A 72,089-nucleotide genomic window follows, 5' to 3' on the forward strand; every position below is an offset into this window, starting at 1 on the left:
GGTGAAGACCTTGGGAACCATGTAATAAAGCATATTTTAGGTCTTCCTCTGAAGCTTCCTTTTGAAACTGGTGAACCTACATTAACAAAGATAATCATATCTATAAGGTAAAATAACTAATAAGATACAATTAACTCAACGTGACCATGGTTAATTTGCCTAAAATAGAAAATATAATAGATGGAAATATCACTTACCATACCACCACGAATACTATTATATCCACCAGAGCCTAATTTGTGAGATCCAATTTTTGACACCCTAGCTTGGGTTGCTTTTCTTGTATCTCGTAGGCGTCTCTTAGCTCCTCCTTGTGCAGATGGCACATAGTTTGGATTTCTGAGGACTTTCCTCTTAAACTTGGCATCTTTCATAAATTCATCCCACGTCGCTTGGTCTATGATCCAAGCTGGATGTGGATACATCAAGTTTTTTGTCAACTTTGTCCTTAAATTGGACCTCTTTGATTGCATGTATTTACTTGCAATCTGTAAAATAAGTTCCTTATCAAATCCAGGATTACCAAATGCTATTACTACATCTTTAAATAGTTCCTCTTTTTTAGCATTGGCTTGTTTCCTCCAATCCATTTGGATGGTATTTCCAAATAATTGTTCTGCACGACGAAAAATAAAGTGATAAAATTTCAGCCCTGTTTCATCCTTCAAGACATTTCCTTCTGAAGTGAGCAAGATTGTAACTTCTTGCATTCCTTTTGTGGTCACCGATGATATTGTTGTAGTCTTAGGGATTGAGGAAGGTTCCCTTATAGATACATTAGGCATTGTGTCACTTACTTCCTGCATTTACAATGAAATTGTGGAACTATTAAGAACCCAACCAAAATATGAAACTATTTTTCATTTCTAAAATAATGATCCTAGACATAACAATTCAAATTATAAAAAAAATAAAATAATTTTACCTGTTGATCTCTTGCAGGAGCTACACTCTCCAACAATGACATTTCCCATAACTGAATTTGTTCAATTAGTTCTTGTCTGATTTGAACATTTGTAGGAATATCTGGTAGGAGCCTTAACATTCTTGTTTGTGAGTCTATAAGACTCCTCAAAGAAACTTGTTCTGGTCCTGGTGGGAGAATGCTGACTAGACCCACATTTGATGTAGAGGGCATGTTATGGGGTTCTGGTCTAGGTGTAGATGGCATAACATGACCCTTTATACCAACAGATTGTATACTTGTTGGAGTCACCCTAGAAACATCCTGCAAGGCACAAATATAAATAATAAGATGGAATAACAGATGAATAATGTTGAAATATGTAACTAGGTTCGGTCTTCATAATGACATATCTAATCACAATTCTATGTAATTTATGTAAAAAAAGGAAAAAAAAGATTATTTTTGTTATGACTGAGCCATGGGTTTCATGAACACATGAAGAAGCAAGTCCCATTATAGAATGACAATATCTCAAAAGACTCATTAAAAGAAGGTCATGAAGGGGGCAAATGATCAATGAAATGTATAGTAAAGTTGCAAATAATCATGGCAACCAAAATACTAATCAGTACAGATAGGTGTCCATGAGGTATGTATAATAATTTTATTTTAAAGGGTCCATCATAAGATGTAGTAGGGTTGAATTTATGGGTTTATATTTTAAGAAATATTGTAGTATTTAGAAACCTTAATATTAAGATATTTGTTCCCTATGATTTGATTTCTAGGGCATGGGATAAACTCTAGAATGACATAAAGGGAAAAGAGTATGATCTAAGGTTTGAATTTAAGAAACCCTAAAAAGGCCTCTTGATTACATAAAAACCCTAAAAAAGTAACTTGACATCATGTTTTGGAATAATATATGGCTTGGGTTACTTGTTAAAATAGTATTGTATGTAAAAGAAGAAAAAAATGGATGGGGTGATCCATTTGAAGGCATGATGTAGCTCTTCGTAACACCTCATAAATCATGGAGTCGTTGTGCAAAAACTTTATTAAATATATGCCCTAGATTTCTCAACAAATAACATAATCAAACTCACATAAATAAATGGTTGAATCTTACATCTTGCATAACATTAGATGTATATGGGGGCATTAATGATCCCTGCATGCCAACATTGGTTGTATTGAGGGGCATAAATGAATCCTACATCCCAACAAAATGCACGCTTAGTAAAAACACAAATATTAATAAATATATATAGTGAAATAAGTTAACTAAATGCACAAAAATATTGATCAAGTTTTACCACTATCATTACCTTAGATGTTTTATAAGGTGTTATAGGGGTTGGAATGACTTTAGCGATTGCCTGCAATCCACAAACATAAATTAGCATAATATAATAAGGAATATAAGATAATTGAACATATAAAGACAATATTCAATCTTACCTCATGCATCATCATAGCAGCGTCTTTCCCTCGTGCATTTGTTAACATTTCCGTAAAAGTAGTGAATATCATTGAATCCCCCATAGTAGCATCAGTAACACCCATGGGTACATTCTTAAAAAAACACATAATAACATAAAAATAAGAAAACCTTGATCAAAAAACCGATAAGAAAATAGAATCGGTAACACCAAATATGTGTTGAGTGAGCATTGAAGATCTGTCCAACACTTTGAGGCAAGCTTATTAGAGTGTTCCAACAAGCATTTAACTAGTCACAAACAAACTTTTGAAGTATCATTTTAAAGTTATTTCTAAAAACAAATCCAACCTCTAACTAAATCAACAACATAAATAATACAAATACCAAAAGCAACATAAATACCTGGTCTGCCATTTTGTATAGAATAATGTAATAGAAATCTATGAAGAAAAGTTTGTGGACACTAGTTAGGATCATTACATAAATAAATGTTGAAATATATGACAACGTGTAAAACCATAAAATCATTCTAAAATATGTTGGTTTAAACTTCTATGCATGTAAGACTAATTTCATTGAGGAGTTCTCTGGATTATATTACAAAGGGTAATGCACTGTCTTAAATTTTTGTCGCATAATGCAAAGTAATCTCTATAGAATATCTCCTTGTTGCCTATAAACATTACTTCACTATCTCATTGCAGCCACAATCAACTCCAAACCAGACCTTGCTTGCCTCAAAACCCCAGACCATACCTCAAGATGATTTGTTGCCACATAAAAACCTTAGGGGTGATTCGTTGCCACAAAAAATCCCTTATAGGTGGTTCGCTGCCACAATTGATACCTCAGGGATGATTTGTTGTCATCAACAGTGCCTCAGAGGTATCTTTCTATCTCAAAATTACTTCATAGACATATTGCTGCCACAGTGAAGCCTCAAATTTAATGTGCTGCTATAGATAATGCCTTAGAGATAGGCCAATGCCTCAGATAATGTCTCAGGGATGATTCGCTGCCCAGATAATGCCTCAAGATAGTTTGCTGCCACAATTAGTGTCTGTTCAATCATTTATATAACACCATTCAGAAGTTGGATTAAAGTGGGAGATTTTAGAAAATTAAATGAAAGTCTAGTTGGTTGACTCTCTGCAATTATGGATTGAAACCAATGAGGTTCCATATATGGTGCTCAAAAAATAAACAATGTTCCTAACAAATAAGCATCATTTTGTATATAAAATATTTAAATAAATTATCACCAGTTCATATTAGACTGTGAAATCAACATTTGAAAAGTAATGCATATGAAGCATATTAAGCATGCATGGAAACTACTAATCGGAGTCCAAAGAATTATTATGGTAGATGAAGCGATATGGTGTGCTGCCTTAGAAGAGCACCAATATGCAATAAAGAACCCCGAAATATGCTTGGGAAATGAAAGGACATAAAATAATGTAGAACACTGGTGGCAGAGAGGGTATAAAAACTCAGAATTATGTTTAACCCTCCAATATAGTTAACCACACATGGAATAAGTGAATTCAAATGAATGAAAATGCAGTGAATGCCCATGAGCTTTGGTTTCATCAATTCATGAGTAAATGTTGGTGTGGGATTAAACCAAATAATGCCAATTTCAAGCCTCATAATTCTCAAAGACCCGAGCTACAAATATCATGGCTTGGTATTATACCTATGCGCAAATTTGTGGAGATTTGAGATGTTCAGAGGAGAATCAATCATATTTCCATAACACCCCTCTAGAACCTATTTCATGCTAACGAATTAGAGTCTAGTGCCAAACACATGATCACATATCCAAGCAAAAGATCATCCCAGTGCATCTCCTAGGATGGTGGATATCAAGTGACTCAATGTGGCCATTTATTGCACAGAAGTTGAAATATATAACAATGAGCCAATGGGGCGTGCATTTTCATAAAACGATGACCTCATTTCTCAAAACACACCCAAAGGAACTAGGATTGTTACAATGTTGTATGTTGGGTTAGGGTGCAACACTATCATGTTCTAAGACACAATTGCATATAAAAGGTTATACTCCATGGGATACATAAAGAAAATTCCTTTTCTTGTCTTAATTAGAAAGGAGACAGTTTTTCATTGACAAGAAAGAATTGTTATTTAGAAAGGAGGCATCATCCAATGAAGTTCTAGATGGTGAAGAATGCACCATATAGTACATTTCAGCTACTTTTGTTCAGGAAAATCCCATCTCACTTGTTAATAATGAAACTCACGAGTATGGGTTAAGAATTCAGATGCAATTGAAAGATATGAAGATCGTGTAGTTGAAAAAGAAGAGCAAATTGAACAGGTTTACAAAAGTGAAACTCACGATGATGAAGAACAAAAATCACATAAGAATTATAACAGTAGCCAAAATGATGGTTGTCCCATGTTGTCTAATGCAGTTTCTTTGAAATTTGGAGATCATCAACTGATTCATTCATCATACGATGAACCTCAAGAAGCTTATGAGAATATTTGAGTTTCAGATGTTGGTCTGCAACCTCATAACTCAGCTATTGAGGATGAAGTTCATGAAGACAAATTTCATTATTTAGAGTCCAGACAATGACAAACAGTTTTATGGCCTTGATGAATTGTATGGTTCAAAAGTGGACAGTGTCTCTAGTATGTATGAGCCAATGCCTAGTGTTTCCCAGTATACAGGTGAGTCATCTCATTACAAGGTTGATTGGATTCATGTCTACACACAAATAGAGAGCGATACTTCAAAGCAGAAATTAAGTTGTTCATGTAATCATAAAGAAACAAAACCAGACACGGCTCAGGAATTTTTTGATAACAATCCCCAATGCCTACATCTATACCATGAAAGTAATCCCAATTCCTACAGCTATACCAATGAATACAGCTACGCAAGGAAAATAATACCAATGCCAACATCTTTGCAAGGGAAATACATCAAATTAAAAGGAAAATACCTGTGGAAAATAAACCCTTTGTTGTCTTCCTTGAAACTTCTAGCTCAGCTTCAAGTTCCTTTGCAAAATAACAGTGAAAGCCCCAACATATAAAAACTAAAACAATTTAGCACCGAAAAGATTTTCGACCTCTACACCAAAAAAGTATCGATGGTTTCAGCTGTCTTGTTTCCATTTTAAGATGGCCTAGCCCACTGTTTCCTGCTGTTTCCCGCCCATGTCTCCCACTTTTCATAAGAATGAAGGTCTTAATATCTATATCCCACCACCCACGAATAAATGAGTATGCACTCTGCTTCCGTTGGGCCTCATGCCTTTAATGCCCATCACAGAAACCCTAGTCTCATGGCTCTCAAACATTGGTGTTTGTTTGTCTCTCCATTTTCTTGACAAACCCTCCATTGCAATGGGCAAACGAGGAGGAAGGTTTGGTTGATGACGAGGAGGAAGGTTTGGTTGTAGAAGCAAATGTGTCGGTTCATTGCAGTGTGGAGGAAGGTTTGGTTGATGAAGATGCAACACCATTTTCCAGTGGATTCGTAATGGAAAGTCGTGGCAGGAATCAGGCAGGGAATGGAGTAGTTCCGCCAGGCCCACTGCTGGATTCGTTCCATCAATTCCTCCCAAAAGCCCAATTTCTCGTGTCGTCTAGAGAATCCCTCTGGAACAAATCGAGGCGATTCTCTAGCCATCTCTTAGCACAACAGAAACAAAGTGACATTGGTGTGGCACTGTCACCATCTTTGTGAATCTGTAAACATTTCTCAATCTTTTTCGTTCCTTTGTTCCTTGCAGAAACCCTCTCTGTTCCTTGAAACCCTCTATCTTTTTCATTCCTCTATTCCTTGCAGAAACCCTCTCTGTTCCTTGAAACCCTCTATCTTTTTCGTTCCTCTGTTCCTTGCAAAAACCCTCTCTGTTCCTTGAAACCCTCTATGTTCCTGCAATTGTCAGGCCATAACTAGTATGCGAGGCGCCAAAAAAGATCTAACCAATTTAGAATCATACCACGCGCCAGGAAAAATAGAAAGGGAAAGGCCATACGCCAGACTAAATATGGCCACGTGCAGCTACAAGGATAAAAACTGAGATCCACTCATCTAGACAGGAAACATTAATGGTAGACTAAGACCAAAATGATGTTATGAATGATGAAGACATCTTACCTAAAAAACAAAAGACACACGTACGGTAGCTGGATATAGGGAATGCCACGTGCAGAGACATGGGTCGTAGCCATAAATCAAATGTAGAGAGATATTCCGCATTCAAAGCCACGCGTCGAGAGATGGTTCAAGGCATAAGGCCTCGCACAGAGCAGCATAGTTCTCATGTTATGCTTCAACTTCCATTTTCACTCAAACAACTTTATCCATCGCTGCGAGCCACTTAAATCCTACAATTTGGCTGTGTACACATGTTCTCTAAGATAGCATTAACCGAGTTAATAATTTAACTAGCATTGGAAAACTAAGTCAATACTACCTAATTTAACTAGCATTTATTTTCAAATAATCAAGTATCAAAACCAACGAGTTATGATGATATCTATGTGAATCGTAAAAGTAAGTCAATACTACCCAATTTAGCTAGCACTATAAATATTATTAAAAGACACAATGATAAGCATTAAAATTTTGTTGAATACATCTAGTTACTTGTCATGTCTTCACTTCTAAGTTATGGTACAATTATAGAGTATCACATTGTGATGTAAATGTAGTCTAAATTAAAAATTTTAAATTACACCATTTATTACTATATCTACTAAACATAATACAATGACCACAAGGTACCACTACTCATATTGACATGACAAATAATTGAGCTACCACTATAAAAAATAGATTTTCACTAACATGGACATAAGTAAATTAGGGATTACTTTTTCACATGTATAAAAAAATATATAGATATAGTTTCCCATTGTTACTTCTATCACACTACTTATGACAACACTTACTTTAAGACAATCTCCCCTTAACAATAAGGACATGATTATTGAAGCAACCTAATTTAATAATATAAAAGAGAAACACATTTATTATATTGGGACAAATATACTAACCTTGGATCTATCAAGGGAGGAACGGGGTCATATTACTATAAGTGAAAAGCTCTTTTACAATGTGAACTTTTGAGTAAATTTTTGCTTCATATTTATCATCTCAGCACTTATAGATCTATGTGAGTTCTCTTAAACAATTTTATCTTAATTGTTTTAAAACTAACATCGGACATTAAGTCAAGCTAACTATTCACTTTCCAAGGCAGAGAATATGTCAACTTGGTAGTTACCTGCATTATAACTTAATATTAAATACTATTCTTATTTTTTATATTAATATGAATGCTTCTAATATTTAATATATTGTTAAGTAGATTACCCATTGAATAATTAGTGAAGTACCTAATATTGGATGAGAGAGTTGTAAGGCTAAAATTTTGGCTACCAAAGGTTAAATTTGGTGTTTGTATCACGTCATGCAAAATTAGATTTCACACCTCTCTAGGAATCAATCAAAATAATTTACACATACCAATCAAAGGAATTCAATAGATGGTTAAAGTAGTGGTTGGGAGGAGTTCATTGTCAAAAACATCCAAGGGTTTCCAAACTAGAGAAACAAGGGCATGTGTTTGATTTATGGGCTAACGTTTGAAAATTTTCTACGAGAAGAGGAGTTGGTGGGAGTCCCTATGGCAAGGGCTTGCACCTCTTCCTTTATTTCTTAAAGTAGGCTTGAAATAAGTGATTATCGATATATGATACATATAATATTCAAAGCTCTCACAACACAATAATATTTAACATTTGCATGAGACATAACTTAATTTATTTTCAATATATTTTTGCTTTAAAAAAGGCAATATATGCTACCATGATGCAATACAATGATTCACCAACATTGGGCACCAAACAAATGAATTGGACCATGGATGTTACATACGATCACAATCATCCACGATAAACTATGATTATTAGCCACTCTGCAATCAAAGGCACAATGCAGGGACAACATGTATCCATCTTGGAGGACAGTGGGGAAACCCAAAATTTTATTGATGCACAGTTGGTGGAGTGTAGAGGCATTCATAGATTGATATATATGCTAAACAACGTGGGCGAGAGAGGATGCCCATGCTTCACCTCAGTTGTCTTCTTGATTTTTGGTTAGATATGTTGAGGATATGGTTGATGGGACAAATGTTGAGGATATGGTTGATGGGTCAATATTGAAGTCAAAATCCTCCCTTAACCCTTTAGCCAAAAAGATGTCTCCTCAAGTATCTCCAATAATATCATATGAAGAGTCATAATTCTTAACTTGGAATTATGGCCCACCATGATCATCTAATAATTAATTGAAATAGCAGTAGACCCAAATTTAGGGATTGGGTGGATCATATGGTGGGAATATGCTAGTGGGAACCCTAACTAAATGACTTGAAACCCCATTGATTTTCTACCTTGATGGCATTCATCTCACAAATTTCTTGTTGGATACACAAGTCCTGAAAACATGACAAGGAAGATGAGGTGAAGTTGACAAGGACATTAGGTTGTCATAGAACATCATAAAGTGCGTCCACATGGATGAACATGGAATGGGAATTAAGGTCATAAAGTCATAAAGGTCACAAAGGTGCATCAAAATATTTTTGGAGTTTCCCAAAGGTAAATATACAATTCTTGTCTCGTATAAAATAAAATATACATTTATTGTGGTGATAGTATCCACAAGATTCTTAGAACTAGTGGTATAGTGTTTGGCAATGAATGAATAAGCAAGAAAAGGGGGAAAGTATCTAACACCTGTACACTCAAGGCTATTCTACAATTGATGTTACATTGCCTTGGAATCTCCACCATATTTGGGTAACTCGAATTCTCCATGCACTAGATATTTTGGGTTGATTGATCAATTAACTGGATGATCACTGAGTTTGACTAAAGTCCCACTGCACAATTGACCTTCCACTAGTATGGGCTTTGAAATGTTCCATGATAAGTGCTTATTCTTGGGGCTTGGTTTTCAAGGCAAAGTCCAACGTTCACTCTAGACTAACTATGATCATCTATAACCACTTGGTGAATGTTAATAGTCAACCAGTAAACCAACCACACAAGAATTTGAAACCGAATAGGTCAAAATGAAAATTAAGTATGTTAACGCAAGAGTTCAATAAGAACTTGAATTTAGTTACTCATGCCTACTAGGGAGATATTTCCATTAAAGGAAATCATAACACAAGAAACAACACAACAAAGTATAAGTGATCTAAATGATGATGTTACCAAATATGTAAGTGAAGGACTCAGAAATTTATAGTGATCATGGGAATGATAGATCTCAAACAGAGCATGATGATGTTTTTGGGGAGGGATATATCATTGTGGAGGGATGGATTTAGTTTCTAAAAGGGTCTCAACTCAATCTACCAAGTTGGATGGATTGTTTATCTCAGATACATTGAGATTGGTTAAATTCAGCTTATCAGGTTCATGAGGGTAGGAGAGGGAGGCGAAATAGAGATGGGAAGCTTAACAATCATCCAGAAGGAAAATATATGCCTGCATTTAAAGGTAAAGGGAATGCTATGGGGGTAATTTGATTCAAACAAAGGGTGAATTACGCTTCCCTAAATGGACATCATGAGACTGTGTTTAAGATTCACCATTCTGAAGCTGCGAAAAGACTAGAGTGTAAGCACAAGAGAGAAGCTAAACATATTGTGGGTTGTGAAGAGGGCTAAGAAGGCCCTTTCTGGTTCTTCCTCTTTTATATTGGAGATACAAGATTTAAGAGTTTTTATAAGGTAGCAGTAAAGATGAGATGGATTGTCAAGCATATGTTGGCAGGGGTGTTGTTGGACTGTCACAATGGAAGAAATGATCTAATGGATAAAATGAATGTCTACTAAACAAGAAAATTTCAATGTTGAGGTGCAACTTGGGAGGGGTAGCTGATGGTTCCCTATGCTAGGTCAAGTGCTTGCAATGGATTAAAGATCAACTTCTGCTGCAAAGTCTCACGAGGAATATGATTATGCAATAACTGCACCTGAAGAATTTGAAGTCAAAGTATAGGACTCATTATAAAGAAGTGGTTCAAACAATAACCACTAAGTTTTGAATGGGATCTAAAATTTGACTTTCTTAAAATTGAATGAAGTTGGAACCACTTTGAAACAACTTGAAACAGTTAATGTTAATATTAAAAATTTAAGTAAAAGCTAACATTATCCTTATCTTTCCTTTTCAAAAAGGAAAGATAAGGAGAATGTCAACTTTTACTTTAACTTTAAAAATTAAATATTACCATTAATTACTAGGGTTAGGTTTTGTAGGGCCCTTGAGTTAATAATTTTTTTTTTCCTTTTCAGTATTTTTTATTAAAAAATTATTATTTGGTGGTCATTAGCTATGTTGCACTACATTCTTCAAAATTGGTCAGTTTATTAGAGAACTAGTGAATTTGGTGTTTTAAGGTCAGTTCAATACAAGATCGACCTTAGCCAATCTGAACCACCAAACTAGACTAGTACAACTCTAAAACCATTGGGACCAACCAATTCCACTAGTTCTAGGCTAGTTCCAATAAGATTTTTCCTTCTCATCTTCCTCTGAAGTTTTTTTGTTGGATCCTTTCAGGAATGGTGATTTGGAAAGTGCCATAAACTGTTGAATTTTTGTGAGCACCTAAGATCATAAGTAGTTAAGCCTTGGCAAACAGAAATTTACAAGGACCTAGTACAGACATCCCAAAAGATATTTAGTGAGGATGTGCATGCAAGGAACTATTATAGACCTCCCAAGATACTTAATGAGGACGTGCATGACCAAAAAGCATAAAAAAAATATCCACCCTCAAAAGCCATGCCCAAAACATTGAAGTGTGGTGCAAAAAAAATTGCTGGTAGGCTATTAATGCTACCAACAATCATTCGCTCTCTAATTTCACAAGAAGCAACTAATCAAGCTACCTCCTCCACTATGGTTATAGCAAGTTCTTGCAACTGTGTGAGCTACAAGAAATTAAAACTACCTTCGAATCTCCACCAATTTTAGGGGACTTGACTTCTCTTCATGCCCCAACTATTTTGGGTTGATTGATCAGTTAACTAGATGATCACTGAGTTTGACTAAAGTCCCACTGCTTAAATGACCTTCCACTAGTTCCTCCAAAAGTTAGAACTAGTTTAACTGACAACAACCTGAGATAATTTACCTTTATTGCCACAAATTAGCAATCGCATATGCAAAACTGAACTCTAACTCCTCCAACTTGAATTTATTGAGTAAAATAGGTGACACAAGCCATGTCACACAAGTTAACATCATCCAAGTTGTCTGTTGATGTGGAAATTTGAATTTTTTCAATTTAATCAAGGAAAAATCAAATTGAGAATTTCTTGCTGCATTTTTCAACACATAGTTCATTGGAATGTATTACTTTCACTATGAACTTGGCATAGTTCACATGTTAAGTTCATAAGGTTTTGGGTTGATGTGGTTCTATGTGTTGTGCATATAAATAATAGGTGTCCAACTCTTGCTATTAGAAACAAGACTCCCTATGAAATGTGGTATGGCCACATTCCTTCGCTGAGGCATCTCAGGGATTTTGGTTCCTCATATTATGCCTTCATACCTAAGGACTAGATAAAAAAAATCAGTGCAAGGAGTCACAAATGTATCTTCTTTGGGTACTCATACCTCCAAAGCATACCATCTCTATGATGAAGTGAATAAGAAGTTTATAATATCTAGAGATGTGATCTTTCTTGAGTCTTCCAAGATTGACAATGTTGTTGAGTGGTAGCTTAATTGTTTGGATATATTCGAACATGAAAAGTATTTTCAAGAGTTTGATAGTGAGATTCCACATCTCCTTCTCTTAGCTCTATAATTTCTATGAAGAGCCTTGAAGAAATCAGTTTGAAGGAAATTCCTTCACCTGCTTTTTCATGAAAGAGCTAAGAGACTATTGGCAGTAGGTAGCCAAATCTGACAAGCGGTGAGGGTACATGCAAGATACAAAGCAAGGATTAATGCAAAGGAGTAATGTAGAGGAGTGTACTGACTACATACATATCATCAAACATCTTTCATCCCACTTAGGATGCCTTGAATCGTGCCTAGTTAGTCATAAGATCATGTTGGTCACAACCTCAGTAGCTTAAATAAACAAGTGGTAATACTCTTCATCTTCTAAGCTATGTAATAAACAAGTGAAAGGGAGCAAGACACGTAGATCAAACACATGGAATGACTTTCAGTTCTTGCAACCATGAATGTCATTAAAGACGGAATGATACAACAATGATAAGCAAACTTTTAAGCTACATTAAGAGGTGTATTTCAAAAGACATGCTTTTTTTTCCATACCTAGCCTCCAAAGGGTTATGCATCAAATGGAGTCTTCATGCGGCCCTAATATTCTATCATACCTTGTGTTTCTTGGTCTGCTTATTTTTCTCCTTAGCTCCTTGAGATTCATCTATCATGTCATCTTTCTTCGTGGCCCTACTTGGGATGAGGCCCTAGGAGGACACATCTATGCAATTTCAGGTTGCAAGGCAAACTGGGTAGTCAAGGGACAAAACTGCATAGTTTTTGGAGACAGTGGGTTCCGGCTGAGGGAAGGAAACTGGAGGAAACCACTCCGCATTTTTGAATGGTAAGGGAGGTTGGGATTTCTATGCATTGCATGGTTTGAACAAGCAACAAAAAAGCTTGAGGGTTACATATGTGAAGTGTGTAGTTCAGGAAAGTTGGATGAGGCTAGGTTGCTAAGAAAACTCCGAAATTTAGCTAAGTGTGGGATCAGTGGAACTTATATGAATACTGATAAAACTTCACTACGATCACACACTTGAAAACTTATCGATACAACATAGACCATCCAGAACATATAACACATACTTCACTTAATGCAACAACCTTTGTGGCAACTTACAGAAAGTGCGGCTTCGATTATAGACTTTGGGAGGATAAAGGCGACACTTGTGTAACAGTGTGTGAAATAAGTGTTAAACATGTCTCATTATCATAAATATTTCACCTTGAAGCAAAAAAAACCTCCCTTTGCATGACAAGCAATTACCCCAATGCCCAAAGATGGCACATTCTATGTAAAGATAAAAGCATAAACAACTCTTAAGATCGAAAAGAGGAGCTTGAGATCATCAACTTACCAATAAGTGACTAAGGAGTGATTGATCACAATATCCATAGTAGGCTCTGAAATTTAAGTGCAGGCCAAAATTTTAGAGGGTGTTGCAGCCTCTACAACAGAGCCTTCACCTTCTTGCTAGCTTCGTTTTCAACTAGTGTCTTGAATTCTACGAACTCAGAGAATGTCTCATATTTGTTCCACATGAAGAAGATCCAACACTTCCGTGAGAAGTCATCAACAAAAGTGACAAAATATTTGAATCTAGCAGTGTAGGTTGTCGAGAAAGGTCCATAAACATCATAGTGGATCCTTTCTAGGACTGCATGTGCTTTGTTGTCCTGATCATGGAATGTGGATTTTATGTACTTTTGTAATGTACATCCTTTGCATATATACTATTGCTTAAGTGCTCCTTTAAAGCTCGATGAGTGGTTATTTGCTCTATAATATTCGAGGTACCATGATACAAATGACCAAGTATTTTGTGCCAAAGTTCATCGACTTCGCGACCTTAAATTTCTCCACCTTAGTGCTTAATGTAGCACATTCTTCCACATCTAGACTATACAGGTTCTTCACATGAACCCCAATCTGCTTCACCTGCCCCGTGGCTATGTGTCTTAGGAATGCTTTTCCTTTGTTGAATATTACTTCACAACCATGGTAAACCAAACACTCAATGAATGCCAGTAAACAGACCCCTAATCCATTACCTTTACCTTTTTCTACTATCACCTCATAATTGCTGGTTTTGAAGGGCATCTTTGATGTAACGTCCAAGACCTTCCACCATAATAACAAATAGAAAGGGTGAGAGAGGGTCCCCTTGTCGGATACCTCTGGACGGGTGGAAGGGGGTGGAGGGGGTCCCGTTGACAAGAATTGAGAAAAAGGTAGAAGTGATGAGACTCATAATCCATCTTACCTAAGGGGGGGTAAAGCCAAAGGCTAGCAATATTTTTGGAATATATTTCCAACTTAAAGTATCGAAAGCTTTTGAGAGGTCAATTTTTAGGAGCATACCTGCCTTTTTGGTTTTGTTTAGGGAGTGAATGATTTCATGAGTGAGAATTATGCCATCAGTGATCTGCCTTCCTTCCACGTAACCTGATTGCTCCAGTGATATAAGAAGAGGAAGCAGGGACTTGAGGCATGTGGCGATCACTTTGGATACAATTTTATACAATACATTGCATAGTGCAATAGGTCGAATTTGTCCGGAGTCTGGCTGTTCTCCTCCTTAGGGATGAGGGCGATGAAGGAGGCATTCAAAGATGGAAGCATCCATCTGTTAACTCTGGAATCTTCAACTACTTGCCAGACTTCCTCCTTGATTAGATCCCAGAAGTTGTGAAAGAAGTCCGAAGTGAAGCCGTCTGGTCCGGGTGCTTTCCTAACTTTGAGTTGTCGCATAGTTGTCTCCACTTCCGGTAAAGAAATAGACCTGCTGATTATTTGATTGTGTTCCTCAGTTACGATCTTAGGAATAATCTTGATGATCTTCTCTATAGCTGGCAGCCGATTAGTCTCCATTTCCTAATGCACCCTCTCAAAGTGGGTGAGGAGTTCCTATTCTATATCTTTATGCTTCTCTAGATGTTCCCCTTGTCGATTTTGGAGGAGAGTAATGTTGTTGTGCATTCTCCGTTGGATAGTGGTATGGTGGAAGAACATTGTATTCCGTTCACCCTCTTTATGCCATCAAATCCTCGATTTTTGTCTCCAAAGAATCTCTACCTATCTTTCTGTTTCTGAGATCTCCATTTGTAGTTGACATTCCTATTCTGCTATGGTTTCAGATCTACCTTCAGCTATGATTCTCAACTGTAATTTTTGCATTTCTTGTTCAAGAGTGTTTTGCGCCTGAAAGATATTGCCGAAGGTAAAGCAATTCCACTATTTTATTTTTTCCTTGATATGTTTTAGCTTTTGTTGGAGCTTGTACATTTTTTCACCTTCTTGTGGTGTGAAATTTCTCCATGTCTCTGTTATCACATTATGAAAATCGGGGTGATTCAGCCAAAAGGCTTCAAAGTGAAAGGGCCTTTGAAAATTGTCTCCCGGTCTTTGCCAGTGAAGCCTAATAGGCCAATGGTCTGAGCCAGAGAGTGGCAATATAGAGGCCAAGAGATCCCCGCCAAGATGTATTGCATTATCAGAGATCAGGAATCTGTCTAACCGAGATGAAATTTGGTGGGCATCTGTACGCTTGTTGTTCCAAGTATAAACGCCATTGTTGAATTCCATATCTATAAGCCTGTTGTTATGAATGCAATTTTTGAAGTGCGTGCTTTCACAGTCTAGCTTGATCCGTCCTCCTCTTTTTTCCTCCAATCTTGTAATCATGTTGAAGTCCCCTCCTGTGATCGAAAGTGGGTGGGATCTTTCTGAGTTGATTTGAGTTAGGTTGTTCAGTGTGTCTACTTTGTTTGTTGCCTCCTGGGGGAAGTAGACATTAGTTAAGTGTCCATGAACATTTCTCCCTGTTAAATGAAACTTGGCCTGAATAAAGTGCTTACTGGCATGTATGTTGGTAAGTGTTATAGCTCTATCATCCCAAACGATGGCTAGCCCTCCCGAGGCTCCCATGGCTTCCACCGCCACTTCTTTGCTTCCTCGCCATGCTTTGTAAAGGATCTAATCCAACGTTGTGGAATTACACTTGGTCTCCTGTAAGAAGAGAATTTGAGGCTTTTCCTGTTGTAGACTGTTCTTTATTAATCCTCCCTTTCCCAGGCTGTTGAGCCCTCTGATGTTCCATGAGATGAGCTTCATGATTCATGATTGGGAAGGGGATTATATTATTTGGTGAGCTTGGAGCATCTTCCAGATTCCACCAGCATCTCCCCTATGTGGATGGTTCTCTAAAGATTAGTTTTCCATCGTCATTTCTTGTTATCTTTGAAGATATTTCTTCCATCCCACTGATTACCAGTTTGGACGCCTAATGATCTTTGCTTCTGTGCTCTTGAGAGAATTACTTCTAAGTTCTCTAGCTGTCGCTCAGGAATTTTGTCATATTCCTTTTTCTTACAAGCCTGTTCAGGTCCCAGTATATCTAGATCTCTGATGTCGAAGCTCTCCGGTTCCTCTTCATTGTGTTGTATTGTTTCCTGCTCTGCCTCTGTATCATCTACAATCATGAGCTGCATCTGAGCGCTATCTACCTCTATACCTTGAGCAGTCCTTTTCTGCATGTTACTGGGAGAGGGAATTTTGGTGTCCGCATGTTGCTTAGAAGTGAGGGCTTTCTTTGAGCTTGATGGAGCAGAATGGGAAGAATTCTTAGGAATGGTTTCAGGTTGTTTCTGATTATCTAAAATATGAACCTCTAGCTCGAGCAGGATTTCAAAGCTGTTGCTTGTTGAAGGCAAGGAGGTGTTGATGAAAAGGTTTTTTACTGAGGTAGAGGGCTTTTTATGGGTCTTTTTGTGATTGGGAACTTTTGTGAACCCATCCGAGTTGGATTTTTCGATTGAAGGGGTGGTCATGGATTTCATATTGGAGGGACAGTCTTGGAATAAATGGCCTAGGGCATGGAATTTTCGACAGTGGAATGGTACATGCTCGTAATCTATTGTTTTTAACCATTCATAATCGTCATGGTAGAGGCTTACAACGTCCAGGAGAGCTTTGCTAAGGTGCATGTATACACAGATCCACGCATAGGAGGTGTATCGCTTCAGCTTTGTCTCCTCTGCCACTTTTATGAATTCGCCTAAACCATTCCCAATGTCTCACAAAGAGTCTTCGTCCCAATACTCCAGAGGGAGAGAATAAAGGCGCAACCACACCGTGGCCCAACTCAGATCTTCTTTGTCTAGGTTAAAGCGCTCGATCCATCCTCTTAGGTATAGCCCTCCTGCATTGAGGAAATATGGTCCTCCATCCAATACCCTGTTTCGGTCCTCCAGACAATTAAAATGGTAGTAAAGAAGCCCTTAGGCCCTAACTACAGTGTTATGTGCCCTTTTGGCTTCCATTTGGCCACGATCCAGCCGTGTAAAGCTTTCTCTGTTGGCCAAAGGCCTATGAACTTTCCTATCAAAGCATGATCCCTCATAAACTGGATCTGAGTGTTGATGCGCTGACTTGGGAGCTCGATTTTGGGTCTGTCAACTGCTACCGGCTTGCAGGTGTTTGACGTCACTTGTGGTTATTCATTTGTGTTGTTATTCATTGGCGTATTTTCATTATGTGTTGTTGTATCTTCTGGATGGTCCATCCTGACATTTTCAGTATGTCGCAGGTCGTTTTCCGTATCAGCGGGGGGAGGCATCATGTCTTCCCCCTGAGGGGATTCCATTCTGCGATAGCTGTTCCTTATTGTGTTGTAGCTGCCTTATGGCTGAAGGTTAATGGCAGAACGACACAGTCTGTGAAGGTCTACCAGTTGCAGAGCAGCGTCAAACCCTAAGCGCTTCGCTCTCCATTTTCTTTTTTTTCACATAAATGGTTAGTTTTTATTTAAAATTCGGCAAATTAGCTGCCGAGGACTTTAAAACTGAAACCCTATATTTCCTTGTTATAGTCGGTGGGGAAAGAAGATTTTGCTTTTGAATAGTCCGCTGAATGAGTTACAATGTGAATGAAGATAGAGGCTTGAAAAAGAAGTTGATTTGGTTTCAGAATGGTGCCTTGAAATTCCACTGCTTTTGCTTTCCGTGACGTAGCTCTAATTCCTAGCTTGTAGAGAGGAGATCCAACGTGTCGGAGTGCCAGATCATCCCAAGAATCACTGTGTTTTCTTTTTAAAATGTCTGGCAGAGTGTTACATAGTGTTCAAGAATGCCAAGAGCAGTAAATTGGCCTTGAAGAGGCCCTCGTGAACTCCCTAGCACCTACCCAGACACAACAGTGAGTTCCAACAACGAACAGAGATCGAAAATGCCACAGTTGTGTTCTAAATTTTCCCTTGTGGATGAGTCCGTGTTTCCTAACAGCAGCCTGCTCAAAATGGTTCGGTCCCGAAGTCTGTAGAATCTGAATCAGCGAAATGCTCAAAGGAACAGAGGCCTAGACAACTCCAAAATCAAGGAATGCTGTAGTCCGATTCAACATCATTTACTAACAGAGATCACCTACTCCTGAGAGAACCTAGGTTGGCTGCCAAGTCCACCTATGAGTTTAACTTCCTCAGAACATGAGAGAAGGAGATTTTTTGGAACTTAGGCAACAGTAGTCTAATTTTTTTGAGGATGGGGGCTAACTGCACTTGAGAAGGGATATTTTGAGAGTTCATAGCCTATATAATTTGTCTGGAGTCTCCAAATACTGAGATGGAGAGGATATTCCTCTTGATAGACAGATTTAGACCCTGCCACAGAGAAAAAGCCTTTGCTCTGTTGCTTATTTCATGCCCTAGACCCCAAGCAAAGCGCAACTCAGTTGAGCCACCTGGGCTTAAGATAACTCCCCCGCCACCTGCCTTTCCTCGGTTACCTTTAGAGGCCCCATCAAAGAATAGGCAGTGATCATCCAAAGTAGATCTCCATTTGATGAATTCCTATTCTTCTAGACAAATTTCGCAATGAGAAGTGGCTTTAGCAGGAGGAATGTATCTATTTTGATGATTTGGAACAAGTTCTTTTAACCATTGATCTTCCTCGCTATCCAGAATCATGCCATTTCTTATGGTGGGTTTAGTTTCTAAGGTCTCCCCCAACAGAGCTTTGATCTTAGTGATAAATTTGACCGGGTTACAACTCTCCTCCCTAAATATTATGTTGTTCCTCTCCAAACACAGTTTCTAGCATGTGAATTTGGGGATCCACATCTAGCCAGTCTTGAGAAGGCCTTTTTTGGAGAGACAGAACGGGGATAACTTGGCCCAGTTTCTTAGGAGGTCATGAATACTTCCTGGAAGCTCTATTTTGTCAGGTCCTAACATCAGGACACCCTTCCAAACTTCTTGAGCAAAGGGGCACAATACGAATAGGTGGTTAGCCGTTTCTTCATCCGATGCACAAAGAGGGTACTTGGAGGGACCTTCCATTCCATACTTCCTTAGGTTATCTCTAGCGAGGATACTTTTATGCACTAGAGTCCAGCAAAAGAAGTCAATTTTGGGGAGAGCAGGAAAAGACCAAATAAATTTCCATTGAGTTGGATCTGGGGGGACGCTAGGGACAACCATCATACTTTTGTAACCTTCTGCTGCTGAGTAAGAGCCTGAAAGAGAACCCCACCCTCTTTTTTCCTTAGAAGAGGCCTTTAAGGGAGATTTTCCTTGGAGCAAATCCAACAATAAATTGGCTTCACCATCCATCCAATGAGGGACCTTCCCCAAATTCCAACCATCCCATAGACTTTCTGCATCATTTTTCCAATTGGAGATGTCCCAAAGGGTTTCCAGATTGCTGGCCTGAAGCCAAGCTATGATATTTTCCAGTTCTACCATCTAATTCAAGGGATGATCTCCAAGAATCGAATCTTCCCAAATTTTTATTTTTATCCCATTACCTAGGATCCAATAAAGTTTATGACTGAAAAGTTTCAAAGCTGTGAGACAGATTTTGAAAAATATTGATCCTTTGGAAATTCTAGGAGGCTGGTCCAAGCACCTCAAACACTGCCCATGAAAATATTCTTTCCACAGAACTCTCTTGCTCCAACTAGGATTCCCAGAAACAATGTTCCAAAGGAGCTTGGAGCCTAGAGCAAGATTTTGGGCTGCTAGATCCCGCATTTGGAGACCTCCTTCCAAGAATGGCTTCTTAATAGTGTCCCAATTAACTAAATGGAGCCTTCTTTCATTATTCTTCCCTGCCTCCCACAGAAATATTCTTAGGAGACCATCCACTTTACTAATAAAGGTTTTAGGGGCTAGTAGAATGGAGTTCTGATAAACTGGGAGACTTACGAGAACAAATTTCATAAGGATTACCTTCCCAGCATTATTCAACCATGAGGCACCCCAAGCTTGTATTTTGAGTTTTAGCTTGTCTAGCAGGGGCATCCAGTGAGCTACCTTAGGATTTTATTTTAAGATTGGGATCCTAAGATACTTAAATGAATCTGATGTTAGGGTTATTTCGATTTCCAATAGCCTTGCTATGTCTGTCAAATCTTTGATCGAGCAAATCCAGCCATAGATCGTGCTTTTTAGATAGTTAATCTTGCTGCCTGAAACCTCCCTATAAATGTCCAGCTCCTTCTTGAAGGTTCTAGCAGAATTTATGCTAGCTCCTCCAAGCAATAATGTATCATCAGAAAACTAGGCATGATTTATGTCTTTAACATTGTGAGCCATTCTCAGGCCTGGCAAAGTTTGGATCTGTTGACAGTAGTCTAGCTGGAAGCTGAGCACCGAAGCTTGAATGGCGTAAAGAAGCGGGGACAAAGGGAAACCTTGTCTTAGCCCCCTCGAGGCCTGGAAAAATTCCGTTGAATGACCATTAACCAGAGGCGCTATCCAAGGGGAGGCAATGCAGGCTTTCACCCAAGTTATGAGAACTTTTGAGAAGCCAAATTTCTCCATCACAGAAAACAGGAAATCATGTCTCACCTTGTCAAAGGCATTTGTCAAATCTAGCTTAATCACCATGCCTTTCTCTTTTCAATGACAGCTTGAATGAATTGCTTCTTGCACCAACACAATATTGTCAAGAATCTTTCTCCCTTTCATGAATCCTCCTTGGTTTTCACGGATGATGACCGGCATAATTTTCTTAATACGATTGGCTATTATTTTTGTAATCAGCTTATAACTTGTATTACACAAAGAGATGGGCCTGAATCTACTGAAATTGGTGGCACCTTTGTCTTTAGGAATCAAGGCAAGGAAGGCCAAGTTGGTACTGCCTCCAATCTTGGTGCAAGTCTGAGATTTACGTATCATTCTCAGAAGGTCTTTTTTGTAGTGAACCCATCACGACCCGGGGCTTTATCCAGATCCATGCAATCCAAAGCTTCTTTAATCTCATTCATACTGATCGGAGCAGACAGCATAATATTTTCAGAATCTTGAACACAGTGAGGAATAAGATCAATCAGATAACCTTGAGAATAGATAGGAGGGTCTTCTGAGGCAGATTAAAGATCTTTGAAGAAGGAGTGGGCTGCTCGCTTTATGCCTTCAGAATATTTAACCACAGTGTTTTGATAGTGAATTTCATTTGCTGTTTTGAAGTGCTTGCGTGCTTCAGCTTACTTATGGAAGTAGCTTGTATTTTTGTCTTCGGCCTGTAACCAAAGATTTCTAGACTTCTGTCTCCAGAACTCTTCTTCATCCCTACTTGCTCTATGGAGATCTTTTTGCAGCTCTACTTCTTTTTGAAGAAGGATTTGAGTTACATCGGAATTCTCCATTGTTAATTGATGGCCTGCTAAACTGTCACGCATCTCCTTTCTTTTGGCGGTGGGTGTTTTCAACCTTTTAGCCCACTCCTTGAGCTCCCTTTTAAGTCTCCTCATTTTTTCTTCCCACGCAAAGAAAGGGGATCCTAGAACTTGCCAGTTCCAGGCCTCGGAGACCACCTCTTGGAATCTTTCTTGATGAATCCATGGAGAACTGAATCTAAAGGGAATGGGGCCAAGCTCTCCATCTAAGGAGAGCTCAAGCAGAATGGCTTTATGGTCAGAGGTGTAGTTCAGCAAAATTTTAGAGGTGGCCATTAGACCACAAGTCAAGAAGGAGGATTGGACTAGAAATCTATCCAGATGAGCAGCAATGTGGTCGGGGCCTATCCTTTTGTTTGACTAGGTGAATTTCCCAGATGTGGGCTTGATATCCTCCAATTCCCAATCTAAAATAAGGTCTTCAACCCATTCTCTAGCTGGGTCCCTGACCAGTGAGCCCCCCTTTTTCTCTTCTACGGCTAGCATAATATTCAGATCACCTGAAATAATAATATTTTTTGGGTTGCGCAAGAAAATATGGGACTGGAGCGAGTCCCAACAAATTTTTTTCTCAGATGGTAAGACCGGAGCATAAAGATTGAACATACTTGGTGGCCAGATTCTTTATGGAGGAAGTTAGTGAGTAGCCAATGGGGGCAACATTCTTCGTGAATCAGATCATGTTTGGAGCTGTCCCAAAAGGAGGCAATCCCTCCAGAGGCACCTATGGCACTGACTGCTCTCCCTTGGCCTTTATGACAGAATGCTTTGCTTGCTTGGAGGATTAGAAGGTCCTCCATTTTTGTCTCCTAGATGAGAAGGATTTAAGGTGAGTACATCCTTACAATGTCTTTCAGAGCTTCTTCTTTCAACTTGCTTCCTAACCCTCTTCATTTCCAGGAGACGTATTTCATTATTTACTGGCTTGGAAGGTTGTGGATCCTTTTGGAGCCTGACCATGCTTGCACCTAGATCTGGTATTCATCATTCCCTTGAGAGTTTTCTAAGAGCCTTGGAGAACATCTAGATAAGTTTGTTCCTCTCTCTGTTTCTTCTTGGAATTTCGACCCCTGGTCGACTTGATAGCAGTGACTTGCGAGCTGTTTGAATATGAGACTCCATCTTCTGAATCTCCCTCAGAATCGGAGCCCAGACTGATGCTCTCCTCGTTTTATTCTCTTTCCCCTTGTTCATCCTCTGATGGAGGAAGAGTTGACTTTGCCTCTGCTTCTTTCACTTTCATCGATAGGTCTTCTGGTTCCTCTTGGGTTCCAATGGCATCTGTCCTTACCCCAGAGGAAGAACCCTCTTTTGGAACTTCTTTAGCTTTTGGTTTAGGCCGGGGCTTCACCAATGGCCCTGAATTTTTCTTCTCAGTTGGTTTTGGGACTGTCTTGCCCTTTTTTATTTCTTTCCATCCTTCTTCATCCACTTTTTCCCCAGTTGGAGCTTTTGGGCAATTTCGTTGGAAGTGTCCATGTTCGTGACAGGTTCTGCATTTGAAAGGCAATTGCTCGTAATCCAATTTTTGATAGTGATGCCATTCTCCGACTGTAAGTTTTACCGCTTTGGGTAGTCCAGCTTCCAGATCGACTTCCACACAGATTCTTGCTTAGGTATATTGGCCCTTGTTATCTACTTTGTCAATGAAACGGCCTAGGCCATTTCCAATCTTTTGCAAGGTGTGATAGCTCCAACAATGGATCAGAAGATTGGGAAGCCGGACCCAAACTGGGACCTCTTTAGGGGTATCGATTGAGGGATCGAAGTTCAGGGTCCACTTATTAAGATACAGACCCTGATTTCCCATAAAATACGGACCATTTCTGAAAACCAAATCTCGATCTTCTTTGGAGGTGAACTGGAAAATGAAATACACTCTTCCGACAACATAGCAGATCACATTGTTTTCCAGGTGGGGCCTCCAGTTGCATTGGATCCAGTCATCTGTTGTTTTTGTAGAGGGCTAGCATCCCATAAATTGTCCTACCAACCCTCTGTCAGCCAGGGCTAGGGTGATTTTTATTGGTTGGTCTTTTGGCAGGGCTATCTCAGGAATTTCCTCCAGTTTTTTGATGAATTTCGGGACTTCTAGAATCAAACGATTCTTCCCTTTCTGTGAGAGCAATCTTCTGAATGCTTATTCTGAAGAGATTGGTGGGGTGGGAGAAGGCTCCCCACCCCCAGGTGCACTCATGGCGGCGGCTACGCTTCTCTTCAATCGCAAAACCCAGACGTGGACATTGTGCCAGTAGTAGCACTGGCCTGAGGAGGGAGGCAAAGCCCGATTGCAGGGATGCCGAGAAGGATTGGGAGCCAGTAGTAGGGGCTGCCAGGCAGGGGGCATGCAGAGGGCCGCAGGGGCCGAGGAAGCTGGGGCGCGCGAGCTCCAGTTCAGAACGCGTGCGCAGATCACCCTGAAACTCAGCGCTGCTTTCCATTTTCATTCGAAGTGAAATATCATAGTAAACATAGGTTTGATCTAAATTGGTCATTGTATTAGATATAAAGTTTTGTTTTAAAATATCTTTGTCTCAAAATGCTTTTGTCTGAAATATAAAGTTTTGTCTTAAAATAATTTCGTCCTAAATTGTTTTTGTCTTAAAATAATTTTGTCTTAAACTATTTTTGCCTTAAATATAAAGTTTTTTCTTCAAATTTTTGTCTCAAACTACTTTTGTCTTAAATATAATGCTTTGTCTCAAAATACTTTTGTCTTAAATATAAAGTTTTGTCTTAAAATATTTTTGTCTCAAACTCCTTTTGTCTTATAATATTTTTGTCTTAAACTATTTTTGTCTTAAATATAAAGTTTTGTCTTAAAATATTTTTGTGTCAATCTATTTTTGTCTTAAAGTTTAAATTTAAGACAAGTCAATTGATATTAATTTTTAATGTAAAATAACTAAAATAAAAAATGAGTTTTTGAAACAAAAGATTTCTTTTGTCTTAAAAAAATGTCTCAAAAGTGCCCTTGGTGTAGTAGTGATCTCCCTTGTACTAAATTATAGAGCACAATTAATACAATTTTATTAATTAGGAATAATATTACATTAAACACATTTTCTCAAATTCTTTAATTTTAATTTTTTAATGCAATTTTTCTCTAATTTTAATTTTTAATAATACAAATTTTCTCCATTAATGTTTTATTTCTTTTAACTTTTAATCTCTCTTGATGATGCAGAGTGTAAGAAATTTCATACATTATGCACAATATTTAAAAAAAAAGATTAACATAATCTTCATTCATACATTATACCGTATTTAAAAAAAGAAAGAGATTAACAACAATATAATCTTCTAATGTGAATATCCGAATACTCACAATTTTTTTTTAATTAAATTATTTTATAAGATGAATATATAAATATAAACTTCTAACTATAATAGACAATTTATAATTAAATCATTACTTTATGCAAATATTAGAGTGAATAATATTTTATGATAATAAGAAAAATTATTTCAAAATTTTATTTTAAATAAATCACTTAAAATTTATATTTAATAACCTATAATCATGTGTTAAAAAACCCTTAATAATTTGTTTAAAAAAATATAAAAAAAAATAAAATATATTTTATAAATTTAAAATCATATCTAAAATTTATGTTCACACTAATTTAAAACCCATTGACATAATACTAAAATTTAATTTACCATATTTAAATAAAAAATTATAGTTATCTTTAATAAAATCATTTACTCCCCGGATGCGGGTGTCATTAAGCGCATTTAAGTCAGGCTCTTGCATCGACACCTGGGACGAGGCCGCGAGGACAGTTCGGCACGCTCAGGCGATGAAGGAAGGTTTTATGACAATGCTCCTGGCAGGTGAGGGCATGTTAATTCTGCTCATGAGGAACGGCGCATTCAAGCCAAGCGAGGCAGCTCAGGACCCGATGTGCTCAAGGAGGATGGCTCATCGCCCTCTGCCCGCGGTGATCAAGGAGAATTCGCTATTAAATGGGAAAGCCCAGGCCGCTCATGAACAGAGCAAGCCTTTCAGTGCTGGCAATTGGCAAGAGGAGGTTCTGTCGGGCCGAATTAGGGCGGTAGATCAGAGTTTCAAAGACCTTGGGTTAGTAGCCATGCCGCGCGGTAGAGGGGTGCCGCGACGAGGTGGAAGATCAGGAATTCGGATTGCAAATGCTGTGGAAGAGCCGCATCCAATTACTCCTATGGCTGCTGTGCGTCCCGCGTCCTCCAGTTCTGAGCAGGAGTTTCTGGTTTTGAGGGATACATACCAGACATTCCGACTCAGAATTCCAAGAAGACTCATTGGGTCAGATGTGATTGTTAATTTCTCGGTCTATCTTTCGGAGGAGGCACCTGAAGACCCCTCCTCGACCTCCCCTGCCTCTGCAAGTATCCAAGGCAGCGACATTCTTCTAGGGGACATGAATGGCCTGGTTTATCGTGCCCCCCGTCCTCAGGAAGCAACAGCGCAGAGTGTCCAGCCTCAGCAAGACGCGTCTGTGCAAGAAATTATGCCGCCTATCAATTATGCTTTGGGCAAAGAAGAAGGCCATGACTCGGATGGACAGCTTCAGAATGGCGAGGAGCTCGTTATCTGGCTCGACTCACCCAGTCCGGAGAATGGGCAGCCACCAGCGTCGCCCAGCCATCCAGTTTAAGCCTCCTCGGGTGCTCTTCTCTAGTTTTGCAAAGTTGTTTATGTCTCTGATAGTATCTATTTCAGTTTTTTCTTTCAGTCCTAGTACTCAGCCTTACCATGGCTGCATGTTTCGGGTCAGTTCAGCAAGCTTGTCAAATGTTAAAGTCAATTATGTCAACAGTGTCTGTATTTTTGTATGTCCACACTCAAATTGTCTGCTGTCCAAGGAAATCCCAAATGGACAAGGTTTTGTAAATCTTTCTCAGCAGATTGATAGTCTATACCAGTTGCTACTGTTAGAGGACTGGCCTCGGCCTCCTCGGATGATGTAAACCATGTAAATATGTTTCTTTCCTTAATATAGAAGTAGACTTTACTGAGAAAAAAAAATAAAATCATTTACTTGTCATCACCCAATAATTCAAAACCTATTAAAATAATACTAAAATTTGAATTAGTATATTTAAATGAAAACCTTTATTTATCTTTAATAAATTGAAATTATTTACTCAAAAGAAATATTATTCCTGTAAAATATATCTTTACAAGTTTGGAAACATGTTGAAAATTATAATTGCCCATTAATTCAACCCCTATTAATATAATATTACCATATTTAAAAAAGTATTATTACCTTGTCATGATGTTTAATCATGAGCCAAAAACCCATTTAAAATCTTGAATTACTTATTTAACCATTATAAAACAATTGCATTAAACTCAACGTACAGTTCATAAAAATACCCTGGGCATTCAAATTTTGTCCATCCATTAAAATATGATGGTTTCAGAAATTGACCAGTTACTTAAAAGGCCACAATCAAATTCATTAGAGCGGAAGATTATGAATAAAAGTATATTAAGCAAAACGGTTAAGCAAAACTTCATTCATTCATTAATAGTATAAACTAAAATTCATTATTTCAGACATATAAATTTATGTAAGTAAAGGGACATGCATTCCATGGTCTCTGATTTCTGCAAAAGGTAGCGGTCAGTCTGACAGTTTTGCGAGCGGTCAAATACGAGGCGATTGGTAGTATGATGGGTTTTGCTTAAGCAAAACTTCATTCATTCATTAATAGTATAAACTAAAATTCATTATTTCAGACATATAAATTTATGTAAGTAAAGGGACATGCATTCCATGGTCTCTGATTTCTGCAAAAGGTAGCGGTCAGTCTGACAGTTTTGCGAGCGGTCAAATACGAGGCGATTGGTAGTATGATGGGTTAAAGATTTTGTTGCCGCATTCGCATTTCCACACCACGGGATAGTAACCGTCTCCAAGATTTGGATTGCACTGCAGTTTTGGAGTGACGGCGCACTGCACAGGCTTACAAGGATTGCACCCCTCGCATTTAGCAACGCAGGATGGTGGCGCAGAGCCAATATGCACCCCTGGCAATGCAACCTCGCTTCTAACCTCTCCCATCACCTGTAACATCCGTTTAATTGTACACCAATATCTTCAATCCAATCCAATACACATTTACATAATAGATTGTGTAACTAGCATTTGCACCTAATGTTGCAAAGGAAACGCCGTAAGGCATACACTGTGGAGGAATATTGAAATGTGAATGGGCATTTTTGAAAGCAAGGGTCGACGATAATGAGTTTCAATTGAGGAAGTCATGCCTAAAACCCTATTCGGGGGTTAAAGTGGCTATAAAATGGAATAAAAATTGTCATAAGTAGCCATTGAAGTTGTTTAAACACCTTTGTATCTGGATAAAGATTGCCTAGTTGAAGGTGAAGGTAAACAAATGAATCCAGGTGAACAGGTTGATGATAATGAGTTTCAATTGAGGAAGCCATGCCTAAAACCCTATTCGGGGGTTAAAGTGGCTATAAAATGGAATAAAAATAGTCATAAATAGCCATTGAAGTTGTTTAAACACCTTTGTATCTGGATAAAGATTGCCTAGTTGAAGGTGAAGGTAAACAAATGAATCCAAGTGAACAAAAACTGGGTATCCATATCGATTTGGATAGGGTTATTTAAGAAATCATTATTTAAATGAAAAATTTAATTAATATCAAGATATATTTAAAACATGTATTATATTCATTAAAATAAATTGATTTTTTTTTAAATATGTTAAAACCCATTGATAATGAATTGGTTGTAAAGACATAAACTATCAAAATAGTATTTCATCTTGAAACATCTTTTTTCAAGTTTCAGTTGGAAAATACAAGTAGTAAATTGTAACGGAAGAGGTTAGAGAAGAAATATAATATTATGAAGAACATTGTGGTTGTCATTCCATATTTGAAGTTGCATCGAAATTTGTTGGAGGCATCGAAGACCTGAAGAAGCAGTAATGAACCTGCAAAATGTATATTTTGTTAGGATTTGCAATATGTAAATTAAGTGTGGAAATTTATTTGTAATATTTTGCATGTGAGTTGTTTTAAAATGAAATTGGAATGAATGGAAATGAAGTTACAAGGGAGAGAAACAAGGCGCGGTCTAAAGTTTGGAGGGGAAATGAGATATGAAATCTTTTATAGGAATATGCCTATGTAATGATGTATGGAATCTAGATTGTACATAAAGGTGCATTGAATATATAGACATTATTACAAGCCCATTCAAACCCAAGTGTGACATCAACTTCAGATTCCCTAAACCCTCAGATGAGTTTGTGCTAATTATAGCCCATGTTGGATTGGTAATAAATCTAGGTTTTACTTGGATTGAACTTACTACTAAAATAACAGAGGTTTTGGTCTTTTGTGAATTAAAATTCATGCAATTTGAGTGTTTTTGCAACGTAATCTGCATTTCCTTTAACATTGTACATAAAAAAGGTTTGGTCTTTTATGAATTTAAAATTCATGCAATTTGAGTGTTTTTGCAAAGTAATCTGCATTTTCTTTAACATTGTACACAAAAAAGGTAGCTGCTCTATAACAAGCCTGGGAAAGATGTCCATGATTATTAAATAAAATGAGGTCAATATTCAATGTCATTGAATAATATTCTCAGTGTTAATAAATCTAAATATATGCTAGTTTATTTCATGAACGGAATAATCAGAGCTAAAAATAGTCACCAAGGGCTTGCAGACTACTTCCTCAATTTATCCTCTGCACTCTGACTTATTTGTAATGTAGCCTAGCATGTGAAGAGTGTGCTAGTTAGCAGAGTAGGGTAAAGTCTAAAAAAGGCTTAAATACTCGTTATCATCTCATTTCTCTAAACCCTCTCTCCCTTGCTTCTGCACTCCGTTCATTCAATATTTCAAGTATTCACTGCCTGTTATCTTCCTTAATCGCTTAATCCATTGAATTCAGTCCAAAACATAAATACCAATATGCCTACAACTATTGCTACTGATTCGAGGAGGAACATCCCCAAAAGAGGGCAGGTGAAGGCAGCCATCACCTCTTCCCTCGCCCAATCCATCAGATCAGTGTTAGGATCCCCTAAATCCTTCAACCACTCTGTTGTTTCCTCTTCCTCTTCTCTCCCGACTGCAAATCGTTTGAGAGCACAATGACTGACTTGCAGATCAAATGGGCTTGAGTTTCTTTCATTACAAATTCAGTGATGCAGAAATTAAATCATTATGGATGAAAGCATGGGATCCATAGATCTGTTTTCCAAATCATTTGCTCATTTCTCTAACTCTTTTCCCCAGATTTGAAGCCCTGCAACACCAATGGAGTTTGCTCTTTATGCTGTAGTGAGTCACCAAATATAAAGAGGGGAAATATTTTCTACTATAGCATCTTTTCCTAGTTGCAGTTGAAAAGCTCTGAAATACAAAGTTTGTTGATCAGAGATTTTGAGTTGAAATATATGGCACTTGATTCCCCTTGGCATGTGTAACTGATTTTGATCCATTAGTGGTGTTTATAAACTTCATCTATGTATTGGATTGATAGAAATACCCATTAACATGTAGAATAGACTTGAATCCTGTTTTTTACATCCAACAACTAAGAGTTTACTAATTCATCATGCTTTTGATCCATAAGTGAGTGGCTATAAACCTTAACTCTGCATTGAGTGATGATTCATTTGCATGAATGTGCTTTGAATGTGTGGCTAATTAGCATGAATGTTCTTTGAATGTGTGGTTAATCAAATATGAATCGTTTGCATGAATGTGCTTTGAATGTGTGGTTAATCAGATATGAATCGTTTGCATGAATGTGTGGTTAATCAGGTACTCAACACTCACTTTGAATGTGTTATTAATCATTTGAATGTGTGGATGCATGAATGTGCTTTGAATGTGTGGTTAATCAAATATGAATCGTTTACATGAATGTGTGGTTAATCAAGAACTCAACACTCACTTTGAATGTGTGGTTAATCATTTGAATGTGTGATTAATGAAATATAAATTGTTTGTATTTTGGTAGTGAATGTTAATGATTGAAGTTACATGTAGTTGAAGTTATTAAAAAGTGAAAATATTTTCTATTGTTTATCTTATAACTGTTTAAACTAGAAGTAACTGTTCACATAGTTGAAATTTGGAGGAGATTCTTTCATTTAGGTTAATGAAATGAAACTCTGAACAATTTATTTTGATTTAGGTTACTAATGGTCAAAAAATTATTTTGAGCTTATAATTGCTCACCTATATGATGCATTCATTTGGATTTAATTATACCATTTAGATTTATTGTGACCAAAATCTAATGTGAGTGTCAAATATGTAGGATGGAGAAAGTAGACGTTATGTGTATTCGCAACAGAGCCAAAATTCTGGGAACTGTAATTTGTGTGGGTGGAGCAATGGCTATGAGTTTCCTTCAAGGTCCTACTCTAGCCCAACTCTGGCCTCTGTGGGGACAATCAACATCAGTTTCCAACACTAATACAGTACACCTATTGGAAACCATTCTACACGAGGGAGATTCAGGCAACCAGATTAGAGGGTGTATTTACCTTATCTCAGCATTGATAATTTTATCCACTATCATGATATTGCAGGTCTCCCTACCACCTTGCATATTAAATTGATACCCAATTATAACCCTTTTCTGTATTTAGAAGTTTCAAAGCTCCCCACCCAATCAAATGTATGATTATAATTTCATGTGCAGGTTGAGACATTGAAGAAGTTTCCAACCACACTATCCCTTACATCAATTACTGCCATTCTAGGCTCCATCCAAACTACTCTCCTAATAGCCATTCTTGACAGGGGCATCATTCCAACATCATGGATACTAGATAGGGCTAATATTTTGACTGTGTTCACTGCAGTAAGTCTACATACATGAATGATGTTCTTCCTCAATTTTCCCAGCCATGAACAACTTAAATTTTTTTTAGGTGGTTAAGCTAATTTGTGGAAGATTAATTCAATTTGGCAGGGAATCATATTCAATGCAATGGCATTTCCATTACAGTTATGGTGTTTGCAGAAACGAGGGCCGGTATTCGTTACAGTATTCAACCCAGTGTCTACCGTGTGCTCAGCAATTTTATCATCTATAGTTATGGGAGACACACTGCGTCTGGGAAGGTGGGTGGTTTGTTATATTCTCAAATATTCAATTCGGTGGTTTTTTATATACTCCAATATTCAATTTGTGTTAGAGTGGTTCAGGTAAAATTAAACTTGATTAGATAAAGTTATTAGTTGTTCTTGGGCTAATGAGAATCTATGGTTTTGTCCATGGTATTCATATGGAGTATAATATATTCTTAAGTCTTCAATTTCTATTAGAGTGGTTCAAGTAAATTTGATTAGGTAAAGTCATCAGCTATTTTGGGGTTCATGAGAACCCATAATTTTGTCTATGGTATTCATGTGGAATATAGCCTGTTTAAAAACAGAAAGACTCCATAAGTGAAAGAAATTAACATGGAGGCTTTTGGCTTTTAAATAGGTTATATTCCACAGGAATATCATGGGCCAAACCACAGGTTGGAGCCAGAAAACTACTTATAACTCGACTAAATCAAGTTTACCAGAACTACCCTAACAATTTACATTAAATTTATTATTTCTTCTCTCATTTTGCCTACAAATTTACAAAATTAATTAACTGAAATGCTTGATTTTCCTACACTAGAACAGTTTGATGGGTGTGATTCTTATATTCATTGGTCTCTACCTTTTTCTGTGGGGCAAAAGCCAAGACGATGCTACCCAGATCAAAATATCTTCTGACGAAGAAGCAGATATAACCATCACAGCAGAAGGAGAAGAAAATCAGCACCCACCTCCTGCTTCTGAAGTAGTGGATTTGAAAACACCTTTACTACAGTAACATTCTTGACATTTTGTTGAAAAATTGCAATGTTTGTAATAAACACTTAGTCAGTTCGAACAAAGATGGCAACGCTCCCAACAAAAAGGGCTACCTAACATCAGAAGTTCCAAATTGCTCAGGCACACAATAGTACTAGGTAAATCTTTGATGTTTGTACGGAACAAATTTAAATTTTTCAAAGACGGTTGACTTCCAACCTGGGAAGGCAATAACTCCATTTGGAGGCAACCTGATAGATCTAAACATTCAAGAGTGGTGATATCTCCAAGTGTGGAAAGAGTAAAATTCAAACAATCACTCAAATGTAGATGTCTAAGTTGCAATAGATTTCCCTGAAAGCTTGGAAGCATTTCCAGACATTTACACCTAGAAAGATTGATGTATTGAATATTTTTTAAATTTTCGAAGGAACTTGGAAGCATCTTCAAACTTTTGCACAATGTCAGATTCATGGTTTGGAGATTTCTCAGATTTTGAAACAAATCTGGAAGCATCTTCAAACTTCCGCACAGTGTGAGATTGATATGTTGGAGAGTTGTTAGATTCCCAAAGGAATTTGGAATCATCTCCAAATTGCTGCACTTAGAAATATTGGCGTGTTGGAGATTTACCAAATTCCCAAAGGAATTTGGGAGCATTTTCAAACTTCCACAGTCTGTCAGATTGATGTGTTGAGGATTTGTTAGATTACTAAAAGAATCAGGAAGCATTTCCAAACTACTGCACTTGGACAGATGGAAGTATTCGAGCTTTTTTAGATTCCCAAATAAAATTGGAAGAAGTTGCAATTTCGGGCACCCTATGAGGGTTAGATATCTCAAGGAGCTCAAATAACAAAATTCTTCTGATAGCATTGCTACATCTGCGTATGTCAACAATCGCGGACAATTCAGTACAATCTTTTCTAGGTGCTTCAACGACCTTAATGACTATGGAAACTCGGAAAATGGATCTTCAATATTTAATTCCCATAAGTGGAGAGGTGCCTGCAATGTTAAGTACATTTCGATTATATAAGAAATTGAAAAGATAGGAGAATTATTGCTCTGCAAATTGCTGCATCTATATGTACGTACCTCAAATCGAGATTGCCACAATCTTTTCAATTCCCAACCGAACACTTTTAAAACTCTTAAATCGCACAATGGAATCCAAGAAGGCAGTGATGAGTAGATCAACACATTCCAATGAAGCCATATGAGTTTTGGTGACCACACCGAAGTCAAGATGCTTTCAAAGTTGCCTTCAACTTCAAGAAGTTGCAATTTCCTGATTCCGCAGACCTCTTGATTGTAACTTGTATTCAAGGGCAATTCTAATTCTGAATGGAACACTTCCTAATCTTCATCCTCCCCAATAAAGGTGTACCAAGGAGCCATCGCAAATCCGCGCACTTCTGTTATCACTTGTTTGTGGTTTGAAAACAATAAACTATTATTAACATAATGTGTGGCAGATTGTTTTGAATAAAAAATACCGAAAGTTCTTTAGACATTCAACAATTAGGATGGCTCAAACACTTATAGAGGATGATTGTTGCAAGAACTCATGAAGATGAAGATTCTTTATCGGTCGCCAAAGCAAACGTGATAATAATTCTGGACAATCCGCAATAGCTCTTCCCAAATCTATGAGGTGATCACGCATTCTTATTCTATTTTCATCGTCCAACTCGACAAGACACTTGTCGAGCAGATTTTGAAACCCTACCAAACCATTCCATCCCGAACCCCTCCATATTCTTACCCATGTATCCTTGTCTTTTCCTATCGAAAAATAGGCAATATCTAAAAATATTTGCCGCTACTCATGATTGAGAGAGTCGTAACTAATTTTAAGGCTCCTTTCTATCTATGTAGGTAATGTTTGGTGAAGTCCATTCAGTTGCTCTTCCCAGTAAAGTTTGTCATGTCCACAAACAAGCGACCCAAAAACTTTCAATGATAGAGGCAAACCATGGCATGCCTTTAAAAACCCATCTACAAGATTTTCAAATCTTGGTAGTGGATATGGCTGGAAAAAGGCATGCAAGCAAAACAACTCTTGGGAGTGTGCTATATTGAGGCCTGGTAACTGATAAATTGACGACTCTGCAATTCATGCACTTCTAAGGATATGCTTGACCCTAAACGTAACCAAAATCAAGCTCTTGGGGTGAAGGACATGCTTAATTGGCAAGAAAGGATCTAATTGATCCACACGACCTACATCATTTAATATTATGAGTGCCTCACAAGCTGAAAGATTCTTTTTAAGTATCTCCACGCCTTCTTCCCACCTCTCAATTTTGATATCTCTATCCTTCAAGTCCTTAATGAGTTTGCTTTATACATTGTTTAGAGACATTTTATTTGCATTTTTCCTCACATCAAATAGAAAGCAGGATCTATCATAATCTGACCTCTTACGATTAAAAAGTTCTTTGGCCAGCATTGTCTTTCCAATTCCACCGATGCCCACAGTCCCCACAACCTTGACCTCCACATGCTCACCATGATGCGGTCGCAGTGTCCCTTAAAAATCTTGTAACTTTTCCGCCAAACCAGTTGGATATTTTGCCACATCAAATGGCATTGCAACATTTTTCAACACGGCTTGCACAACCTTCTCCAATAGCTCCTCTTCGTGCTCCTCCAAGAGTCTCTCTTCGCCCTCGTCCCTGAATATTAATTAAGACAGTAAAGTAAGTAATGACAAAAGCATACTTGAGATGTGATGTAGCTTCAATGCAACAGATTTAGACCTAATATGGATCAAGATAGTGGATATCCTTACCCATTACCCTCCTGCAGTTCAAAGTCACTTATATTCGTGACATGATGAAGGGCGTTTCACCAAGTCTGGATAGTCTGCAAGTTGTACTGCTGCTTCTCTTCGTGGATACGTAGGGCTTTAGCATATGATCCATCTTTATCTTTGCCCATCCACCTGACCTCCGAGGGCTTCACTTTATAGAAGACCGGAAGAATAATAGCTTTGGACTCCACCACGACGACCAGCACATCCAGGCACCACCTGGATTCGGCATAGGTTGCAGATAAAATGGCTATATGGACAGAGGCTACTCAAACAACAGCTTCTATCTGAGATGTAATATTTTGTCCAGCCTGCAGTTCAGGCTTGTCGAGAAAGACTTGCAAGAGGCGACGGTATTTGTAACCACTAGACCAGTGCGCAAACTGTTTCAACAACTAATTTTTTGCAACCATTCTAATCTAATGGCTGAAATCTTTGCAATCGTCTTACATATAATCCTATGGCATATAAAGATGACAGGTAGGCAGAGAGAACTAGTTTTTTGTAACCATTCTAATCTAATGGCTGAAATCTTTGCAATCGTCTTACATATAATCCTATGGCATATAAAGATGACAGGTAGGCAGAGAAAGGAGTTTATTTCAGAGGGAAATGCTTTACGGCGTAATTAATTAATCGTCAATGGTAAAGGTGACATACAAGGTGACATACAGAAGGTGACATACCCATCCTCAGGTTTACCAATACGTCAAACAATATTTTCATATATTATTCAAATATCTGCGATTAATTTTACCAGGCTGACCATGACAATTCCCTCCGTCAGACACATTGACCATGACAATTCCCTCCGTCAAACACATTGAGAAAGGTCAAGCTTATTTACCATGCCCGATTGGGCTATATATACCCACTGTTAAATTTATATTAGAAAAATTTACTCCACATTTTTCTTCAACTAAAATTTTATTTCAGAGTGAAAAACTCGGACTCAATCATTTTAATAATGATCCAAAACATATTTATTTTTCCAATTTTACAATATTATTATTAATAGCAATTATTTCATTTTAATAATGATCCAAAACATATTTATTTTTCCAATTTTACAATATTATTATTAATAACAATTATTTGAGATCAAAAAGTTTGTCTCTTACAAAAAAAGATAATAAAAATTTCCACTTCTTTTACCTACTCAATCATTTTAATAATGATCCAAAACATATTTATTCTTCCAATTTTACAATATTATTATTAATAGCAATTACTTGAGATCCAAAATTTTTTCTCTTACAAAAAAGATAAAAATAAAACTTCCACTTCTTTTACCTACTTTAAATATACTGTTCCAAGATTATCATCTCCATCTTCTTACAATATTATTATTAATAGCAATTATTTGAGATCCAAAATTTTTTCTCTTACAAAAAAGATAAAAAGAAAACTTCCACTTCTTTTACCTACTTTAAATATACTGTTCCAAGATTATCATCTCCATCTTCTTATACAATAAGAACTTCAAACCAATATTCATTGGACCCTAGTTAACCTGGAAAGCAATATTAGAAAGCAATATTCATCCCTTCTGCCTGAGAAAAGTGTTTAATGCCAAACCAAAAGTTGTAACAGCTGATGAAAAATCCTTTATCTGTGCTATCTGTTTAATAGGCAGTAACCTGACAGATCACCGTCCACGTTCCACCTTGCCATTGTAGAGCGGGGAGTAAATCTGGACGCCCACACGCCTTGATAATGCAGCTGTCTAGTAAGTAGACGACCGCCCAAAGCGTGTCCTTCCAGGGAACCAGTCTGATAATGACACCACACAACCAGCAATTGTTCTCATAAGTCTCTACAGCGTCCCTAGCTGAGCAGTGCAGAGGGAACGCCATGTGTGAGGCACACGTCCTCCACCAGGAGCTTGAGTTACAATCTTGTCATAGCATACCTTGAGTTACAATCTTGTCATAGCATACCTTGCAAAGCCGACCCTCTTCGTTCTCACACACAAAAATATATCTCTTATATATAAATTTGACATTTAATTTAATTCTATTATTATTATTATAATATTTATATTTATTATCAATATATTTTTAATAATTTTATAAGTATTAATAAAATTAATTTTTTTTTATATTAAAAATATATAATAATTAAAATTATACTATATTCAATTTTGAAACTATAGGTACATTATCCTAAAAACATATATGTCGATAACAAATACAAAATGTTTTTCCTTCAACGTGGAAAGTAAGAGTTACATTATACCAAATATCATTGAATCAGTATGATGGGGTATTAGCTTTCATCATCCTTTTAACTTTTCACATCTATAAATTTTTTACATCTATAAATTGAGAGATATTAGCTTTTGTCAACTTTTTAAGTTATTACATCCATAATTGAGTGAAATTCCCTTTTTCATAGCATACCTTGAGTGAAATTCCCTTTTTCATAGCATACCTTGCAAAGCCGACCCTCTTCGTTCACGCTGACAATAAAAATGACCAAGCCATTCACAATGGGTTGTCTGGATTCAAACCATGCACGAAAACTCTCGGAGAGCCATTATGAAATCCTCAAACAATAATTTCACCAAATCGTCTTGAAAGATCTTCAGCAGCACCATACCCACTTGGAAAACAATTTTCACACCCTCGAAAAGAAAAACATCCCATATGTGGAAACGGAAAACCTGCAGAGAAAACTGTCAAGAACCAGCGGCTTGCGAGCATAGAAGGCAAAAGTCAAATAAGCATTTGTTGAGTAGAGGTAGACCGTCCAGGTATAGCCCTCTGCATGGAGTATTCGCTCCGCCTTTGAGCAGCACAACCATCACCCAAAACAGATTCTCCTCCATCACCCAAAACACATTTTCCTCAGACATGTACAGTAGAAGCACGCATGCTATGAAACTCATCCCCTGCGTATACCCCACCTCGCTGTCATACACCGCATATGCTTTCAACACATTGTGGAGAGACCTCTGCGCAAACTGGAAAATTAATAAGCCAGTCAGTTGAGCCGCAAGAGTCAGTTATGAGATAAGTCGGTTATTGAAAAGAAAAACATCCCATATACAAACAATTAGGGGAAATGGCACATCTACAGAAAAAACCGTCAAGAACCAGCTAGTTGCAAACATAGATGGCATGATCGTTTGCTCCTCAAAATGTTTCCTTAACTCTGGCAGGAACGCCGTAATATCATGGCCTATAATTGCAAGATGAATTCATCACTAAAATCACCATTTGTAGAATGAATAAACTATTTTATTAAATGTTTTATCATTTCAATAAGAAGTAGAATGATGGCCATGCAAGTGAGAGTTAGGTTAGCACAACTTGCATTTTTCAAACAATCCTCTAACTTATCAATATATATGTTAAAAAATATACAAGGCACATAACAACCTTACTTAACTACTATATTAATATTATTTTCTTTTAAATAACCCTCCATGTTCTTAAACTTAAATTAACTTTATATTACAAACTTAATGTAGTAACTCTCAACTAAGTGCAACGAGCTCCTTGAAGCTTCAAATAATAAGAATGGAAACTTGGATTAAGCTTCAAATAATAAGAATGGAAACTTGGATTTACAATAATTCCTGCACGTATTTTTTGGGCAATTTTGAAGGTTGGTTAGATTACGACATAAGAATTTGGTTTGGGATGGAAACCTTCAAAGAATTTGGTTTGGGGTGAGGCCTATGCCTTTGTATCAAATAACAATCTTGATTTATGTGGTTTAAACTAGTTTTTTGCCTACTTTGATTGTGAAGAGTTTACTAGTCAAAATTGTGATTTCAATGATTCCCTGACAGATTTACATTGTGAAAATAAACCGGAAAACTTTTCAAAAAGTCACACTTGTAGACAACTCGATATGGTTAGGGAGCTTTATAAGTGAGACCTTTTGGAGTTTCCCCCATTATTTTTCCGATTAAAAGAAAATTGCAATTAGAAGTCCTAGGGCACTTAGATTGTGAATAGTTCACCCCTCAAACTTGGAGTTCTATAAATGAGACTTTTTGGAGTTTCCCCAGACTCAGACTCAAACTCAAAAACTCTTAGGGCACTTAGATTGTGAAGAGTTCCCCTGTCAAACTTGTGATTTCAATGAATCTTGAGGGATTCAGATTGAAAAATAAACCTGAAAACCTTTTAAAAAGTCATACTTATAAACAACGTGGTATGGTTAAGGAGTTGTCTATAAGTGAGACGTTTTAGAGTTTTCAACAGATTTCTGACGGGAATAATCTTGATTTATATTGTTTAAACTGGATTTTTGATTGCATATATAAATTCAACACCCTCAAAAGCCCTTAAAACACTTCAGTTTGACTTTTTAATTACTCCACCAAAACAAGATTTCTAAGACTAATCAAAAACTGCAATCCTAGAACCAAAACCAACGAACATAATGACCCACATATACTTCTAAAACATTGTAGATATTTGGAAGTGTCGATTGCATTCCTTGGATTCAATGAGATTGCTTGCGGTGAGCAATCGCTCTTTGGATGCAGTCCTCCCTGTAGGAAATCGTACAACTCATTCTTCTTTCCAGAGGTGCATGGCTGTTGGTAGGAGATTCGCTATTTGGAGAGTTGAATGACTTTGAGTTCGGTTAGGTATCAATAGAGATCCTTCAATAGAGGAGAAGGTCCCAGAAAAGCACATATGATTTTGATTTTTATTTCTTTACGGATTGCTGCTGCCTCCTCATGATCACTCTCCTTCTGAATACTGACTTTATCCTCCTGATGTTGATACCACGCTGAGAAAGATGGTCATTCGTCCCTCTGGTATTGGACGCCTTTGAGAAAATAGATTTTAGAAATGCTTTACAAGCTTTCAGCTTGTGTGTGGGGAGTGTCAGTTGTGAGTGAGTAAATGCTGGCTATGAACGAATGCCGGTGGGAGTGTGATTGTTATAAGTTTCATTAACTCGTTGTAAGGACCAATGTCAGGGAGTCCTTGAGGTTGTGGTATAAGGTTAAGTGTGGAGGTTTACTCTTCTCAAGTGGGGTAGTGCAATTCAGGATAAGACTATGTCTACTAAAGCTGGCTCAAGTTATTTTTTTTAGTTAAAAAAAATAAGAGTAATATTAAGGGCATGAAATTTTAATTTTTGGTTAGAAACCTTAATTCCTGGCTATGACAATTATTCTGGAGTTTTGAATTTGGTGTCTGGAATAGATTTGCAAGTAGTCTCACTCGTGTTTTGGAGGTGTCACCCATATGCCCCATATGCCTCTAGTGTAGGAGGATACATGCAATATGAAAGCAAGTCCCATCACCAACTAGGGCCTATGGGGTTTTGGTGTTTGGAATGGATTTGCTAGTATGGGATTTTGGTGTTTGGAATGGATTTGCTAGTATGGGATTTTGGTGTTTGGAATGGATTCGCTAGTAATCTCACGAGACATCACACCAGTAGTCTAAGAGGATACAAACAATATAAAAAGAAAACTCATCACCAACTCCAGCTAAGAGGATATAAACAATATAAAATGAAATCTCATCAGCAACTCCAGCTTGTGGAAGTTTTGGTATTTAAAGTAAATAATCCCACCTGTATATTCTCACTCCAAAAAAATATGTGCTCAATACAGCAACAATATGTGCTCAATACAGTAACAATAGCCCAAAAAAAATAAAATTTGTTTCTATTTCAAATATTTTCGGTTTGAATCAGCGTATGCCTCCAATACCTTTTGTGTAAAAGAGCTCGTTTCTCTACCATCTGAATACGAAGCCGGGGGCATGGAAGGAAAGCGACTGGCCTTTATAAATGCGGGAGAACCAACGGAATCCAGCTCGATTGAGGCGGCCTAGACAGGTTTGAGTCCTCGGTGGGGTATATCAAACTCGAATTCTCTCGAAACCGCCGCATTATTCATATTCAGTCTTCTCTTGCTCACGCCATTAGAAACCATAGCCGAGCCAATTGTGAATTTATCAAAAATAAATTCAACGATCTCTTCATAATTCAATACCCCGAATGAGTCTCATGTCACCTCTTTCACCATTTGGAGTCCTTTCGATCACTTACTTATCTTTAATTTCCTCACACCTCTTGGAATACTCTATTCTGGCAGTTAGCAATGAGTACACCTCATTCCAACTAAGTAAAATATTTTCTACTTTGGCAGTTGGCAGTGAGTACTCAAATCTAACCCATTAATAAAAAATTTATTTACATGTACTCATTGCTATAAATTTTATCATTTCCTTATCTTCTTATAGTTATTTCTATCATTGCCTCATACCGGCATTGCTGTATGCAGGTAGTGAGAAACGGGAGATAAAAAAACGTAAGAGCACCGGGCAGTAACAAACGAAGAGAGAGCCAGACTTTCTATTGCTCTGTTCTATAATGCGAGTATGGATTTTGTTTAAAACAGCTAGATATGGGAAGAAGATAAAACTTCAGATAATGGGCTCTTAGTCAATTTATGGTCGAGATTTTTGGGTTTGTAACTATCCATCAATATTCTACTACCGACACGCGGAGCAGTAGTATTCTCTGAGTCTGAAACCTGATTCTTTGGTGCTCGACCAGGTCTTGGCGTGGGTAGTGAAAGTTCCGAAGCACGAGATCTGTTTCAAAACAGGGGAACGCAAACATTGAAAGCATTTTTATATAAAACATTCAGGATCCATCCTTAGAGACGCATAAGAAAATTTATCAAATATGTGAGTTAAAGCAAAAGGATTTAACCCACAGACATCATCAATCACAATAAAACCCAAAATTTTACCTGATGTTATCCTTGATCAGTCTCTGCCTCGCAAGGAATCTCGCAATGGGGGCGTGAGCGCTATGGTAATGGCCCCTGCAAAAGAAACAACACCTTATTACACAACCAGCGCAAAGGCTCCTCCACCAAATTTTAAAAGTTTAACAGCTCTGAAGCTTTCCTTTCATGAGTTTTTCCCTGTGCATTTTTCATTAGTTTCCCCTGAATTTTCACCGAGAAGCTCCTTGGAGTGACCTTAATGATCCCAAGCCGGCCTTCCAGTTATACCTCTAACTACCAATCTATAACTACCTTCAGCGATCCGATGGAGGAAAATACTTTAATCCTCTAACACACAGTATGGACGGCTCCCAAAAGTACACGGTGTCACCTGGGAAAGTTGTTTTCAAAGAACAACGCCTTACGGCGTAAAATGCATTCTCCTCAGACATTTACAGCAATGGAGTATTCGCTCCGCCTTTAAGCAACACAACCATCACCCAAAATGCATTCTCCTCGGACATGTACAGCCTGACTCAGCAAAAGAACATTGTGTGGCAAATGTTTTCGTGCAGAGCAGGGAGCTCAGGGACATGTCCTCCAGATGCAACTGACCCTTCACCTCTTCCTGATCGGGAAGCTGTTTCCGAAAGCTCAACTGCCTTCAGGAGTTGTTGCATTTGGGTTGCAGCTAGATGTGCATGATTTATTGGGGCAACTGCATATCATCAAACACATAAATGATGATCAGATAAGATAAAAATTTGACCGATGGCATTTCCGTTGCAAACTAACAACAATTACAGTTCTTTTGAAGATTAACAATTTACCTGAAGATATTGCCGTTGTACTCTTTTGATACCTGCAACGAAACAAATACATAGTTGAAGAGTCAAAAGACAAAACCTCAATATTATTGGGTTGTAACATGAATTAAAACCATCAAGGATTGTTTCTTACACATAAGATAATACGTGCACCATACTCTGAATATCGTCCACACTGAAACTATTCTCATCTAGTAAAACGTGGTAACGAGTAGGCCGTGAAGTTCCCTACAACAGATAGTCATTCAATAAAATGTTAGGAAATTTCAACTTCCCAGGTTTGCATACCACTAGTAAAGTTATGTTTAATTAATTACAGTATAACCATATCAAAGTATTCTTACCACTGCGCCATTTTGAGGACACAAGTAGAAATCAAAGCGTCTAGGATGACAAATCTGAGTATCTACAATAGTCCCTGCATCCAAAGGGAAAATAACTTACACCTCTTTTCTTTTTGAAAATGCATAGGAGAGCATCAAGTTTTCACATTAAGGTCAATTCTTAGGAGGTTTTGAAGTCATTGGCATTCTGGTCAATGGGTCACAGCATAATTCAGATATGATGATGGATTTTAACAATGTCGTATTTTATCCATATGATAAGATTTATAAAGAATATAACCTGGCTGCACATTGCCTTGACCAGTTGGGAACAACTTTGTGTGGTGATTCTTCTGCGCAACAATCAATGTAACTTTGGGTCTATAACCGTCCTCTATATCATTACAGGCCTAGTGGATCAATAACCATTCACAACTTTAGATTGAATAATGTTAAACACATAAGAAACCATATGAGAACTGTCAACCTGAAATTACAAACCGAACGAACTAGGAAATAAGGCTAGGATAACCTTGAGTATAGCTCGCAACTCAACATTCAAGACCTGCTCAAATTGTGTTTCACTAACTCCGTCTCTGCAATATTGAACTCATTAGTGACTCCAAAATATTCAAAATATCAAAAGGTTGGAAAATTAGATCAAAGCATTTCAAACATAGCTAAACATAAATATACATCACATCACAAGGAAACTATAATTAAGGTTAACTTTCAACATTGAAACTTGGGGGTAATTCGTTAATTGATGGTAGTGATCCTTGTTCTGATGTGGATTAAATGAATAAAATCCATATGAACTTTTCTAAACAATTGACAAACCATTTCAACAACCTATGTCCAAGAATTCTGGAATAAGAATATGGAAGTTGACATGTAAGCGTAACAATATTCATTTCCATTAATTTACATTAACAACAAATAAGTTTTACTTAATTGGCCTACCAAATTTGTAAATACAAAATGACAGCATTGCTTGCTGAGTTTCTCACATCATAGCGAAAAGAAGTAGAAACAAATGGCAGCACTAAACGAAATAACCTGAACCTCTTTTGCCTTAGTAAACAGTTTTCGTTTATATAATGCATTAGCTTCAACTCACAAAAATGGGCGACAAAGCTATGAAGTAAAAACAAATGGCAGCACTAAACGAAATAACCTGAACCTCTTTTGCCTTAGTAAACAGTTTTCGTTTATATAATGCATTAGCTTCAACTCACAAAAATGGGCGACAAAAGCAATATTACATTATGTAGATAAGATAAGATAAGATAATTCATCTAAAGTTAAACTAGCCTATTATCTTTAGTCCACATAGCAACAGATAAAGAAAGAAAGCCCTGCATTTTAATAACTACTACTCACATTGATGCATGCTTTAGTCCACAAAGCAACAGATAAAGAAAGAAAGCCCTGCATTTTAATAACTACTACTCACATTGATGCATGATTTAGTCCACAAAGCAACAGATAAAGAAAGGAAGCCCTGCATTTTAATAACTACTACTCACATGTGATGCGTGCTTTAGTCCACAAAGCAACAGATAAAGAAAGAAATAACTACTACACACATTGATGCATGCTGCCAAAGAGGTCAATCTCCTCACGCTATACAGTTAAAATTAATAAACAAACAACACAAAAAAGAACAAAATATACCTCTCACATTGTCTGTATACCTGAAAATGATCATTTGTTGAGGTTTTCTTTCTACTTCTGGTGGAGGCTTGCAGTTGCTGTGGAAATCTAAAAGTGTAAAACGCCCATTCCAAGAATAATTGTTGGTATCTCGGATATCTTAGGCATTCTATGCTCATATTCCACAACTAAAGCAGAGTTGAGCCCACCAAGCTGAGACAAAACGATTTGTTCAAAAATTCAATCACATAAGAGCAAGGGACTTGCCTGAAAATGAAAGGGCAGATCTAACCTGCAGACGCACGCCTGCTATGAAACTCATCCCCTTCGTATACCCCACCTCACTGTCATACATCCCTTCGTATACCCCACGGAGATCAACGGTAGTAAAGTTTTTAATCGTCTAACACTATATCTAATGGTGAATAACCAAGACAGCGCGGATCACAGGAGAGTTCATTTCAAATGGAAACGCCTTACGGCGTAAGAAACGCCTTACGGCGTAAATATTAATATCAAAGATTACGGAAAAACATGGATTCAGAAACGAAATATTACAAAGAATGCAGGGCCACCACGTTCCGACGAAGACGTGGTCTGTTTATCACTAATTTCTCTCCCAGCGATCTCTGCATTATCAAAAGGGTTACTGTATCATATTACTGTTTTTGCAAGCATGTGAGAAAATATTCTGTGCAAGAAAAATTGAATACCTAATCAATAATTTATGTAAAGTACGCACCCCTAAAGCTCAATAATATTAAAACAGAAACGAGGATCTTCATTCTGGCACAACGTGAAAATCCAGCTTCCATAACCGCGTGTTTTTCTATATCTCAGCAGACTCCTCTTTGAACAACGTGCCCCCCAGCAGAAATCTCTTTGAATAACGTACTCTCCCCAGCAGAATCTCTTTGTATAATGTATTCTCCCAATATCGTATATATTGAATCTCAAGAGTTAATAATAAAAGGAAAAGGAAAGCATAAAAACAAAAAAGCTACGAAGTAATAAAAGGAAAAGGAAAGCATAAAAACAAAAATAACGTATAAAGCTTATGGCCAAGTCATATTGAGCCTTTTCTATAAAAGAAAAAAGAAAAACAAAAATAAAAGAAAAAAGAAAAACAACATAGAAACCGTTTCTATAACGCAAATCAGTATGGATAATTTCTAATTTCTATTATTTTGGGAAAAAAGGTTATTTATATTTATACGATAATTTATTATTAATTTTGAAAAACGTTATTAATATTTTTTAGGTTTTTTTTCGTTAGAATAAAAAGCAAATTAACGAGTATTCTGACAATAGGAAAAAAATAAAATAAAACATAAAGCAAATTAAAAAAATAATAATACATAAACATGTAATCCAAATTAGTAATGATCATTTACTAAAAAACAAGTTATCAAGACATTTCTTTCTTCAAAGAACTCCTATGAATGCTTTTAAACATTTCCAATTCATTCCCATAGTATCCCTATTTTGGATACTAAGAGAATATTGATATTTATTAGATTATCACCTATGGAATACATACAATAGCTAAAACTAGCTCAAATTAGAGTACTCATAGATATACATTTTAAGCCTCTTTCACTCATAAAATATCCTCCCCAAATTCAACAACTGATCTAGTTGATCATGCTCAAATTACAAATTTTTACTTTTCCTTTTTGGTCAAGTGAAGCACTACAACACATGGGGGGTTTTAAGACAATTTTTGGGTAAATTTTCTTAACTTGAGACAAAATAAAACTTGTGTATTGTCTTAAATATTTCCTTTAAGCCGGTGTGTCAAATTAATTTTTCTTAAAATATTAGTGTTTCAAATTAAATTGTCTTAAAATATTATCTTTATAAAGACAATATATAACACAAACATTTTTGTCTCTCGAGGGACAATTTCATTTTTGTCTCTCTAGAGACAATAGTTGGGATTAAAGACATATTTTCTTTAAAGAGACAATATCTTTGATCCTAACTATTGTTTTTGCATAAACAATAAAAAATTACATTCAAAGATAATACAACATCACTTTTTTCTATGTAGAGACAATAAGATAATGAATCTAGAAAATATCTCGCCTTTGAAATAAACCAATATTAAAGTATATAATAAAAAATAAACTACAGTATCATTGATTAGCTCATATTAGGACACAATGAAATCGAACCACCAACCTCCTGCTTATAAAGCAAGCTATCTTCCATTGAGCTAGCACCCTTTAAAGAATTATGTGTGAGTTATGGTAGTCCTTGAAATTGCATATATAGACATTGTTTTTAAATCTAGCAATTGCACTGAGAGGTGCAACGGAATGTCGATACAAGTGGAAGTGTGGAAGCCAATGAGAAAGTGAAAAATATGGAAAATGAAATACAATCAAAATTTGGGTTTCTATATATCATCTAAAGCATGTAGCAAGGAGGTTAAATTTAAGAAGAAAGTTACACTAACATAAATATCCCAGAACATTGGAAATATTTACAAGCACAAAATATATCAACGTCTGACAGAATCCCAAAATAATGGAAATTTTGTAGAGATGTTACACAAATCGAAAGGACAATGGAAATAATTTGTTTACTAACATTGGGGATGACCAATCCCCCTTGATCACATCGTAATGTGCAATGAAAAATAACTCAGGTACATTGTATCAATCTTTTTTTACACCATCTTGCTTGCCCAATAAATTTTTTGGAGTACCTACTCCAACATTTTATAGGCTACTTGAGAAGAAGAAAAAAAAACAGAAACCAATGTGACTCACTGCTAGAAATTTATCAACAATTGCAATATTCTTGGAAGGAAATAGGTCAATATTACTCCAACCGTGAATTTTTCTTTTTTAAAACTTTGCTATTATCCATCTCCAATAATCAACAAATGGAAAATTATTTACTGAGGGACCTACCCAAATAAGAAATAGTCTCCCCAAGATTCATAAGCTTTCATTTATGATTCATCCAAGTAGGGCATTCATCTTGGCCAAAATGAAACCCTATTTTTCCTCTCTAACAACTACTCTTGTTCCTTTTGCAAAAGTGTCGGAGAAGAAATTAGTACCCTCAATAAATTGTTGAATCGACGATTGTGTTAAATATGAGGCATTTGCAAAGTTGAAATTTGAGTATATTACAACACATATCCTGAAATTTGATATCATATGAATAAATTATATAAGAGAAGTAATGAAAATATTTTACAAGTGAACTTTACATGGCTAAATGTCAATTCTCCAACACATGTATTAGAGGTAAAAGTACTTCTATATTTTTTTCCAAGGAATATCTAGTACTCAAATAATGAGGTGGAGATTGCAAGTTACATTTAAATTGCCACTCATCACTCATTATAACCAATGAAATGGTCTATATATCAATGCATGTTTTGTACATAGTAAAAGTGGTCAGCTTTTAGGAGCTCTTTCTGGTGGACAAATACAAATTCTTAGACTAGCCATACTAAAACATCTTGGAATGTTCATGGAGAATTAAAACCATATTGAGAAGCAAAAAGATTGCATGTACCTTGAATCATATAATGGAACTAATTTATATTTATGCAGAATTAAAACCACAGTGAGAAGAAAAGATATTGCATGTACCTTGAATCATATACTAGAACTAATTTCTAATTGAAACCTTTTGAAGTAAAAAGATTAATGTAAAAAAAGTATTCCAGTATGTGACATTGTCAGGAATTTTGCATGCATGCTTCAACAAGCTCATTCATGGATTTTTCTGTAAATAAATAGAAGCATCAACTAAAGAAACAAGCTTCTCTACTCACAGTTTAAGGTTTCGCAAAGTTTTTTCCATACCTTGGATTGGTTCTTCTAGGGTGAAATTTGTGGATTAGAATCCACATCACACCGACATAAGCCAAAAGCTAAAGTTTCTTCCCAAAGGTGTACTTTTCAATAAAAGACAATTGTATGCATATGATTTGGCTAAAATGGCACCAAGACTTGCATCCAAAATCTCTTGAAAGATTTACCTAGGATTTCTCAACCTTGTGGTTGAAGCCATTTTTGGCATGCCATATGCAACATCATATGTTAATGCTTTGTTGCAACTATTTGTAAGACACTTGGTAATGAATACTTCTAACAGCTAGCATATTGGATCTCTACTTGGGTTGACTTTAGTAGTGAATGTATTTATTCAAGCCATCTCCCTCATCCTTTATGTCCCATGACACTCACTTCCCTGAGCTGGACCCCTAACTAACCTGCCAACATTATCATAAGGCCTAAGGTGCCCTTAATGATGAAGTCTAGCCCTGATTTCAGACCTTTTAATCCATCTCTTGGAGGAGCTAGAAACTAAAATTCCTATCTAATAGCAACAAGCATAATGGTTCAAGGCCAAGTCAATGTATGGATTACTCAAGATATAAAAAATGAAATAGGGTAAGAAGGATATCTCTTACATTACATGTGAGATCATGAAGATGGTAGATTTTGTAGCATATAAAAAGCCAAGTTTTAGAGGCCATGGAGAATTTGTTAGGAAAATATTGCATATGTGCAGCATGGTGGTTTTGGAAAAGTGAATGAATTCGATTATTTAAAAAAGAAGAAAAAAAGGTGATTTTGTGTGGACCAGTCTAGTGTAAGTCATGTTGAAAGGAAAATTCATAGTATGGATCAAGTAGGTAAAGAAGTCAAGAGAGTGGTTGTATGATCAAGTCAAGAAGTTATGGAATCCTATCATAGGCAGGTGTATTCCCCTAGGAAGTTGTAAGACCTGATGTTCAGAAAGATATGTAGTGTGGGAGAATGCATATTTGTAAGGCCTTAAGAGCTTGTTCACGAATACATGTAGTGTAGTGGCACATGGAGTCATCAAGTTGTGGAATGGTCCACTTGGAGAGGTGTCAGGGTGGTAGGTGTACTGGTATGATGGAATGCGAAACATTAGATGATAAGGTTGATGAATGGGACTAGGTCAATCTTCTATAGTCAAGTTTACGATAGGGATTGTTAGTGTGGATCAGGTAAACTTGACTCGGTCAGGTTGCTGGTTTTTTTTGGGCTTAGGTATATGAAACCCATGGTTTTGCACATGGTATTCGTGTTTGGTGTAGATTCTTTATAGGTTAAAAATTCATGATTATTAATCCTACTGGGTAATGGGATAAAGCAACGATGTCTTTAGACGCCACCACTTCCCTTGGTGTCTATGATCCTAATAGATGCACCACCCATCATCAATGACACATAAATATTTTTTGATAACAAAGTGTGTAAGACCAAGTTGAATAGAATGTCATGTTAGTGACTAAAAGAAGTGAAAGATTAAAAATGGGAAAACAAATTATTAATAAAATTAAAATGAAAAGAAAAGAAACATTAGGAATTTCTTACTAAAAATTAAAATTTGAGAAAATAATCCTTGAGGTTAGATTTAAATCCAAAGCCAATATTACAGTGTGTAGTCGAAACATGGCACAATTTCACCTGGAAAATAATAGAAATTTCGAGATGATTTTGAGAAAATATGATAGAAATTTTTGAAAATCTAGGTTACAGTTGTCAAGCTTTAGGATTTTGGTTGCCCGAGGGGTTCTTGATGGTTCTAAATATATTTCTACCATAAAAAAAAAAAAAAAAAAAAAAAAAAAAACAACTATTTAAAGACTGCAACAATTGGATTTCTTGACGATTAATGTATTTTATCTCATCATGTCACTAACTAAGATTTGAAACTAGGTAACCACCATTCTACCCAACCACTCGAGATAACCCCAATTGACATATTATTAATAATATTAATAATGTTATTAATATTATTATATTAATAAGAGTATTATTAACATTAAAATAATTAATATTAATAATATTATTAACACCAACACAGATCCATATTTAATTATGGATCTACCATGCATTGGGAGGGATCAAATCTATCAAGATGAAAACCTCTTTATGAGTTTAAAAATTGAGGAAATGTTTGCACCTTAAGATATTCGATTCCTCTTAGCCCTTATTAGGTCCATAATTAATATCGATCTATGTTGGTTTCAGGAAATACATTAATAAAATGTTTTAACTGTAATTTCTTTATTTATTTCCACTTGTTTTATATAATCTGTACATAGCTGACATTGAAATATTTTATATATGATTCAAAATATCCATATTAAAATTTTAATACAAGCACTCTTTTAGAAATAGAAAACATTCCCCCTCTCTCTCTACATATATATATGATTATTTTTGTTACTTATAGTTTTAAAATGTCATATCTCTGTCTATGCATACAATGAATTATTTTTATTATTAATAGTTTTAAAAATATTACATATCAACTCCATATTAAATATTGAAGGAATTACAAATCTCTCATATTGCTTGAATTATAAGGCACCTATTAATGCATACAATGAATTATTTTTATTATTAATAGTTTTAAAAATATTACATATCAACTCCATATTAAATATTGAAGGAATTACAAATCTCTCATATTGCTTGAATTATAAGGCACCTATTAATGCAATACGAGCTCTCTCTCTCTCTCTCTCTCTCTCTCTTAAATGTTATATATCAACTTGATATTAATAATGAAATAAATTTTTACATCTACATTATAATGAAAAGTGAAATATATGAATTACTTTATTTTTTCTTCATGGATGATGAAGATTAACATCCACTAAGGCCAATGTGTGCTATCAGACCTTAAGAGAAGTGATTAATTGTGACTCATAATATCTTATGTCTATGATGAAAAAGAAGAAAAATAAGTGACCCAAGATTATTGTAGTTTGTTGACATGACAAGTGAAGAAGGTTGGAGGTGTTGCAAATGTTTTGAAATGAGAATAGATGTAAGATCTAGGCACTCGAGGAGAAAAAAGAAACATCTTCAACCCTCTTAGTACCACAAATGTGACAAACCTTTTCATCCTAGGTTGTTTTGGGAGTAAACCAACATCCAATTTAACTTCAAAGTTCATGAGAATTAGTTCTTATCTTTGCAATGATCATTTTCTTCTTAGTACTCTTCATGACAAAGAGATAATTCTAGTTAGCAAGGGTGGGGTTGTTCTTCTCTTTATAATAACTTAGCTTCCTTTTCCCCTCTAGCTCCTTCTCATCCCATAATTTATCCTTAAATTTGGAGGTAATAGTAATTTTAATACTATCCTTATTCTCCGAGATGATCTCCTCCTTTATCCGATAGTAGTCGAGCCAAGACGAAGCATCCTTATGCCATTTGCTTGAGATGAAGGTGTGGGTTGTGGCTAGAGTTGGAAGTAATCTTGGGAAACCTCTTCACTTCCATATTGTAAATTTTTTCTTGTACATCAAATACCTAAACATAGCCATGTTATCAATGGGGAAAATGATAACTTTGATCAAGAGGATAGGATAGGGAATATTCTTTTTAATCTTCAACTTATAGATTATAAATTACTTTTGCATCATCTCAATCTTTGTCCATGACTCTATGGATATACAGCAACCTTACACCTCACATGCATATAAAATAACAGGGGTGACTAAAGCCTCAAAGAGGAACCTTTTGTTATCCAGAGATAATAAGCTTCCCATCCTCCAAAAATCCTTTTCTCAATTCTATAATTAGAGTCGAGCTCATGATGAGTATAAAATTATGTTATTTAATATGGGCACTGAAAAAATTTATTTATTGTTCTCGCTCACACACACAAACATATAAAACTAAACATAGAATGGATTACACATCATGCAATATAAAGATGATATGAAATTAAGGTTGAAATTAAAGTAATTTATTTATGATTTGCATTAACTTTTTTGTGATTACTATTTTTTGAATTATTAAAGTAATTATTACTGTATTATTTTTAAATATAATGCTATGTGACAATATAATTATACTAAATTATAATGCACAATAAATACATTTCTATTAGCTAGTAATAATATTACATTAAACACCTTCTTTTCATTTTCTTCAATTTTAATTTTTAATAATGAAAATTTATTCTATTATTAATATTTCTTTTCTTTTAAATTTTAGTCTGCCTTGATGATGTACAGAGCCTAGGAAATTTCACACATTATACCTAATATTTAAAAAAAAAGATTAACAACAACATAATCTTCTATTATGAATATGTGATTACAGATATTTTTTTTAATTAAATTATTTTATAAGATAAATATAGATATAAAATTCCAAGTATAATAGACCATTTATAATTAACTCAATTTTTATGAAATAATTAAAGTGAATGATATTTTATGATAATATAAAAAAAGATTTTAAATTTTTATTTCAAACAAATCAGTTAAAATTTATATTTAATATCTTGTAATTATTGTTGGTTAAAAAACCACTTTAATAATCTTTTAAAAAAGATATTCCTAAAAGGTTAAATACATCTTTTTAAATTGGAATTATATTTAAAAATTATCTTCCAAATAATTTAAATAAACTTTGAGATATTATTTTTAAATAAAAGCATATATTTAGCTTTTAATAAAATCATTTTATTAAAAGATGATGGTTGGAATATTAGTAGAAGTTGGGTTCCTGTCTTCTCCCTCTAAGTTTTTAGGATTTTTTGCTTTGATTTTTTAATTTTTTTTTAACCTATGTAGGTATTGGGATCATTTTTTAGTATTTGATATTGATTTATTCTTCATTAGAGTTTATTTTTTTGATCCTTAGCGTTTTTTATGTATTCGTTCTTAACTCCTTTTAGTATTTTTGTTATTTGTTTAATGGGCTTGAGCCCCATATTTTATCTTTGACCCCATTTTATTTATTGATTATTTTTCTTCAGATATTTTATTTATTTTTCCATTAATTATTTTTAATCTAGTTTATTTTATTTCTTTTAGTTGATGATGATGATGATGGTTAACGTCCGCTGAGACCAAATAATGGTCTATCGGACCTAAAGAAACAAATTATCTATCTATTTTGATTTAAGATTTTATTCCTATGCTCAAAAAGTTTGGAGAGAAGCCTCCCGAGCTCACTATAATTTTGACATTGTAAAAGGCTAGGAAGGTCAGTGTTGTAACAAAGATTGTGAAACTGAGATCTAATGTGGTTATATGCCGGGCACTCTAAGAGGAAGTGGTTTTCATCCTCGATGTTCCTATTCTCACATATATGGAAGATCCTTTCGGTCCATGGCGTTTTAGGAATTGCCCAATGACCTGTTTCACTATGGAGCTCATGAGAATTCGTTCTAATCTTTTCTATATTAATTTTCTTCCTTGAGCTAGTTAAAATAGAGAGATACTTTTGATCATCAAATGTAGGGTCTTCACTTATTTTTATAAATTTTTACTCCCCTCTTTTAAATTTTGACTTTGATTATTTATTTATTTATTGATTTTAAAACTGGCAATTTAATATAGCGATTACTTATTAATACTTGTTTTTAATAAATTAATAAACTATTATTACAATGTAAATATTACTTTTCAAAAACTAGTAATATTTGGTTTGAATAAATTAATTTAAATATTATTTTCAAAAACTAGTCGTTTAATATAGGGGTTACATACTAATATTTTAATAAATTAATAAACTAATAAACTAATATCATTATTTAAATATTACTTTTCAATAAGGAGTAATATTTGGTTTTAATAAATTAATTTAAATATTATTTTTCAAAAATTATCCGTTTTACCTATTGATATTTTTAATAAACTAATGAAATAATATCATTATTTAAATATTTTTTTCAACAACTAGCGGTTAATATAGCCATTACTTAATAATATTTTTTTTTAATATATTAATAAATTAATATTATAATTTAAACATTATTGTTCAAATATAGCCATTACTTGAAATTATGTCTCTACATTGCTCTCTATTTAAGCCATGGTCTTCCTCTTCATGTGAGGACATGATAAACCACACTTCATGTGGTCATGATGATGAACCACACTTGTTGATTCGAAATGTGTGGACCAAAAAATTCTCTCATGTGACTTCTACCAAAAACTTTGTTTAATTCATTATGGATCACAAAAACTTGAATACAGAAAATTATTTTATTCATCATCCATTAATATTTCAAAACCAATTAAAATAATATTAAAACTTAAATTACCATAAATAACTCAAAACTTATATTTATGTTTAATAAATTGAAATCATTTACTACAAACAAAGTATTCCTAAAAGGTAAAATACATCTTTACAAGTTGGAAACATATTCAATATTATAATTACCCAATAATTCAACACCTACTGATATAATACTAAAAATATTATTACCCAGTCATGTTTTAATCATGAATCAAAAACCCATTTTAAATATTGCATCACTTATTACCAATTATAACACAATTGCATTAAACTCGCGTACAGTTCATCCAAATACCCTGCCAATTCAAATTTTGTTCATCCATGAAAATAAGATGGTTTCAGATATTCACCAGTTACTTGAAAGGCCACAATAAAATTTATTAGAGCTGAAGATCATGAAGAAATACAAATTAAACTGACAAAACAGTTAAGCAAAACTAATGGACCTATGAATCGTCAAAGTTCTGTAAAATTGATTAATAATTCTAAAATTCGTTATTTCAAACAAACAAAAAAATTATGTAAGTAGAAAGACATACATTCCCTGGTCTCTGATTTCTGCAGAAGGTGGCCGTCAGTGGAACAGCTTTGCGAGCGCTCAAATACTGGGCGGTTGGTGCTATCATGCGTTAAAGATTTTGTTTCCGCAACACGGGATAGTAATGCTCTACACGTTTTGGAATCACTGCAGTTTTGGAGTGACGGCGGACTGCACAGGCATGATGGTGGCGCGGAGACAATATGCACCAGTCGCTTCTAACCTCTCCTATCACCTGTAAGCTCTGTTTTCATCATTCAATTGTACACCATTATCTTCAATCCAATCCAATACACATTTACATAATAGATTGCGTATTTAATATCAAAGATTCCAAAGAAAACATGGATTTCAGAAACGAAAGATTACAGGGAAAGCAACGCCACGACGTTCCGACGAAAACGTGGTTTGTTATCACTGATTTCTCTCCCAGCGATCTCTGCATTATCGAAAGGGTTACTGTATCATATTGGTGTTTTTGCAGGCAAACATTTTGTGCAAAATAAATTGAACACCCAATGAATATTTTATGTAAAGTACGCACCCCTAAAGCTCAATAATATTAAAACAGAAACCAGGATCTTCATCCCGGCATAACGTGAAACAGGACGCTCTCATCAATACTCAATATAGTTAAATAAATTATATAAAAAACATCATAGAAAATAACTGGAGTCAAAGTCAACTAAACTGAAGTAAATCTAAACTCACTATAACACCTAACACACACCAAAACAGATGACACCTACCAACGATAAATTTAAATACGATGACACCTACAAAATGTGAGATTTGTATCTCAACACCCTCAGCAGAAATCTATTTCAATAAGGTATTCCCAGCAAATTCTCTTTGCATAATTTATGCAGAAGTCTATTTGAACAAGGTATTCTCCCAGCAAATTCTCTTTGTATAATGTATGCAGAAGTCTATTTGAACACGGTAATCTCCCAGAAAAATCTCTTTGTATAATGTATGCACAAGTCTATCTGAACAAGTGTATGCAGAAGTCTATTTGAACAAGGTTCTCCCAGCAAAATCTCTGTGTCCGAATATTGTATATATTGAATCTAAAGAGCTACGATGCTAATAACTAGCAATTGTCCCAAAAGGTACAAAGAGAGGCTGATAGGATTAGTGAAAGGAAGAAAGTTCTATAGATAGTCAAGCATATATAAAGGTAAGTAGTGACGAAGGCAATAACCAAGTTGACCATCCTGTACCAGTACATTTGATATTAGAAGAACAAAACCAAAACCAAACCATTCATATTAATATAGTAAGTGTAGAACGCGTTCATACTTAAAGCTCAATAGATTATTGGCACCACGGCATTTTTCTAAATAAAAAGTAAATTACAACGTTGTACATGGTAAATGAAAAGTGGAGAAATTTGTGATTTGCAAATGTTAAAACAAATCACTTACATTACTGGTTGACAGTAGAACTAAAACATTAACATTATTAAAATTTTGAAACCGATTTTAAATTCATGTATTGTATTTTTCGAAGTATTTTGTTTTACATACTTAAGTCCTCAAATATAGTGGTTTTAGATTCCATTTTGGCAAACCCACCATTCAAAACAATATGTATTTCTCTGGACCTCAAAGCAAGCTTTTAGCACTTATTAATCTATGCTCTGTCCAAGATACAATTCAAACTTTCATTTTCAAGCATTTTAAGAGGAAAAACAGTGCAAATATTTTAAATGTTCTATTTACTTGTCTGAATTTCTACAAATAAAATATATATCTTACATCCCCACCCCACCTTTAAGGGGTTTAAAAAGAAGAAAGAGCGCTCTCAAAAAAATTAGAAAATTTTAATATAACGTGAATTTTTAAAAATTTACATCAAGAATTTGATTCTGGAAATTTCTGCAATCCCTACACATCCTTCCTTTAAAGGGCATTTTACAATTTGGCTTTCCAAAAATGGAAATAGTCACAACCAAAATTTTCAGTTATACTTTAATCTGTGTCTCCAGATAACAACTCCCAATGATCGCCAGTTCACACAGAACATTTGTCACACACCAATTGCCCCCACATAACACTGCTTATGCATCACTCATTCGCAATAGGTTAACAGGTTTCTTTGATATCCAATTCTAACAATAGTTTTAGACCATCTTTGTGTTTTGCTTCCTCACATAATCTGTGTCTCCAGATAGTTTTCCTTCTACACTCCCATACTCCCATACACTCGTTTTCCTTCTACTCACACCAATCATCTTCAACTTTGATTTCAAACCAAGAAAGGGGAATGATTTCAGTTTCTTGGAATTTTCTCTGGAGCAATCTTTGCTGCCCCAAAACTGTTTATACCCTTTTCCATAAGTAGGATACATACGCAGCGACATTTTTCACTCAAGCCCTGAAAAAGAACAAGCCTTCAGGGAATTTCGTCTGGATCTTTTATCATTAATGTAAACAAAGAAACACAATCTATAAATTCCCACTGTTTTCTTGAAAAAGAAATGAGAAGAATTTACATTTTAAATGGCAAATATGAATACTTTCAAAATTGTGATGAGTTTCTTCTTCTGTATCTATCACATAAGTAGTTTTAGTGCCACCCATTGTTGGCCACTCTTCGCCACTACATCTGTAACCTGGACACTTTGCCTACTTCAATCACCCTGCACAGTTCAGATCTCTCTTGCTACAGGATCTACGCATCAATTCTGCACTCAATGGCTCCACAATTATAGCCCCAAGCATAATTTGTCAGGGATTACCCTAGATTTGTCACGGTAACAATCTAGAAAGCAAATACTCAAAATTAATTGATTGAATATATCTCAGTACCAGATGAAATATACAAAATTAACATTAATGGTAAAACTTAACAAAATTTGAATCCTGCAAATACAGGCAGGGATTGCCTATAGTTACAGCCAAGAATAATGCCTTGTTCAGGATGATATACAATAGAAAAATTCATTATGGAATGAAACGGTTTCATTATGTCTCAAGGATCAAATATGTAGAAATTTTGCATTATGTAATGAAACGGCAACATTTCATCTCAATGATCAAAGATCTCTTAATCAAAATAATGGTTTCCATTAAATGAATGTCATTACAAATTGCAGGAAGAATAGTTAGGAGCTCTTTAATGAAGAGTAGATCCCCATAATAATCGCATGGTCCAGAGAGATATCCCGCAGGTATGTACAAGTAGTTGAGAGTATAAATGAACAGAACATATGTACATGTAGTCTAATAATCAGGACCCATGACCAAATTAAATGACTCACTAAAACAGAGACAACTCAGAAAGTTGTTGCTTCATCTGGATCAGTAAGTCCTTTGTGTTATGGAAACCAACGGAAGATAAATAAAATCAACTATACAGTTAGAAGAACATATTGTATTTCCATGAGTTGAATGAAGAAGCTTTATGGGCTTTCTAAAACAGTTGTTTTTCTGCCAATAGCAGGAACTTTATAGATAGCCCATAACAGTCAACATGGGATCGGTAATGGAGAGGCCATAACTGTTTGCAAGGCCGGACAATAGACACCTACACAGTCTATGATAAAATTTCATCAGGCATAAATGTTAATATGAGAGGAATAATCAAGGGTTCCAGCTCCTTCCCATCCCATCCATTCTTTCGACTCGTCCCAATAAGCATTATTGATTCCCATCATGCCCTCGACAGAGTAATGAGCAGAATAGCTTTGCTGCTTTGCCTTTGCTAAATTGGACATTAAGGTCTGCTCATTATCACAAAAGTAACAACAATCAGAAAACCGTGGGCCTGCATAAGAGTCCCATATTACAGAATGAAAATGCATATAGATAAAGATTACTCTTAGGCAGGCAATTTACCTCATAAGCTTGATTGATCTTGTGAAATTGAACCCCATGCACATCTCCTTTGCAAACATCCGGATGATACTGTAAGCAGATTATATCAACATATGAGTGCAATATTAATGATTTCTGACATTATATATGACCAGGGATATTTCCAGACAAATTTTCTTAAAAATTCTCAAGAATGTGTGAAGTCTGACATTTTTAATTTCTATTTCAAACTAGTATCTCTTTTTCTATTTGCTTCAAAAATGGAAGATTTATTGAAAATATCTGATCTTGAAAGTAAGAGACATAGCTTCAAATGGATACTTGCATACCTGCAACGCAAGGCGACGGTAGGCTCTCTTCACATCTTTTTCAGAAGCCCCAGGGCTCAATCTCACCGTCTCATACTGCTCTTTCATCCCAGGAAAAGCAACAGAGGCCATCACAGTTACATTCCTCCTGCCTCCCATTTGTAATAGAATACAGATTAATAGCAGTGTGCAACCCATTGTGAGTGTCTGGAGCATCTTCCAAAGCTGAACATGCAAATGATATAAAAGTGAAGTATGTGAATGTGATGAAAGGCTAAAATGCTGACATGTTTTTGTTGTTTAATGTAGAAGGAATCTTGCCATTTGGGCTCTAGAGCCCAACCTGCTCTCTCTTATTGCAAAAATGTTGTTAAATTTTAAAGAGTTAAGTAATTAGTTCATGTTTAATCCTTCTAATAATAAGTAATTAGTTCATGTTTCAGAACTGCAGTTCAAAACTTCAATGTCAAATTTTGAGGGTTGTTATTTGTTTCTGATCTCAGGGAGATTACCTTTTCATTGGGAATATTGGGGATTCCAGGGCTGTCCTAGTTTCAAATGTCCTGAAAGAAAAGGCAGGCACCGCAGACTTCCTACAAGAGGTATTCAGGTTATAAAATTTCAAAATATTTATTTCTTTCATCAAATCGGTGCTTTCTAATTCTAATCGTACATTAGACTTACATTACCTCGCCAATATCCCATGGTTACATGTTACATCTAAGAAGGATCAAGAGCAATACTGGGTAGCCAAAAGGCGGCCTTATCGCTATGTCCCTGTCAAGGAATTTGTATTCAGATTCAAGTAGTTTAATGTAGGGTTGGATTCGCAAAACGAGTTATCAGTCCCGTATGCTAAGAACAGAGGTCACAGAGCAATGTTGGTGTTCAATAGGAATCCTGTCCCAGAAATAGAGATCTTCAAGGCCTGTTTTGCAAAAGAATGGCTTCTTGTCAAGCGGAATTCCTTTGTTTATATCTTTAAAACTGTACAGGTGAGATGCTTCAGACTATAATTTTGTCTGATTTGAGATAACTGATGCGTTATTTGAAAATGTTAATCTTACATAAGAATCATCAGCACAAGGTTAAAGGATATCTTACTGGAACCATTTCTCTTTGCAGATTATGATTGTTGCCTTCATTGGAGCCACTGTATTCTTGAGGACTGAAATACACCATAAAACCTCAAGTGATGCTAATCTGTACCTTGGAGCGCTCTTTTTCAGCCTACCCATTTTCGAGAGCACTAACTTGTAATTTAAACAGAACAGAGGAATTCTGAGAACCTGGGAACCTGGAAACAGAGAGATGTACCTGCATGAAAAAGGAAGGGCTGAGCTGAGTTTTAGGAAAGTAGGAATTAACCATTCATTTAGATACAATCAAAATTAGTTATCCAAGTGTCAGCTGGTCCATATAGGCAGCTGTGAGAATATACAAGCCCTTCTTCCCTGTCCAGTGGAACTGAGAAATGCCCCAAAAATATTCTTTTCTACTGCTCCTGACGCTTCAATTGATTAAGCGCCACGTAAAGCCCCTACTCTCCTAACTACCGGGGCTTTAAAAACCCCCATAGTCATTTCGCGTTTTTCTATGAATAATATCCTATTGCGACGGGATTCAGCAACGCCTATGTGATTAATTGTCGCCAATTTTAAGACTATTATCCAGATTTTTAGTACAGATGCAAACAACTGTAAAAGAGGGCAAAATTACCATTTATTGCCAAAGTATAAGGAAGCTTCATTCTGTTTCTTGACTTGATCAGCTCCACGTTCTTCACAAAAACATTGAATCTATGCACAAGCTGATGGACAGAATCGTACCTCTTGCCATATCTGCACAAGATTGAAAGAAAAGTATTACAAACTTTCACTGAATGCAATTTTTAACCGACCTCTTCAATACCCCCATACATAACTATCTATTCCCATTCATATTGCAACAGTACATGGTACAAGGCGGCCATGAATGCGATTCTAACACAAAGCTAGAAAACCCAATCAGACACAGATAAGATAAGAAGAGATCTCAGCTATCAGAACCATTTGAATAAATCACATCACAGACCTGACAACAAACTCCACAAACTGTAGAGACTTGGGATTGGTTCCCAAGATTTTAACGAAATTGGAGTCCAGGTTCTGGATCTTGTCAGTGACCATATCAATATACCCCGTTTCTTCAAACGACCTGGCAGCAGATACAGATACGGTCAGCAAAAACAAAGTGCTCAGAACAATGGCGAGGACGCAAGCCATGGCGGGCGAGACTGTTGAAACCTCTGAACAAAGCAAAGGAGAGATCAGTGGTGAAGAAAGAATGAGGTGGGGGTTGGTTGGAGAGCTGGTAGATCCCTCGTATCTGTTAATATAGCGAAGGGTTCATAGGGAATCTGGTCAAAGGCGGTGTAGAGATGTGAGCTCGGAGTCAGAGAAAGCAGGAAGTTCTCGGCGCGAATAAACAGAAATCACGACAGATGCTACCAAACGGACGGAAACCCGGAAGTTCTCGGCACTGAGAATAAACAGAAGCCCGCCGAATATGGATGCCAGGTGTCAACCTGAGATTGAAAAGGACGACGAAAGTCTGTTTCAATAGGAAGGCCTATCGGCCTAATAAAAGGGAAAAAGAAAATTATAAAAACAAAAATTACGCATAAATCATACAAGCAAGTCCTATTGAAGAATCTGAAGAGCTACGATGCTAATAAGCATAAAAACAAAAATAACGCATAAAGCATATAAGCAAGTCATAGTGAACCTTTAGAGCTATGATCCAAATCGAGAGAAAAATAAGCAAAAATTAAATAAAAGATGATGGAAAAACTACATAGAAACCTATAACACAAATTACTAAGTATAAGTTTTATTATTTTGGGAAAAAAATTATTAATATTTTTAGGACAATTTATTATAATTGAAATGACCAAAAAACAACATATAAATAGACGAACAACTGTATTTTTGATCGGGCAAAAATAATTTCAAGTAATCTTGCAGAAAACCGTGTTTAAATTATGTTTTTGAAGTCTACAATAGATTCAATAGGGTCAAAAATCTATTGGGCACCCAAAGCATTGAAGTTTAACAACATTAAAAAATTCCATGCCTGAATTTATCAAAATATTGCCGGAATTTTCATGCTTTTTAGTGAAAAATAATGACTATTTAGTAACATGTGGGAAAAACGTTATTAATATTTCTAGGTTTTTCTTGTCTTTACCTTTTTAGGATAATGGTAAATTAAGAGCTATGCAAATAGAAATAAAAATAAAACATAAAACAAATAACATAAAAAAGAAAAAAGAATAAGAAAAATAACACATAAACAAATAACCTGAATCTTAATGAAAATTTACAATCATTTTATAAAAAGGTTATTAATATTTGTAAGGTTTTCTTATCTTTTAGTTTTTACCATAAAGATAAATTAAATTTCTTTATAGGGTATAAAATTACTATTATACAATATTCCTTTAGTATATAAACAAAATAATTATTCAAAAATAGTCATGTCATGTTATTGGGTAGAAAAAATAATACCTGTTAATCGAACTAACATTATTAATACATATTTTAATAACTTGAGAAATGACTATGAACAGCATTAACTCCACACTTCATCTATACAGTAAAAATATTTGTACGAATTACTTCTTTAGTTAAAACATTTGCATAGTTATCCAAGGCCTTAAACTTGACTTCTAATTGCTTCACAAAACTCCACTAGTCTGAGTTGGAATTTGAAGTTCTTTTTCAAAGCAGTTGCATATCAAATATGTATGAGTCTAGCTTCAATTTCAATATCTATGTATTGTTTATACAACCAAACCACTTCATTGGATGATTTAAAAGTCACATCTCTACTATATAAAAACCACGTATTTAAAAGTCTCTATATATAATTATTCTTTTTATTAATATTTTTTAACATTTCATATCTATTTCTATGCATACATTGAATTATTCTTATTATTAATATTTTTGAAAATGTCACATATCAACTTGATATTAAATATTAAAGGAATTACAAATATCTCTTATAACTTGAATTGTAAAGTACTTATTAATGGAACAAGAGTGCTCTCTCTCTCTCTCTCTTAAATGTTATATATCAACTCCATATTAATAATTAAATAAATTACGCATCTACATTATAATGCAAACTGAAATATATGAATTTTTTTAATTTAAATTACTTTATTTTTCTTGGTGATGATGATGATTAACCTCCACTAAGACCAATGTGGGCTATTGGACCTTAAGAAGGTAAGAGATTAATTATGACTCTCTAATATTTTAGGTCTATGATGAGAAATAAGAGAAATAAGTTCTCCAAGATCACTATAGTTTGTTGACTTAACAAGTCAAAAAGGTTGACAAATTATTTCATCCTAGGTTGTTTTGGAAATAGAGCAATGTTCTCTATTAAGATTTCATAAGAACTAGCTTTTATCTTTGCAAAAATCAATTTCTTCTTAGTACTAGTAAGGACAAAGAGATAATTTTGGTTAGCAAGGATGGGATTGATTGGATTGATCTTCTCCTTATAATATCATAGCTTACTTTCCCCTATAGCACCTTATCATTCCAAAATTTATCCGTAAATCTGGAGGTAACAATATTTTTAATACTATCCTTATTATCCGAGATGATCTCCTCTTTTATCCCCTAGTATTCAAGCCTAGACTAAGCATCCTCGTTCCATCCCCACTTGAAATAAAGTTGGGGGTTTTGGCTAGAGTTGGAATCAATTTTGGGACGCATCTTCCCTTCCATATTGTAAAGTGTTTCCTTATGCATCAAATACCTTAAACGTAGCCATGTTTTCAATGGGGTAAAAGCTAGCTTTGATCAAGAGGATAGGATAGGTAATATTTCCTATAATATTGAGGTTGTAGATTATAAATTTATTTTAAATCATCTTAATATTCCTCCATGAATCTGTGGATATATTGCAACCCTACAAATCACATGCATATACAACAGCACCTCACATACATATAAAATAACAGTGGTGACAAGAGTCTCAAAGAGGAGCTTTGTTTACTCCAAATCCAAAGATAATAAGCTTTCCATCCTCCAATAATCTTTTTCTCAATTATGAGCTGATGATGAGTGTAAAATTATGTTATTTAATATGGACATTGAAATATTTTATTTATAGTTCACAGGCACACAATACACATATCAAACTAAACATAGAATGAATTACACATCATGCAATATAAAGATGATACAAAAATAAGGTAGAAATTGAAGTATTTTATCTATGATCAACATTAACTTTTTTTTTAATTACTATTTTTCAATTTGTTAATATATTTATTACTTTACTATTTTTGAATATATTGTTTTGCGACAACACCTCCCCTATACTAAACTATAGAGCACACTTAATACAATTTTATTAACTAGGAATAATATTACGTTAAACACACTTTCTCAATTTCAATGGGGTAAAAGGTAGTTTCAATCAAGAGAATAGGATAGGGAATATTTCCTTTTGATCTTGAGGTTGTAGATTATAAATTTCTTTTAAATCGTCTCGATATCCCTCCATGAATCTATGGATATACTGCAAACCTACACCTCACATACATATACAATAATAGTACTAACAAGAATCTCAAAGAGGACCTACTTTTTACTCCAAATCCAGAGATAATAAGATTTCCATCCTCCAATAATCCTTTCTCAATTATGAGGTGATGATGAGTGTAAAATTACATTATTTAATATGGATACTAAAATATTTTATTTATAGTTCACACACACACAACACACGTATCAGATTAAACATAACTAATTACACATCATGAAATATAAATATGATATAAAGTTAAGGTAGAAATTGAGGTATTTTATTTATGATAACATTAACTTTTTTTATTACTATGTGTCAATTCTTTAATATATTTATTACTTTATTATTTCTGAATATAATGTTTTGTGACAACATCTCCCTTAATCTAAATTATAGAGCACACTTAATACAATTTTATTAAGTAGGAATAATATTAGGTTAAACACATTTTTCAATGGGGTAAAATGTAGCTTCGATCAAGAGCATAGGATAGGGAATATTTCCTTTAATCTTGAGGTTTTAGATTATAATTTTTTTTAAATAATCTCGATATTCCTCCATGACTCTATGGATATACTGCAACCCTACAACTCACATACATAAACAATAACACCTCACATACATATAAAATAGCAGTTGTGATGAGAGTCTCAAAGAGGAGCTTTTTTGTTCTGAAACTAGCTAATAAAAAGATAGAAAAGATGAGAGTCTCAAAGAGGAGTTTTCTTGTTATAAAACTAGCTAACAAAAAGATAGAAAAGAGAGATCAACACCTTCAAAATAAGCCTCTTTGAGGGGGAAAATTCTTTTACATTACACAAATGAACAATTCTTGGATGATACAAATGACAAGACCTCCTTTCTATATGTAGGAGTCTAAGGGGTCAAAATATAATTAGAGACGACATAACAATAATAATGTGTGGGAACAATAATAACAATAGTGGGCTTCTATGGGGCACAATAATAATAATATGGGGACTACATGGGCACAATAACATAATAAGGGGGTTTTATTAATAACAATAAGGGGTTACACTACTAGTATAGGGACGTAACGTTACCCTCTCCTTCAAAAAGTGTTGTCCTCAACACTTGAGTCGTTCTTGATGCTTCTGTATAAAATTCTTTTCCTCCCATGTGGAATATTCAACGGGTAATTTCTTGCACTTGATGAGATACTCTGAGATTGATCGATTTCATAGCTATCAGGTTCTTGCTTCTGTGACTACTCCAGGCTCCAATATGATTTTTCCTTCCTTGTCAAGTTCTGGCAATATTGTTTGAACTGGAATGTTCTGCAACTTTTGAATGAGTGGCCACACTTCTTCGTCCTTCTTCTATTCATCCCTTGCTTCATTTATCCAATCTGGTTGGATAATAAAAATAGCATATAACAATGCTTCCACATCCTCATCCTTTCTTGAGAGTGCATCTGCAACAAGATTTTGCTTCCCTTTTTTGTAGATGATTTCAAAGCCATAACTGAACATATTTGTGACTATTATGATCCATTTTTACCTTGAAGTGTCTTCCCATTAGGTAAGGTTGCAATCATTTAAGTGCATGTAGTATTGCCAACATTTCCTTCTCATAAATATCTTGCTTGAGATGTACCTGTAAAAATACCCAATCGCCTACATCAAAACTTCTTTCACTATGATGTTGATCTACCTATTGTTTCATTCGATTTTGCACCAAAGTGATGTTATCCTTTAAAAGTTGGAGAACTTGTTGTTGATGCTCGATGTAATCTTTAACCGCTTGAATCTTTTTCTTCTTGATATGTCCTTCTTTCTTGAGTTTTTGAGGAGGGGTAATTTCTTCCAATGCATTACATGATATGGTCGAATTCATTTCTGGATGCTTGATGTGATGTTTCACTTCTTGAACATTTTTTTTTATATGTCCTTCTATCTTGATAGTTTGAGGAGTGGAATTCTTGCCAATGCATTACAAGATATGGTCGAATTCATTTCTTCTTTCTCGATGTGATCTTTCACTTCCTGAGCCTTTTTCTTCTTGATATTTCCTTCTATCTTGAGAGTTTGAGGAGTGGTAATTCTTTCCAATGCTTTACCAGATATGGATGAATTCATTTATTCCTTCTCTGTGATTGGTTCATGCTATATATCCTCCTCTTATGATGTTTCTTGATCCTTTTCATACTCCTCTTCAAAATCTATGTAGAATAAATTCTTATTAGCACACTTATGACCTTTAATGTATTTGTTATCATAATTGTAACAAATCCCTTTTGCTCTTTTTTCTTCCAATTGTTGTGGTGGAGAAACAAAACTTCCATCTTTATAGTTGTGAGGGTAGACTTCCTTGTTGCCATAATTTTTCTTTCCACTTTTTATGCCATCCAAAATGCCTTCTCCAATGAATCAGGTTACCAAAGATGAACCTCATGTTGAATGTTATCCTTTAAAGTCCCTATGGAGACATCAATCCTCTGCTTCTCTTCCATTGAACACTTTTGTTTGAGATTTATTAATTGCCTAAACAAGGTGTTGATCTTTGTATCCACATAATGTGCTATAATTTCCTCCATGAAAATTGACCACGTAACAAGTGGTTTACGAGAGAAAAGCCCTTTATACCATAAAAATTGATCAGGTTCCAAATATGAAGATGAAACATGTACCTTTTGTAACAGTTGCACCTCATGTAGATCAAAATATTGCTCCATCTGTAGTATCCAATTTACCAGATCCTTACCATCAAACTTCCTCATATCACCTTTTCTTGATTTTAGGAGCTCGATCTTGAAATGACTATAACTCTGTAATTTCAGATCTTCAAGTTCTAAAGTTGTGTCCTGCAGTAACTCTCTATGTTCTCTTTCTAATCCCACAAGTTTGATCAAGATTGGATTCTGCAAGGAAGAGTTATGTCAAATCTCCCAGGATGACTTGATTATAGACTTGTTCTGTAGAGTGCACTTGTACGACGTGCCGCGTGTCACTATTTCAAACTTAGGCTATGAATAATATACACAAAAAACTACAGTCCGTCCTCTTTCTGTAACTTCTTACGAAATTTCAATTTCATGCTCATAGAGAATGTTATGACGATTTTCCCATGGTCACCTCTTTAGAATGTAATTCAAGAGTCTACAAAAATCATAACTTCCTCATATTATATCTCCGAAAATATCGCGATACAAGATCTAAAATTCAGACTTGAGGTTCAAACCTATTTCTTCTCAAATGGGTTTTGTTTCTAGCTTTTGAAACTTCATAGTGAAAACGTTATAACGAAAACACCATGACGACCTGTTTGGAGCAACGAAACCGTAGAATCAAAAGCTCTGATAGCAAATGTTATGAAACCAGCTCACAAAAAGATAGAAATGAGATATCAACGCCTTCAAAATAAGCCTCTTCGAAGGGTAAACCTCCTTTACATTACACAAATGAAAAATTCTTGGATGATACAAATGAAAAGACCTCCTTTCTATATATAGGAGTCTAAGAGGTCATAATATAATTAGAGCTGACATAACAATAATAATATAAGGGAACAATAATAACAATATGGGGACTACATGGGCCTAATAAGGGGGTTGTACTAATAACAATAACAGGTTACACTAGTAGAATAGGGACCTAACATTTTTTTTACTCCAAATCTAGAGATAATAAGCTTTCTATCCTCCAATAATCCTTTTGTCAATTATGCGTTGATGATAAGTGTAAAATTATGTTATTTAATATGGACATTGAAATATTTTATTTATATTTCACACACACACAACACACATATCAAGCTAAACATAGAATGAATTACACATCATGTAATATAAATATGACATAAAATTAAGGTAGAAATTGAAGTATTTTATTTATGATCATCATTAACTTTTTTTTTATTACTATTTTCAATTGCTTAATATATTTATTACTTTATTATTTTTGAATATAATGTTTTGTGAGAGAATCTCCCTTATACTAGAAATTATAGAGTACACTTAATACAATTTTATTAACTAGTAATCATATTACATTAAGACACATTTTTTCAATTTCAATGGGGTAAAAGCTAGCTTCGATCAAGAGGATAGGATAGGGAATATTTCCTTTTAATCTTGAGGCTGTAGATTATAAATTTATTTTAAATCATCTCGATATTCCTCCATTAATATATGGATATGGTACAACCCTACACCTCACATCCATATACAATAACACCTCACATACATATAAAATAACAGTGATAACGAGAATCTCGAGAGGAGATTTTTTTTACTCCAAATCCAGACATAATAAGCTTTCCATTGTCCCATAATCCTTTTCTCAATTATGAGCTCATGATGAGTGTAAAAAAACATTTTTTAATATGTACATTGAAAATTTTTATTTATAGTTCACACATGCCCAACACACATATCCAACTAAACATAGAATGAATTACACATCATGAAATACAAATATTGTATAAAATTAATGTAGAAATTGAAGTATTTTATTTATGATGGGCATTAACTTTATTTATTACTATTTTACAAATTTTTAATATGTTTATTACTTTATTATTTCTTAATATAATTTTTTGTGACAACATCTCCATTATAATAAATTATAGAGCACACTTAGTACATTTTTATTAACTAGGAATAATATTATGTTAAACAGATTTTCTCAATTTTAATGGGATAAAAGCTAGCTTCGATCAAGAGGATGGGATAGGGAATTATAAATTTTTTTTAAAGCATCCGGATATTCCTCCATGAATCTATGGATATACTGCAACCCTACACCTCACACACATAAACAACAACACCTCACATACATATAAAATAACAATGGTGATGAGAGTCTCAAAGAGGAGTTTTTTTTACTCCAAATCCAAAGATAATAAGTTTTCCATCCTCCAGTAATCCTTTTCCCAATTATGAGCTCATGATGAGTGTAAACTTATGTTATTTAATATCGACATTGAAATATTTTATTTATAGTTTGCACACACAATACACATATCAAACTAAACATAGAATGAATTACACATCATGCAATATAAAGATGATATAAAATTGAGGTAGAAATTGAAGTATTTTATTTATGATCCGAATTAACTTTTTTTATTACTATTTTTCAATTTGTTAATATATTTATTACCTTATTATTTTTTAATATAATGTTTTGTGACAACATCTCCCTTACACTAAATTATAGAGAACACTTAATACAATTTTATTAACTCATAATAATATTATGTTAAACACATTTTCTCAATTTCAATGTGGTAAAAGCTAGCTCCGATCAAGAGGATAGGATAAGGAGTATTATCTTTTAATCTTGACGTTGTAGATTATAAATTTCTTTTAAATCATCTCAATATTCCTCCATGAATCTATGGATATACTGCAACCCTACACCTCAAATACATATAAAATAACAATGATGATTAGAATCTCAAAGAGAAGGTTTTTTATTACTCCAAATCTAGAGATAATAATATTTCCATCCTCCAACAATCTTTTTCTCAATTATGAGCTGATGATGAGTGTAAAATTACGTTATTTCATATGGACATTAAATCATTTTATTTATAGTTCAAACACACACAACCCACATATCAAACTAAACATAGAATCAATTCCTCATCATCCGATATAAATATGATATAAAATTAAGTTAGAAATTGAAGTATTTTATTTATGATACGGGTTAACTTTTTTTTAATGACTATTTTAAATTTGTTAATATATTTATTACTTTATTATTTCTTAATATAATGCTTTGTGACAACATCTCCCTTATACTAAATTATAGAGCACACTTATACAATTTTATTAACTAGGAATAATATTAAGTTAAACACATTTTCTCAATTTCAATGGGGTAAAAGCTAGCTTCGATCAAGAGGATAGGATAGGGAAGGGAATATTTCCTTTAATCTTGAGGTTGTAGATTTTAAATTCTTTTAAATCATCTCGATATACTAAAAGCCTAAACCTCACATACATATACAATAACACCTCACATACATATAAAATAATAGTGGTGAAGAGAGTCTCAAAGAGGAGTTGTGTTTTACTCTAAATCCACACATAATAAGCTTTCCATCCTCCAATAATCCTTTTCTCAATTATGAGCCGATGATGAGTGTAAAATTATGTTATTTATTATGGACATTGAAATACTTTATTTATAGTTCACACACACAACACACATCAAACTAAACATAGAATGAATTACACATCATGCAATATAAAGATGATATAAAATAAAGGTAGAAGTTGAAGCATTTTATTTAGGATCGGCATTAACTTTTTTTTATCACTATTTTTCAATTTGTTAAAATATTTATTACTTTATTATTTTTTAATATTATGTTTTTTTTACAACATCTCCTTATACTAAATTATAGAACACAATTAATACAATTTTATTAATTAGGAATAATATTATATTAAACACATTTTCTCAAATTCTTTAATTTTAATTTTTTAATACAATTTTTCTCTAATTTTAATTTTTAATAATACAAATTTTGTCCGTTCTTAATGTTTCTTTTCTTTTAACTTTTAATCTCTCTTGATGATGTTGGAGTATAAGAAATTTCATACATTATGAACAATATTTAGAAAAGAGATTAACATAATCTTCATACATTATACCCTATTTATAAAAAGGAAAGAGATTAACAACAATATATTCTTCTACTATGAATATGTGAATACTCACAGTTTTTTTTTAATTAAATTATTTTA

The 72,089-nt window shown here is 35.1% G+C and overlaps 4 protein-coding genes across 4 annotated transcripts in view; all 4 read right to left on the minus strand.

The window, feature by feature from the left end:
• LOC149230069 (GTP-binding nuclear protein Ran1B-like) overlaps window positions 1-2,416 on the minus strand; it is a 9,757-nt gene extending 7,341 nt beyond the window's left edge. The window contains exons 1-2 of the mRNA XM_089381195.1: window positions 2,369-2,416; window positions 2,236-2,286 (exon numbers count right to left, since the gene is read on the minus strand). Of these exons, the coding sequence (XP_089237321.1) occupies window positions 2,236-2,286; window positions 2,369-2,416 (99 nt within the window). The remainder of the gene's footprint in view (window positions 1-2,235; window positions 2,287-2,368) is intronic.
• A 25,258-nt stretch (window positions 2,417-27,674) lies between these two features.
• Window positions 27,675-45,863, minus strand: LOC149230070 (EPIDERMAL PATTERNING FACTOR-like protein 5). The gene is made up of 3 exons (XM_089381196.1): window positions 45,791-45,863; window positions 45,607-45,677; window positions 27,675-27,911 (listed from the first exon to the last, which is right to left on the minus strand). The coding sequence occupies exons 1-3, from the start codon at window positions 45,861-45,863 to the stop codon at window positions 27,675-27,677; spliced, it is 381 nt and encodes a 126-aa protein (XP_089237322.1).
• LOC149230071 (protein argonaute 9-like) lies at window positions 42,779-45,403 on the minus strand. Its single transcript, XM_089376881.1, has 8 exons — window positions 45,316-45,403; window positions 45,090-45,156; window positions 43,925-43,988; window positions 43,694-43,802; window positions 43,414-43,487; window positions 43,203-43,297; window positions 43,073-43,104; window positions 42,779-42,960 (listed from the first exon to the last, which is right to left on the minus strand). The coding sequence occupies exons 1-8, from the start codon at window positions 45,401-45,403 to the stop codon at window positions 42,779-42,781; spliced, it is 711 nt and encodes a 236-aa protein (XP_089233007.1).
• A 13,184-nt stretch (window positions 45,864-59,047) lies between the features above and the next one.
• Window positions 59,048-60,127, minus strand: LOC149230072 (chaperone protein dnaJ 8, chloroplastic-like). Its single transcript, XM_089375991.1, has 3 exons — window positions 59,798-60,127; window positions 59,490-59,558; window positions 59,048-59,374 (listed from the first exon to the last, which is right to left on the minus strand). The coding sequence occupies exons 1-3, from the start codon at window positions 59,990-59,992 to the stop codon at window positions 59,204-59,206; spliced, it is 435 nt and encodes a 144-aa protein (XP_089232117.1). The 5' UTR covers window positions 59,993-60,127; the 3' UTR covers window positions 59,048-59,203.
• Window positions 60,128-72,089: the final 11,962 nt, after the last annotated feature.

This window comes from Pinus tabuliformis, chromosome J, assembly GCF_031772625.1.
Source record: "Pinus tabuliformis cultivar Carrire ecotype Pingquan chromosome J, CPIR1, whole genome shotgun sequence".
NCBI classification, from domain to species: Eukaryota; Viridiplantae; Streptophyta; class Pinopsida; order Pinales; family Pinaceae; genus Pinus; species Pinus tabuliformis.

Excerpts from the sequence above, each read along its gene's own strand:
- LOC149230071 (XM_089376881.1), bottom strand. The coding sequence starts at position 45,403 with ATGTATGACAGTGAGGTGGGGTATACGAAGGGGATGAGTTTCATAGCA. Across the intron at positions 43,105-43,202 it reads GTGCACGTATTATCTTATGT|GTATCAAAAGAGTACAACGG; the intron begins GTAAGAAACAAT and ends GTTTCGTTGCAG. Across the intron at positions 42,961-43,072 it reads TACAACGGCAATATCTTCAG|TTGCCCCAATAAATCATGCA; the intron begins GTAAATTGTTAA and ends GATGATATGCAG.
- LOC149230072 (XM_089375991.1), bottom strand. The coding sequence starts at position 59,992 with ATGCTCCAGACACTCACAATGGGTTGCACACTGCTATTAATCTGTATT. Across the intron at positions 59,559-59,797 it reads ACCGTCGCCTTGCGTTGCAG|TATCATCCGGATGTTTGCAA; the intron begins GTATGCAAGTAT and ends ATCTGCTTACAG. Across the intron at positions 59,375-59,489 it reads AGATCAATCAAGCTTATGAG|ACCTTAATGTCCAATTTAGC; the intron begins GTAAATTGCCTG and ends GATAATGAGCAG.
- LOC149230070 (XM_089381196.1), bottom strand. The coding sequence starts at position 45,863 with ATGGAAGCTGGATTTTCACGTTGTGCCAGAATGAAGATCCTCGTTTCT. Across the intron at positions 45,678-45,790 it reads AATATTATTGAGCTTTAGGG|AGATCGCTGGGAGAGAAATT; the intron begins GTGCGTACTTTA and ends TTGATAATGCAG. Across the intron at positions 27,912-45,606 it reads GTGGTGGCCCTGCATTCTTT|GTGATGGGAGAGGTTAGAAG; the intron begins GTAATATTTCGT and ends CGGATGTTACAG.